The sequence below is a fragment of the Lactuca virosa genome, chromosome 2 (assembly GCF_052849685.1).
Source record: "Lactuca virosa cultivar CGN04683 chromosome 2, Lactuca_virosa_CGN04683_v6, whole genome shotgun sequence".
Taxonomy (NCBI): domain Eukaryota; kingdom Viridiplantae; phylum Streptophyta; class Magnoliopsida; order Asterales; family Asteraceae; genus Lactuca; species Lactuca virosa.
This window is the reverse complement of record NC_136427.1, coordinates 120,096,154-120,168,242: the sequence shown is the minus strand read 5'-3', so window position 1 is coordinate 120,168,242 and position 72,089 is coordinate 120,096,154.

Genomic DNA, 72,089 nt, shown 5'->3' with positions numbered 1-72,089 from the left:
GTGATGTCACGCCCCGTTACGTGGCTCACATAACTGTAGTAGTGTTCTTGTATATGTATTGTGTGTACTAGCTGTATTGTATGTTCTCTCTCTGTCTAGTATGTATGTATGTTCTCTCTATTTCTCATAATAGTATGTTCTCTTGTATAATGTATAGTATGTACTAGCTGTATTGTAATGTATAGTATGTACTAGCTGTATTGTATGTTCTCTCTCTGTCTAGTATGTATGTATGTTCTCTCTGTTTCTCATAATAGTATGTTCTCTTGTATAATGTATAGTATGTACTAGCTGTATTGTAATGTATAGTATGTACTAGCTGTATTGTATGTTCTCTCTCTGTCTAGTATGTATTGACTCATGTATGAACTGACTCATTGTATGTTTCATTGTTCTAGTAATAGTATTAGTAACTTCCTAAACTACACCTATTATAGTTTACTAGTAACATTGTTTGTATGTATGAACATGTTTGTATACCTTTGCTACCCAAAGGTATTGAATAGAAAGAAGGAACTTTTATATCTATATACATATACATAATATATAACTAGGATTCAAACGACCTTCGGACAAACAACCGATACCCTAAGTCCACAACCAAACAAGGAAGAGGAGGTAAGGTGAGCTATCAGTCCTAAGTCCTTTCAATCCTACTTATATAACTATACCTATATAGATACACATATAACAGAATATAAGTTTAAAAGAGTTTAATAAAAGTATTTGACATGTAACCGAGTTTGTAAAACAGTTTGAAGTAGTTTGTTTGATAACACATTTTGAAAAGTAAGAAATCCACTTGTTTGGTAGTTATTAATCACATGTGATTGATATAATAACTATAATAGTTCAACTTGTATTCCCCTCCCCCCCCATAAAAGCATTTAAAATCATTTAAAAGGTTGATTAAGGGGTATGAAATCACCTGTAGTGAGTGGTTTGGATGAACGGATGGTATAGGATGCTAAGTGTCAAGTAAAGACTTGAGTACGCACAAGGATTCTAATTAACATATAATAACACATATATGTATCCAATTAGTCATTTAACAACTAATTAATCTAGTAAAGACACCCTAAATCATGGAAAACACTTTGATTCAAGTGCTATAAGCACCAAGGATTGCATCTAAGGGTTGTAGGGCTTTGCTTTTGAGTTTATGGTCAAAGGGTAAACTCTTCATGAGTTTATGGTTTTGGGTTTACGGTCCCAATGGGTTTACGGCCGTAAACCCATGGTAACTTCTACCATTTTGTGTTTTGAGGTCCTATAAGCCATAAAGAAGTATCCTTACTTCAAGTCTAAGTCTTAGGAAGTCATGGTGGCAAAATTTCACCACTTTATAGAGTTTACGGCCCATGGACCATTTCTCCATGATTTTACGGCCGTAAACTCTATGTGTTCTTGGTCTTTTGATGTTTAAGGTCCTAAACACTTCAAGGTAGTGATCTAGACTAGTATCCAAGGCTAAGGAAGGGACTAGGGCTCACTTTGCCCCATTTATTAGGGTTTACGGTTCAAGAACATGTCTTGACCGTAAACACCTTTGATCTTGTGTTTCTTTGATTTTTCTAGTTGAATAAGAAGTGAAACAAGCCTTATAACACACTAGGGTAAGAATACTTACAATAAAGGAGCTTGAAAGGGTGTTCACGGCCCAAGAACACTAGTGTGTGTTCTTGGTGAAATGAAGAATGCTTGAAGATCTAAACAAATGGAATGATTTCATGGATGAAATCATGTAAGATCACTAGATTAAGGAAGAGATCAACTAAAAAAAGCAAGAAACACTTACAAAGTTGAAGATCAAGAAGGAAAATTGGATGCTACTTGAGAGAGAAATGAGTTTCTAGGCTTTAAATGGTAAAAAAAAGTGTATAAAATGACTAAGTGTCATATTTATACTCCTTAGAGTTTACGGCCGTAAACACCATGTTTGGGCCGTAAACTCCAAACTCTTGGAGTTTTGGAACTTTATTGATGCACAATAAACCCTAGAGTATCCTCTCTCCAGTTATCTCTTGCAGTACTAGGCTTTAGAACACTCAAACTGACTCCAAAAAGCTTAAAAGTTAGCAGAAACAGTTCTGATTTCTATTGAAGTGAATGGTTGTACAGAATAGAAATTTCGGGTTGTCACATCATCCCCCCGTTAGAAGGAATTTCGTCCCAAAATTAGAATTGAAGCAAATAAGTAGTTACTAATAACTAAGTAAAAAGACGAGGATATTTCAGTTTCATCTGATCCTCTCGCTCCCAAGTGAATTCAGGTCCTCGCTTGGCGTTCCAGCGAACCTTCACTATCGGGATACGACTTTGTTTCATTTGCTTGACCTCCCGGTCCATGATCTCCATAGGTTCTTCCACGAAGTTGAGGCTCTCGTTGATCTCGATCTCGTCGAGTGGGATTACAAGAGTCTCGTCGGACAGACACTTTTTCAAGTTCGAGACGTGGAAAGTAGAATGTACGTTACTGAGTTCGCGGGGTAAGTAAATTTGTAAGCTACAGGGCCGATTCTAGCGAGAATCTCGAAAGGCCCTATGTATCTTGGATTTAGCTTTCCACGCTTTCCAAAGCGTATTAAGCCCTTCCAGGGTGAGACCTTCAATAGAACACGGTCTCCCACCTGGAATTCCAACGGTTTCCTTCATTTATCTGCATAGCTTTTCTGTCGGTCTCTAGAGGCTTTCAATCGTTCACGAATCTGAACGATCTTCTTTGTCGTTTCCCGAATGATCTCCGGACCCGTGAGAGTGCTTTTAGGAACTCGTCCTTTAGCTAACTAGGTATCACCCACCTTAGCCCAGCACAGAGGGGATCTGCACTTTCGGCCATAGAGGGCCTCGAATGGAGCAGCCTTTATTCTCGTGTGATAACTGTTGTTGTAGGAAAATTCGACAAGGGGTAAATGAGTATCCCATGCTTTCCCAAAGTCGATCACACAGGCTCGCAACATATCTTCCAAGGTTTGTATAGTCCTCTCACTTTGTCCGTCGGTCTGTGGATGGTAGGCTGTACTCATGTCCAGCCTAGTTCCCAAGGAACTTTGTAGTGACTGCCAGAACCTCGAAGTGAATCTACTATCTCTGTCTGAGATAATGGATATGGGAACACCGTGCAGTCGTACAATCTCCCGAATGTAGGTTCTTGTAAGCTTCTCCATCTTCTCTGTTTCTTTGATAGGCAGGAAGTGTGCGGACTTGGTCAATCTGTCGACGATGACCCATATGGTATCAAGTCCACCCGTTGTCTTGGGCAACTTGGTTATGAAGTCCATAGTGATCCGCTCCCACTTCCATTCCGGTATCTCCGACTCTTGTAGTAGGCCTGAGGGTTTCTGGTATTCGACCTTGACCTTGGCGCAAGTAAGGCATTTACTCACGAAGGTAGCAATCTCTGCTTTCATGTTAGGCCACCAGTATAACTTTTTAAGATCCAGATACATCTTATCTGAACCTGGGTGGACGGAATAACGAGTGTTGTGCGCCTCGGTCATGACCAAGTCTCTGAAACCACCGTGTCTCGGTGTCCAGATCCGATCCATGAAATAAAAAGCTCCACCACCCTTGACTTCTAAGTTCTTATCCATCCCTCTAAGGGATTCACTCGCCACATTTTCAGGTTTCAAAGCGTCGAGCTGAGCCTCCTTAATTTGCGTGGACAAATGTGAATGGATAGTCATAGTCAATGATTTGACTCTACGACCAGAGTATTCTTTCCGACTTAGGGCGTCAGCTACTACGTTGGCTTTACCCGGATGATAACGAATTTCGCATTCGTAGTCACTGAGTAGCTCGACCCACCGTCGTTGTCTCATGTTGAGCTCCTTCTGGTCGAATATATGTTGTAGACTTTTGTGGTCTGTAAAGATAGTGCTTTTTGTACCATACAGGTAGTGTCTCCAGATCTTCAGAGCAAACACAACTGCTCCTAGCTCGAGATCGTGAGTGGTGTAATTGACCTCGTGTGTCTTCAGCTGTCTCGAGGCATAGGCGATGACCTTACCTCGTTGCATCAGAACACAGCCGAGCCCTTGATTTGACGCATCACAATAGACAACGAAGTCTTCTATCCCTTCGGGGAGGGATAGTATTGGTGCGGTGCACAAGGCTCGCTTGAGTGTTTGGAATGCTCTCTCCTGCTTCTCTTCCCAGTCAAAGGCTACGCCCTTCTGGGTCAGTGCTGTAAGAGGTTTCGCAATTCGAGAGAAGTTCTGAATAAACCTGCGATAGTAGCCAGCGAGGCCTAGAAATTGACGAATTTATGTAGGCGTCTTCGGTGCTGACCAGCTCTCAATGGCTTTGATTTTGGAAGGGTCCACGTGTATTCCCTCTTCGCTAACCACGTGTCCTAAGAATTCGACTCTTCGGATCCAAAATTCGCATTTCGAGAACTTCGCATAGAGCTTCTCCGAACACAGCGTTTCTAAGACTGGTCGCAAATATCGACTATGCTCCTCCTTACTACGAGAGTAGATAAGTATGTCATTGATGAAGACGATGATGAACTGATCCAAGTAAGGACGACACACCCTATTCATTAAATCCATGAATACTGCGGGCGCGTTTGTTAATCCGAACGACATCACTACGAATTCATAGTGCCCATAACGAGTTCGGAAGGCTGTCTTCGGGACATCCTCCCCTAACACTCGTAGTTGGTGATATCCGGATCTTAGATCGATTTTTGAAAAGAAGTTCTCCCCTTGCAGTTGATCAAATAAATCGTCTATGCGAGGCAGAGGGTAACGATTTTTGACGGTCAGTTTGTTGAGCTCCCTGTAATTGATGCACATACGAAACGATCTGTCCTTCTTCTTGACGAACAAGACTGGAGCTCCCTAGGGTGAGAAGCTTGGTCTTATAAAGCCCTTGCTGAGCAGTTCGTTAAGATGACCGGACAGTTCTTGCATCTCTGCAGGTGCTAGACGATAGGGCGATTTGGCTACTGGGGTAGCCCCTGGAACTAAGTCGATTCTGAACTCGACTTGACGTTGCGGAGGTAATCTTGGGAGTTCTTCTGGAAAGATGTCGGGAAAGTCGCGTACTACTGGAATGTTCTTAATGTCTTTCGTTTCTTGGCTCACATCTATAACATGAGCAAGGAATGCACGACATTCCTTTCGCAAGAATTTCTGGGCTTGAATGCTCGAGATGATACGAAGGTTAGTGCCTGGTTTGTTGCCATAAACTACTAGAGTTTCACCAGACGGTAGATTAAGGCGAACAACCTTTTCATAACACATCATGTCGGCACGATGAAGACTCAACCAATCCATGTCGATAATGACGTCGAAACTTTTAATTGAGACCGGCATGAGGTCGATCGAAAAATGAATGGCTATCTAAAGCTAGGGTACATCCTATGTATATACTGCTAGTGCTCTCTGTCTTTCCATTATCCATTTCAACAGTGAACAGTTCTTTAAGTGCTCGTGATTTTTGCTTAAGTAAATGAGCAAATTTTTGGTTCACGAAACTCCTCTCCGCTCCACTATCAAACAATATGCATGCATAAGAGTTATCGAGGAGAAACGTACCAGTAACCACTGTGGGATCGGCAACCGCCTCCTCGTGGCCTAAGGCCAGAACTCTTCCCACTTCATCAGCGTTCCCTGCCTTCGGGCAGTTCCTTTTGTAGTGGCCCACCTCGCCACAACCGTAGCAAGCTTGGCCCATACCAGCGCCGGGAACTTGGGTGATTGGTTTCGCTGGAGCCTTGCAGAAGCGGGCAGTGTGCCCCTTCCTGCTGCAGTTAGAGCACTGCATTTCTCGGCAGGCTCCGATGTGGTGGAAGTTGCATTTGTTGCACTTGGGCAAACTTCCAGCGTACTGCTTTACCGGAGCAGTAGCGGCAGGTGCTATCGCAGCATGAACTGCCACGACCTGCTGCTTTTTGGCAGCCTTCTTCTTCTTTTTGTCATCCCAGAATTTCCGCTTGGAATCAGCGGTTTTGGCGGGTTATGAGATGGCCAGGGTTGTTGTTGTTGACGGGGTACGGACCCCATGGTCAATAAGCCGCTGTGCCAATCGCTTGGCACTATCGAATGTAGTGGGGTTTGAAGCCAAAACATTCCCCTGGAATGGAGGCACCAGCCCCCATATGTATCTCTCTATCTTCTTTCCCTCTGTATGAACCATGTTGGGACAGAGGGCCACCAGCTCGCAGAATTTGGCGGTATGTGTCACAATGTCGGAGCCTTTCATGGTTAGGCTCCACAATTCCTGCTCCAATTTCTGGATTTCGCTCCTCGGACAGTACTCTTCAATCATTAGCTCTTTCAGAGCTTCCCAGCCCATGGCATTTGCCACTATAAGGGATAGTGACTTGACATGGCTATTCCACCATGTCAGGGCTTTTGCCTCGAAGGTGCAAGCAGCAAATTTGACTTTGCTTCCTTCCGGACATGAGCAGATCTCGAAGATCGACTCCGTCTTTTCGAACCATTGCGAGAGGGCAATGACTCCGCCAGTCCCTTTAAAGGACTGTGGCTTGTAGTTGGTGAAGTCCTTATAGGAGCACTCTCTCAAGCGCACAGGAGCTTCACCATGGGTCGAATGAACAGGCGTTTCTACACCACTCGCGTTTGTGGAATGATATTGAGCCATGGCTGTTGCCACAGCCGCAGCTACAGCAACATTCAGAGCTGCCGTATCGATTTGGGGAGCAGGTGGTGTTGCAGTTATCGGAGGATCGCGCCTCGTTGATCGGCGTGGAGGCATCTTTTAACTATAAGTTTACAACGATGAAGATATTGATAAAAATTTAATATGGAGAATTTGATGAGAATGACTCATGGACTAACTCTCCATAGCCCAACAGCACAATTGAATGTAGATTTAGTACTAAAAAGATGATAGCATTTGGATAATAATTTCCATGAGATTAGATATCTGTCAATAATACTGGAATTACAGATGTAACAAGTTCGGGAAAAATGACCTAGAAGTAGGCCTTACATCAACCAAGATGGGAAAATTTTGACAGAATTACGACCTAATCAAGACCTAACAGGTCCAAGTTCTAACAAAGATAGGAAATTAGACTAGAGTTTTTATATAAACTAAGTTATATCCAAAAGAGAAGTCGAGGAGACTCTATCTGCGACGAGAACTACTACAGTGAGTTCTTGGTTCTGACAGAAGGCGTTCTATGTCCCTCATACGCCTTTCAGATCTTGCTTGCTGAGCTCGAAGTTCCCTGACTTCGGCTTGGGATGTAGCTAGCTGTTGCTATAGAGTCCTATTGGTTATCCTAACCCTTTCCATAGCTACCTCGAGTTGGCAAATGCGGACCGTGTTAACGCCAGAGTTGGCGTCAATCTCCAGGACTCGGTTAATAGATGCTCGACCTTGCTCGGTGTTCTGAGAAATCCTACGGACCATGATGGGCAGGACACGATCAGGTGAACCTCCCTCGCTTAATTCATAGAAGCTTCGGTCTCCGTTGTAAGGTAACGGCTGACCTTGCTCGTGACTCCATATGTTCAAGTTTGTTGCCCACAGAGGTGTGGGGCCTTGAAATGTTGGACGAGGGTTTGGGTTTGGAGCTACTGGGGGTAGGTTGTTGACTTCTGGCTCTGAGTCAGAGCCATCAGAAAAGCCTTCAGCTTGGTGATCATCCAAAGGGATTGGGTGATCATCTTCTAGCTCTTCTCCCAGCCATCCTGCATTGCCGTTGTTGGGAGAGTATGGGTCTCTGGGGATATGGAATCCAGCCATGATATCTACGCGAGAAAAGGGGTATAAGAAATAAGAACATAAGTAGTTTATATTAATACAAAATACTCCTATAGTATTTTAGGTTTATGTTCTGTTCTAAGGTTTTCGTTGTGGTATTGTTGGTAAGTTTTTAGACTTGCTGCAACCTCACAACCACACTTAGGCACATGCTAGTCACTCCTCGGATAATATAGTTGATCAGGCTATATCTTCCCAGATTTGACTATATGTCTCTAAGTCTACTTGTGCTGCCCAACAATCGTAATACTTTTGTTCTGTCCTAGTGACACTGATTTTAGTATGAATGCAGGTATGTATACTTGGTTAAATATTTTATTATTTAAAAGTATAAACTCTTTATCAGAGTATTTTAATCCCGCTGTGTTTATAGTTCGTATATCTTTTATGGGTTGATATACTCGATTCACTATAAACAATGCTCTGATACCAATCTGTCACACCCTAAAACCGGAATGGCGGAATCGTTCGGGGGTGGAGGACGTCATGTATAGTATCACAACAATGAATAGTAATAAACAAGCGACAACATCATCCATTGCATTAATAATATAATTTAATACAAGTGTGTTCTGTTTAGATTAATAGACACCAAAAATACGAAACAAAATAAAAGATGAATCTTGAACGAGCTCCATCTTCTCAAAACCTGGCACCGGTACCTATCTACTGGCGACCTGAGAATACAAGTTATTTTGAAAGAGTTGATCAGCTTTAAAGCTGGTGAGATCATAAGTATTTTACTGTCATTGTTTGTAAGAAAGTGCTTGTAAGTATGCGATGTGTAAGTTTGTAAAAGTTTGTGAACGTTTGTAAAATGTTTGAATCTCCTAGAAAACCCTATGTTTTTCTACTAAAAGTAGCCTTCTACCAAGGCATCAAGTGTTTGTATGTGTGTCTCTTGTAAGAGTATGTATTTTCCCAAATTTGACTATCATTAACCAAAAATATAGTTTTTACATTACTGTTCATTGTGTGAAGATCACAAAGTGAATGCAATGGGAAATAAAATAGTACTGTAGTGTTGTATTAAGTAACTACTGTTGTACTAACTACCTTAAACCAATTGTTATTTAAAGTACCATGTGATCGGCCTGTACCATACTACCGACTAGAAACACGACGATGTAAGACGTCGGAAGGAATGACGTTTGGCACCCGTAGACTTGCAAGTCACACTGTAGCTGGCAGCAAGGTGTAGGATAGTCAATCCAGTATAGATCTATACACAAACTCAACTCTCTCCACTTAAGGAGATTATGGATACAAAAGGAGCCATGACAGGTGATGTCACGCCCCGTTATGTGGCTCACATAACTGTAATTGTGTTCTTGTATATGTATTGTGTGTACTAGCTGTATTGTATGTGTTGGGTTTTGAGCATTCTAACACTCCTATGGTGTACATTCAACCCTATAAACATTGGATCTATGTTTTCTCTATTATACATGCAAATATTAACTATTCCAAGGTTGCATCCTAACTAGCATATTATGAAGCACCTATACTACAAAGTTCTAGTTAGATGACATACCTTTTGATGTAGCTTGATGTCTTCAAGCTTTAAGAGCTTAGCCCCAATAGTGTGGAAGCCTCAAATGGAATCACAAATCACCAAAACACCTTGGAAGAACTTGAGAGAATATGTATGCACACTAAAATCGGCCCACTCTTATTTTCACACACTTGTGCCAATTTTGTGAGCCAAGGACCCCTTTATATATTATTGAGGATTAGGGTTACATCCATGTAAACCCTAATACCCATGACCTTTCATTTACATAGGATCCATGGGTTAAAAGCTCCATGGACCATCCATGAAAGCTTAGCCCAACCTAAATGAACTTGGCCCATTCCATATATATAAGAGTCCATATTTAATTAGTTCTTTTTGATCACTTAATTAATTCTAAATTAATTCTTGATCAATACTAATTAAATAGTATGATTCCATATTAATATATTAGAACTTATAATATATTACTATAAATCATAAATATACTATTCTCAAAAGACTATCCATATAAATTGTGCCGGTGAAGTGCAACCCAAATGGACCATGCCGGGTCGGGTCAAGTACATACCAAATATAGTTATGGACTTAGACATTAATCCAACAGTCTCCCACTTGGATAAGTCTAAAACTATTATTGAGTATGACTTCAAAACCTAACTGGCAATCGTAGCTCTTAAAGCCGCTGTCGAACTCTGACCTTGTCAATGACTTGTCCATTAGATAAGGGATCATATATTCCTCCATTCTAGATATCATATGGACTGAGACATGGATTATAATCATTCTCTCTGTCCATTTGTTGTTTCCCGATTTTCGATTTATGATGACTGACTGATTGAACAAATCAAATCAGTCCTGGCTTGGCCAAGCACTCACATGTGTCATCGCTAAATCATCGAGGGGCCCACAGATATCGCTTTTATCCCGAAGGTAAAAGGAATGGATAAACTTCGACTCATATGGCTTGTTCTACTACTTGTTGAATCATACACAAAGGCACGTTTTATAACATCGAGTTACCAAATGCGTTTTCGTGCAATCAATGTATAACCCACTCATAGTAACAACTCATATCTCTAGGTTTGAAGAATACAAGATATTATCGTCTCATGATCACTCGTGATAAAATCCATGAAGTGATTCAAATGAGCGCGGGTTGAATCCAATACTCAGAACTTATGAGCACTCATGAGTGTTGTAGCACCACTTTGTCCACCAACTTGGACATCTACAAACTAACCCATGACAGTCTTGATTCATATCTACTTCCAACATATGACCGACTGTGTATGGTTTGAATAACTTAATCATTCAGGAAGAGCGACTTAGTTATTCTGGAAGTCAAAACATGCAAAGTGAAACACAAGAATAAATGAATCAAATATGGTATCAAACCCTATGAATATAAATAAACACTTTTATTTATCACCATACTGATTACTCATTATTCATTGTTTCGGTTTTATCAACTTTATACTTGAATTAAAAACACTAGTTGTCCCATGCTCCAAGCATGTACACTATGTTTTTCTTAAACAATAGCTTTGCCATACACCAAGTATGCACTCTATGTTTGTCTATGATCCTTATTTTGTGAAATAAACCAATTGAACATAATTTCAATGATTCTAATTTCACACTCCCAAATCCTTATCGAAAAATGTGAGAATTTCAAATTCCTATCATTTATCGAAATCTGTTTAGATTTTAAACTTATATGCACTCACCCTCCTATAATGAATATGTACAAAGTCACAAAGTCTTGTCAACAGTCATTATAAGGTATTCCAATGGAGATCAACTCCGTGGAAACTAAGTCTCATATTCAAAGTACATTGCTTTGGACATGCTTCTTGCATTAAGTTTTCTAATCTTACACAGATAACTTCCACCTATGGAGACAACTCCATATTCTCATTTTGACTATCACTTCTGAATAAGAGATGCCTCTTTTCAGAATATGTCAATATGGTCCTTCCAAAATTAGCACTATACTTCCAACTGTCCCTGAGCAACCAATCTTTGGTAAACCTCAGATTGTCCTCGACAATTGCTTAATCATTTTAGTCATGTCCAATTCTAGACCTTTTCCCTTCTTAATGCCTCTGGGCATTTGGAAAAATTTAGAAATGACAAATATTATAGCACATGCAATCGATCCTATACCCAAAGCAAATGGTACACGATTCATGATGTCTCACATAAAGACATGATTCTAGACCAGTCTTTTGCTACAATATTTTTATTTGCCATGTTTTCAAAATTTGACTATGAAGAGGGATGCCGTAATCATAATCGAATTTTGAGAACGCAATATATAGAATTTCCTTAAGTTGAACCAATCCAACATGAAATTCATATATATATATATATATATATATATATATATATATATATATATATATATATATATATATATATATATATATATATATATATATATATATATATATTCTTGACTAAAGATGATTAAGGTCTCAATCTAAGCCTTTAGAACTGAAATGAAGTATATCCTCTCCCTTAATTATAGCAAAACAACTTTTTCAATCCCTGCAGCCTAACGAATTGAAACTTTTGTTTTCTATAATTAAGATTGCTAACTTGCAACACTAACAATAATTATCATGCTTGATGATTATTAGCATAACACTTATGCTCCCACTAGCTTTGACATGTACTCAGAAATCAGTTAGACTTCTAGAAATCAATACTTTATCGACTTTCTTACCAAAGTTCAGATTTCTGATACGAGATGCTTTGATAAAACTTTATCAAAATCATACACCTTTCCTTAGATATCATGCATGTGTGTCTAAACTATTTCAGAACTATGAAAAGGGATGCCGTAATCATAGTCTCAATTGTTTAGACCTTTTGCCATCTGCTTCAAATCTACTTGGTGGAAGTGTTTCCTCACCATCATTTTCATGAATCGGAGAGAAACCTTATGACCCTTAGATTTTATGGTGTATGTGTTCTTATCCATGTGAATCGTCAAAACCATAGTCACAAGACAAGGATAATGACAAATCCAAACTCATATGGACTGAACTTATGCAATCTTAACTTCTTGCCACCTGGCAGTACAGGGCCTGCCATTGCTTCCAAGTTGTTATGCAACCAATTGAGAACTTTCAGAACTCCTATGCAAAGCCAACTTTAACTGGAATGGGCACAGAATATGTCAACACGATAGGTTATAAACCTCAATTTGTGTGCTAGTGAAGAACCTCAGGTTTTATTCTTGATTAGTTCTTGAAATTCTTTTTAGGATCTTTAAGACTCCCACTATCCTCTTGACATATAAGACTATCTTGCCAAATATTCAAGAGATAGTGCGGATTCTTTATCAAGACAAACACTTCACACAATTGGCCTTAGTTGGTCTTTGTTTTATCCAAAACATCACAACTTACCAATTTCAAATGTACAAGAGTATGACACTTTTACTCTTACATTTGACAAGTGTTTTAAACCTTTCTTTAAGATATGTCACTCAAGTTACAATCTTGGAGTATGACTGTAAGAATTGTTTTGGAACGAAGTATGACTCATCTTCCTGATCTAACCATTTCAACAATTCATGACTCCTCTTCGTAGTCATAAGAATGCACTAAGATGACCTTTAGAGGACTAATTGTGATATGATTTCTAAATCATTAAGATGATCACAAACATGATACTAAAGTACTCTCCCATCTTTTCAGATTTGAGAAACTTTTATCTTTCTGCCTAATTTGATTCTTCCCATTCGTTCTGCCATACATTGAGACTTTTCCAATGTTTCAGAATTATACTTAAACTTGTAAGTATAATGATATTTACTAAACTTTAGTAAATCAAATAGTCTTAACGAGCTTTGTGGTGGACATGACCAGTGCACAAGAATGTGTACTCGATCCCTTTAGTCCTTCACTTGACTCACACATCCATGTGAACAAGTAATTAGTCTTGATTTTCCAATGCTTGAAAGTTCTCATTCATCATACTATTCAACTTGCATGATTCCAAGTTTCGGTCCAATTGAAACTTGGGCGATGAGGAACTTTCCTGATTTGGTAAATTTAGACACTACCACAAATGAAAGAATCAAATCCATTTTCCAATATTGCTGTCAGTGGAATCATATAAGCAACAATTTTCCACAAATGTCATTGTAAGGATACTTCAAATAAATAAAATTAAACAATTTTCTTTTATTTTAAAACTTTGCGGAAAAACTTATCCTTACAATCCACATGGAAAATTGTTGTTATCTATTCCTTAGCAATATATCATAACTTCTTAAGCAACTGCTCAAAATTCTGATGCGATCGAAATCCACCTTCGCGATCAGAATCAACATATACTTCCTTTAAGATTTCTCTCTATTCTTTGATTCTTAAATCATCAACATGTGACCCAGTCACATCATGTAATGAGGATCTCAGAATAGAACTTAACAGAGTTAGATAATGGGCTCTACCTGATGTAGAGTCAAACTTATTGACTTTAACATCCTAAGGTAAATTTGGCAGCTTTGCAATCAACGCCCCTTCCTTTGGCAAAATAAACATATGGACCCTTTGGTAATGGGACTATCTTAGACTTAGCCTTTCTCTTTACCATTTGGTCAACCGGGTTGACTATGACCAATCCCTTTCCATTGGGAAGAGAATGTTTTTCTGGATTTCCAGTGTCACCGTTGTCACTGTCCATAAAGTTTTTGGGAAGTTGATCTTCTAATCAAATTTGCTTTACTATCGTTCCAAATCATTGCTGATTCAGCAGCACCAAGCAAATAGATATGATCATTAAGGTTCATGTCATAGTCTGTTTCATAGTAGTCCCAAAGGAACTCACTATGTGACTTAGAAAGTGATTGAACATCCAACTTTCTCAAGACTTTGACACCCAACTCTCCCGGCTTGTCAATATGTGACTTCATCTCTAAGATGTGATCACACATAGACCTTGCTTTCCATTAGGGCTTGAGTGACCTTGAACTTGTGGGTTAGGGAGAATAATTGGAGGAGGTGGAGGAAGAGAAGTATGACTTCCATGAGCCAAACTCGGGAAGTCATATTCATTAGGAAAGCTTGGTTTGGGAAGATCATTGTTGTCTAAACCAGACATCAACAATGGGAGAAATTCACGTAAAGTTGATTTAAGTCCTTAATATAACACCCAATATGATATATTAAGTCTAGGACCCAACAAACTATTTTATAGCTTGGAAGAGGGATGTCGTAATCCAAGCTATAAAATATTTGAAGGTAGGTGAATGACGATTCACCAATTTCCACCAAGATAAACGAAATGTATTATTAGGTTTTAATTGGTTTTGAAACTCCTAGATTCTTTTGAGATTCATTGAACTTTTCAATGGCATGTTTCAATCTCGAGTGTGCCCTTCAGGTTTTGTGACTGGGATGCCGAGGATCACAAAACAAGGTGTGAAGTAACCATGCAAATATACTTGGTACCCTTAATATTTACCCCTCAATCGATGTGCCGGTTAACAACACACGCTCCAACGATACTATGATAAACATTAAGTTACCCTTTGCCTACCTTGTTAAGTCCAGGTTAGTGTGCCGGTTAACCACACACGCTCCACTAACAGCTTAAACAAACTGCAAAGTGTAATTTCATGGATTAGCACCTTATTCACATTTTCCTAAGTAACTAAGATTGGGAATTTATAAGTGTTTAGTTACTTAGTATTTATCATTATACTTATAATGAAGGGAGAATTATAGTCCTTGTCCTACCTGTTCGGCTAACGACCCTCCACCGGTCAAGGAAGCGGTGAGTGAGAGTGGACACCCATTAAACTGCCATTTTATAGGCAGTAACCTTATACCCCCCTTATAGACCGGCTTCGTGAATGAGGCCTACTAATGGTAAGACGACTTGCTCTTATATACATATAATATATTAAACTTTTAATATTATAATAGTATAAGGGTGTATTTTAGACATTTAAAATACTTGGTGGTTTAATCTATTAATTAAACTAGACTTTTAATTTAATTAAACTCAAACCATATATTTATGGATTTAATAATACTCTTTTAATTAAACGCTTTAATTAACTATTAATAAAGTCCATAAGAGTTAATTTGAACTATTCAAAAAACATCATAATTCCAATTATTAAACTCAAAATTAAAACCATTTAATTAATTGTTTAAGTTATGAACCCAAAAGTTTTAGAATTCAATTCTTTTTTTCATAAAAAACTTTTCTCAAATTCCAAAACTTGAGGGCAAGTTTTGTAATTCTTGAAAACCTTTGGATTCCATAACTTATGGAATTAATGGTGTTTTATGATGAAACTTTCCATGTTCCATAACTTAAGAACAAGTTATGGAATTCTTTAAAACATTAACACCAAATTTTGTAACTCCATAAAAACTTTGAATCAAATTTTTTTTTTTTAAAAAAAACTTTCATATCCATAACTTATGCAAGTTTCAAAAACCCTTAAGATCACAACTTTAAAAAATACTTTTGAGCTCCAAAATTTTATGACAAAATTTGTAACTCCTTAAAACATTTAGATCAAACTTTTAAAACTAATAAAATAATCATATCATTTTATCTTTTACTAAATTTGACCTAATTCAACTCATATAACAAATGATTCAAATTTTACAAATAATTCGTTTTTCACATAACAAGTAATTATCTTAAAATTTGACAAACGTCATGTTTTTTTTTCTTTTTTTTTCCAACTTGAAAACAAAACATTTGCATCAATATAACAGAAAACAACCCATGGCTCTGATACCACTGTTGGGTTTTGAGCATTCTAACACTCCTATGGTGTACATGCAACCCTATAAACCTTGGATCTATGTTTTCTCTATTATACATGCAAATATTAACTATTCCAAGGTTGCATCCTAACTAGCATATTATGAAGCACCTATACTACAAAGTTCTAGTTAGATGACATACCTTTTGATGTAGCTTGATGTCTTCAAGCTTTAAGAGCTTAGCCCCAATAGTGTGGAAGCCTCAAATGGAATCACAAATCACCAAAACACCTTGGAAGAACTTGAGAGAATATGTATGCACACTAAAATCGGCCCACTCTTATTTTCACACACTTGTGCCAATTTTGTGAGCCAATGACCCCTTTATATATTATGGAGGATTAGGGTTACATCCATGTAAACCCTAATACCCATGACCTTTCATTTACATAGGATCCATGGGTTAAAAGCTCCATGGACCATCCATGAAAGCTTAGCCCAACCTAAATGAACTTGGCCCATTCCATATATATAAGAGTCCATATTTAATTAGTTCTTTTTGATCACTTAATTAATTCTAAATTAATTCTTGATCAATACTAATTAAATAATATGATTACATATTAATATATTAGAACTTATAATATATTAATATAAATCATAAATATACTATTCTCAAAAGACTATCCATATAAATTGTGCCGGTGAAGTGCAACCCAAATGGACCATGCCGGGTCGGGTCAAGTACATACCAAATATAGTTATGGACTTAGACATTAATCCAACAGTGTGTTCTCTCTCTGTCTAGTATGTATGTATGTTCTCTCTGTTTCTCATAATAGTATGTTCTCTTGTATAATGTATAGTATGTACTAGCTGTATTGTAATGTATAGTATGTACTAGCTTGTATTGTATGTTCTCTCTCTGTCTAGTATGTATGTATGTTCTCTCTGTTTCTCATAATAGTATGTTCTCTTGTATAATGTATAGTATGTACTAGTTGTATTGTAATGTATAGTATATACTAGCTGTATTGTATGTTCTCTCTCTATCTAGTATGTATTGACTCATGTATGAACTGACTCATTGTATGTTTCATTGTTCTAGTAATAGTATTAGTAACTTCCTAAACTACACCTATTATAGTTTACTAGTAACATTGTTTGTATGTATGAACATGTTTGTATACCTTTGCTACCCAAAGGTATTGAATAGAAAGAAGGAACTTTTATATCTATATACATATACATAATATATAACTAGGATTCAAACGATCTTCGGACAAACAACCGATACCCTAAGTCTACAACCAAACAAGGAACAGGAGGTAAGGTAAGCTATCAGTCCTAAGTCCTTTCAATCCTACTTATATAACTATATCTATATAGATACACATATAACAGAATATAACTTTAAAAGAGTTTAATAAAAGTATTTGACATGTAACAGAGTTTGTAAAACAGTTTGAAGTAGTTTGTTTGATAACACAGTTTGAAAAGTAAGAAGTCCACTTGTTTGGTAGTTATTAATCACATGTGATTGATATAATAACTATAATAGTTCAACTTGTATTCCCCCCCCCCCATAAAAGCATTTAAAATCATTTAAAAGGTTGATTAAGGGGTATGAACTCACCTGTAGTGAGTGGTTTGGATGAACGGATGGTATAGGATGCTAAGTGTCAAGTGAAGACTTGAGTACGCACAAGGATCCTAATTAACATATAATAACACATATATGTATCCAATTAGTCATTTAACAACTAATTAATCAAGTAAAGACACCCTAAATCATGGAAAACACTTTGATTCAAGTGCTATAAGCACCAAGGATTGCACCTAAGGGTTGTAGGGCTTTGCTTTTGAGTTTATGGTCAAAGGGTAAACTCTTCATGAGTTTACGGTTTTGGGTTTACGGTCCGAATGGGTTTACGGCTGTAAACCCATGGTAACTTCTACCATTTTGTGTTTTGAGGTCCTATAAGCCATAAAGAAGTATCCTTACTTCAAGTCTAAGCCTTAGGAAGTCATGGTGGCAAAATTTCACCACTTTATAGAGTTTACGGTCCATGGACCATTTCTCCATGAATTTACGGCCGTAAACTCTATGTGTTCTTGGTCTTTTGATGTTTAAAGTCCTAAACACTTCAAGGTAGTGATCTAGACTAGTATCCAAGGCTAAGGAAGGGACTAGGGCTCACTTTTCCCCATTTATTAGGGTTTACGGTTCAAGAACATGTCTTGACCGTAAACACCTTTGATCTTGTGTTTCTTTGATTTTTCTAGTTGAATAAGAAGTGAAACAAGCCTTATAACACACTAGGGTAAGAATACTTACAATAAAGGAGCTTGAAAGGGTGTTCACGGCCCAAGAACACTAGTGTGTGTTCTTGGTGAAATGAAGAATGCTTGAAGATCTAAACAAATGGAATGATTTCATGGATGAAATCATGTAAGATCACTAGATTAAGGAAGAGATCAACTAAAAAAAGCAAGAAACACTTACAAAGTTGAAGATCAAGAAGGAAAATCGGATGCTACTTGAGAGAGAAATGAGTTTCTAGGCTTGAAATGGTAAAAAAAGTGTATAAAATGACTAAGTGTCATATTTATACTCCTTAGAGTTTACGGCCGTAAACACCATGTTTGGGCCGTAAACTCCAAACTCTTGGAGTTTTGGAACTTTATTGATGCACAATAAACCCTAGAGTATCCTCTCTCCAGTTATCTCTTGCAGTACTAGGCTTTAGAACACTCAAATTGACTCCAAAAAGCTTAAAAGTTAGCAGAAACAGTTCTGACTTCTATTGAAGTGAATGGTTGTACAGAATAGAAATTTCGGGTTGTCACATATCAATGCAAAAAAATGAGTAGGGGAGACAAGGATTTTTGGCTAGGGTTATGATTCTTAATGCATAGGCCGAAAATTCTAGGGTATGGGGTTCTTTATATAGCTGTGGGCTGCTAGAGTTTATGGAGGAAACCCTAATTCCTGCTTAAGGCATAAACAACCCATTAACTCCTCCTTATGAGGCCTTGGACGAAATCTATAGGGCCTCCCTATAGGATTTCGTACACTCCTAATTAAGGAGTCCAATAGCCCAGTTCTACAACTATCAACGATTTGCAAAACAGCCCCTCCATTATTAATCAATTCCTTTAATCCCAAAATTAATACAAAATTAATTTATGATTAATCACCAATTAATAATATCATTTCCAAATAATATATTATTCTTATAATATATTAATAAAATCATTTCAAGTACCAATTTATTATTCATATAATAAATCCTACTTTCTCTCTACTGGTCATCCTGTCAAGTTGCATGAGTGAAGGCAACCCAAAAGGACCATGCTAAAAATCAAATCAAATACATACCAATTATAGTTATGGGCTTAGACACCTAATCCAATAGTCCCCCACTTGGATAAGTCTAATAACTATAATTGCAAGTATGACTTCAGAATCTGATCAGCAATCGTAGCTTTCAAAAGCCACTGTCAAACTCTGTTCATATCAGTAACGCGTCCTTGAGATAAGGGATCAAATATTCCTCCATTCTACAAGATATCTTATGGACATGATACATGGATTATAATCATTCTCTCTGTCCAAGTTCTATTTCTCGATTTCCGATTTATGGTGACTGACTAATTGAACAAATCAAATCAGTCCAGGCTTGGCCAAGCGCTTAGGGTGTCATCACTAAATCATCGAGGGGCCCACAGATGTCGCTTTTATCCCATTTAGGGTAAAAGGAACGGATTAACTACGACTCATATTCTCATACTATTTACTCATCAAATCACACACAACAATATGTTTTATAACATCAAGTTACTGATGCGTTTACATATTATCAATGCACAACCGACTCGTAAACAACAACTATATGTCTTCGTTTCAAGAATATAAGATATTATCGTCTCATAATCACTCGTGATAAAATCCATGAAGTGATTCAAATGAGCGTGGGTTTAATCAAATACTCAAATTCCTATTTCAGGAGTACTCGTGAACACTGGATCAAACATTTTCTATGTCTAAGCACTTAGACAATCTACAGTCGGATTCATGACAGTGTTTATTCACTACTTACTTCCAAAGTATGAATGAATGTGGATGTTTGAATAATCCTATTATTCAGGAAGTAAAACATGCGAAGTGAAACACAAGAATAACCTAATTAACTATGGTCTCAAAACTTTTGAATATAAATAAAAACACTTTTATTTAATCATCATATTAATTAGACTTTACTCATTGTATAATGTTTCGAGTAATCAACTAAACACTTGAATTAAAAATATAGTCATCCCATACTCCAAGAATGCACACTATGTTTATCTATGGTCCTTACTTTGTGAAATAGATCAATTGAACACATTTCCAATGATGCTCATTTCACAATTCCAAATCCCTATCACAAGTGTAAGAATGCCAAATTCTTGCCACTTACTAGAATGTGTTAAAGTCTAAACTTACATGCAATGATCCTTTTGTAATGTCAAGGCACCAAAGTCACAGAGACTTGGCCAATGATATTACAAAGCATTCCATTGGAGATTCGTTACAAAAACAATTCCATGGAAATGAAGTCTCACATTCAAAGTACATTCCTTTGAACATCCTTCTTGCATTAAAGTTTCTAACTTTACACATAGACCTCAATAACTAACTCCCACTATGGAAACATTTCCATATTCCCATATGACTATCAATTCTGAACAAGAGTTACCTCTACTCAGAACATGTCAATATGTCCCTTCCATGATTATACTATGCTTCCAATTGTCCACAAGCAACCAATCTTTGGTAAACCTCAGATTGTCCTTGACAGTTGTTTAACGACTTTAGTCATATCCGGTTCTTGTCCCTCTTAATGCGATAGGCATTTGGAAAATCAGAACACGTGAATATTATAGGACATGCAATCGATCCTATACCAGAATCATATGGGATTCGATCCATAATGTCTTACATAAAGACGTGATACTAGATCAGTCTCTTGCTATGATATTTCCATATATCGAATTTCCTATGTTGAATTACTTAAACACGTTATTCATATATGTTAATGACTACGTTCCATTAAAACTTCAATCTAAACTTTTAGATTTGAAATGAAGTATAATTATCTTCTCCCTAGAATCTTACTATAGCGAAACAATTTTCAAATTCTGCAACTTTGCAAATTTGTAACCTTTGTTTCCTATAAATATCATTGCTGACTCGCAACACTCATCATAATGATTATGCTCCCACTAGCATAAAAATTATGTTCTTGCCTGCACAACAATTATACTCCCACTAGTTATGACATGTATCTAAAAATCAGCTGGACTTCTAGAAATCAATACTTATTGACTTTCTTACCAAAGTTCATATTTCTGATACATGGTGCTTCGATAAGTCTTTATCTAGACTTCTCAAGCTCATACACCTTTCATTAGACAATTCATGTGTGTGTCTAAACTCTTCCAAAACTTATAGCAATAAGTCCCTAGTGTTCAAACTATTTGCCAATTCTCACAATTCGAACTATGAAAAGGGATGCTGTAATCATACTCGAATTTGAGAACGTAATTATCACAACTGCTAATCCTTTAAAATCTTCTAGTGAAAGCGTTTCCTCACAATCACTTTCATGAAGTAGAGAGAAACCTCTTGCCACTTAGATTTTATGGTGTATGCGTTCCCATCCATGTGCATTTGTCATTTCCAACCACTATCATAAAGACAAAGTTTATGACAAATCCAAACTCATATGGACTGAACTTGCTTAATCTTAATTTCTTCCAATCTGGCAGCATAAGAGGCCTACCAGTGCTTCAAGTTCATTGAGCATCTCACCCATACAGATTAATGTACTTTCATTGATCAAGGTGCTCTGCCTTATGAAATTAAATGAGAACTATTGGAACTCACATGCATAGTCAACTTAACTGGAATGGGCACAGAAACAAGAATATGTCAACATGATAGGTTATCAACCTCAAGTCGTGTGCTAGTGATAACTAAAAGGTTTATTCTTGATTAGTTCTTGAAACTATTTAAGACCATTTAGACTCCCACTGACCTCTTGACATATAAGATTCTCTGTCAAGTAACATTCCTTGACAAACAAATATTCAAGAGTTAGTGAGAGTTCATATCAAGAAAACACTTCATTTAATTGGTCTTGGTTGGTCTTTTCTTTAACCAAAACATCACAACTACCAATTTCAAAATGTGAAAGAGTAAGAAGCATTTCTACTCCACATTTCATGAAGCGTTATAAACCTACTTAAAACATGTTACTTAAGATACAACTTGGAGTAACTAGAGTATGACTCTAAAATTTGATTTTGAAACGAAGTATGACTCACCCTTTTGATTTAACCATTTCAACAATTCCTGATTCCTCTTCTTAGTCATACAAATGCATTAAGATGTTCTTAGAGGATCAAATGTGACATGGTTTCATAATCATTAGGGTGATCATAAAATAGGATACTAAAGTACTCTCCTTTCTTTCAGATTGAAGAAACTTTTATCTTTCTGCCCAATGGATTCTTCTTATTCGTTCTGCTATACTTTGAAACTTTTCAAGGTATCAGAATTACACTTAATCTTGTAAGAATAATCATATTTACTGAACCAATAGTAACTCACGACGAATAGACTTTATCATCCTTTGTGGTGGATCTGACCAGTCCACATCAATGTGTACTAAATCCCTTTTGTCTTTCACTTGACTCACATATACATGTGAACAAGGAATTAGTCTTAATTTACCAAAGATAAAGATTCTCAGACATCACACAATTCAAATCGTATGATTCCAAGTTTTTGTCCAATTGAAACTTGGGTGACGATAATCCTTCCTCACTTGGTAAATTATGACACTTCCACAAACGATATAACTAAGAATCAAAACCATTTTCCATATTGCTAACAATAGAAACATAAACACCAATTTTCATAAATACCATTGCAAGGAAATCAAAATTTATTTTATTGACAAAATACGGAAAACTTGTCCTTACAACGCAGGTACAAATGAAAACTATGTTACTAAATATACCTAAGCAATCTATTATAACTCCTAAGCAGCAGCTCAAAAATCCGATCATCGAACCATGTGATTAAAGTTCATCTCTTCACGATCAGACTCAGGTTACTCCTCTTTTAAGCTTCCTTCCTTTTCTTCGATCCTACAAAACATCAAAATGCAATCTTATCACATCATGTATTAAGAATCTATAAATAGGAACTTAATAGAGTTAGATAGTGGATTTACCTAAAGTAGAGTCATACAGTTTGACTTTACTATCCTTGCGATCTTTCAGGTAGATACGGGAGCTTCGCATCCAATGACCCTTCTCTTGGCAATAGAAACATATGGACTCTTTGGGAATGACACATGGGACTATATCAGAATTTGCCTTTCTCTTATGATCAAACTTTTCGACCATGGCCGATTTCTCTCCCTTAGGAGGAGAAACCATTTCTGGACTATCACTTTTGCCATCAACAATGTCCATGGAAATTTGGGAGGTGGATCTTCCAAACAACTTTGCTTTACCAGTGCACCAAATCATTGCTGATTCAGTAGCAATTAGCAAATATGTCAGATCAATAAGGGTCACGTCGTGGTCTGTCATATAGTAGTCCTTAACGAACTGACTATACGACTCAGGAAGTGACTGAAGAACCAAATCAACAGATAGCTTGCTTGGGAAAATGACACCCAACATTCCCAGCCTGTCAATGTGCCACTTCATCTTCAGGACGTGTGCACACACAAAACTTCCATCTCAGTGTTTGCATACCAATAGGGATTGAGTCACCTTGAACTTTTCAAGTCGACGAAAATATCGGTCAGGGAGAATCACTGGAGGAGGTGGAGGAAGTGAAGTATGATTTCCATTTCCACCATTACACGCAGAAGGGAATGATCTTTCACCTTGATCGACACGTGGAACATCATCTTTAGAAGGAAGGCTTTTTCCAAAGGAATGAGGAAGACCATAGTTGTCAGAACTAGACATCTACAAAAGGGGAGAAATTCAAGTTAGTTGATTTAATCCTTAATATAACACCCAAATGAAATATTAAGGCTAGGAACCAACACAATAATTCACAATTCGGAAGAGGGATGCCGTAATCCAATTGCAAATTATTTGAAGGTAGGTAAATGACGATTTACCAATTCCACCATGAAAACCAAATTTTAAACGAATTAGGTTTTAAATGAAATTCCTAGATCTTTTGAGATTCATTGAACCTTTCAATGACATGTTTAATCTCGATTATGCCCTTCAAGTTTGTGATTGGGATACCGAGGATCACAAACAAGGTGTGAATAACCATGCAAATTAGCTTGGTACTCTCGATGTCATTTATCACCTAATCAATGTGCCGGTTAACCACACACGCTCCATTGATCAACGATAATTTACGAGAAACCCATTGCCATCCTTCATTAGTTCACATTAGTGTGCCGGTTAACCACACACGCTCCACTAACTGACCAATAAGGTGCAATGTGCAATTTCATGGGTTAGCATTAAATTCACATTTTCCTAAAGTAACTAACATTTGGGAATTTATAAAAGCATTTAGTTACTTGGTATTTTCATTATACTTTTAATGAGATTTAATGTCCTATCAAACCCGTTCGGCTAATGACCCTCCACTAGTCAAGGGTGCGGTGGGTAAGAGTGGATACCCAATGACGGTCATTTTACAGGTCGCTTCCTTAAACACCCCTTATAGACCTGCTTCGTTAATGAGGCCGACTAACGGTAAGACTGACTTTTCTTATACATATATAATATATTAGACTTTTAATTTTATATAGTATAAGGGTGTATTTTAAACTTTTAAAATACTAGATGGTTTAATCTTTTAGTAAATTAAGTTTTTAATTTAATTAATTTTAAACCATGTCAAGGAATTATTAATTGTCTCTTAGTTAATCTTTTAATTAAATTATTAATAAAACCATGAGGGTGTATTTTTAAACTATTCAAAATGTAAGGGTTTAACTATTTAAATTTCTAAAATTAAAACTTTTAATTTTAAATTTAAACTATAAAACCAAAAGGGTGCAATTTGAAACTATTCAAAATTACTAGGTTAAATATAAAGTCAAAATAATCTTATATTATCCAAATTTAACCATATCTTCTAATTTTGATAAGGATATGATGATACTGATCAAAAAAATCGATTTTAGGCATTAAAAACGAATTATAGTAATTATCGAAATCAAAATCAAATCAGAAATTCAAAAAATCTTGAAACCGATGAGTCAACTCGTCGAGTTGGGCAAAGAACTCGTCGAGTTCACCCAACTCGTCGAGTCCAAGAATGAACTTGTCGAGTTCAGCCTCCAGACAGCAAGTTTCGATTTTTGTTTCTGCTTTGGACGGTTCACTATTGCACCAATTCAATTGAAAAACATCATAGGCTCTGATACCACTGATAAGTTTTGAGCATAACTACAATCCTATGTGATCATGCGACCCTAATTGCTTTGGATCTAAGTTTTTCTCTATGGAACATACAAATATGAACACCAAAGCAATAACCCTAGATCTAGCATATACAATTCAAAATTCACATAAATATTAGGGTTAGATGATTACCTCACTTGTTATATTGTAATAACAAGAATAATCCTTGCTTGATCTTGACTTCTGAAAGCCTAGTGTCCCAAGTGTTGCACCTCTAATGGAGTCACAAACACTCAATGCGAAGAATGAGTTGGAGAGACAAGGATTTTCGGCTAGGGTTATGATTCTTAATGCATAGGCCGAAAATCCTAGGGTATGGGGTTCTTTATATAACTGTGGGTTGCTAGGGTTTATGGAGGAAACCCTAATTCCCGCTTAAGGCTTAAGCAGCCCATGGACACCTCCTTATGATGCCTTGGATGAAATCTACAGGGCCTCCCTATAGGATTTCTTCCACTCCTAATTAAGGAGTCCAATAGCCCAGTTCTGCAACTATCAACGATTTGCAAAACAGCCCCTCCGTTATTAATCAGTTCCTTTAATCCCAAAATTAATACTAAATTAATTTCTGATTAATCACCAATTAATAATATGATTTCCAAATAATATATTATTCTTATAATATATTAATAAAATCATTTCAAGTACCAATTTATTATGCATATAATAAATCCTACTTTCCCTACACTGGTCCTCCTGTCAAGTTGCATGAGTGAAGGCAACCTAAAAGGACCATGCTCATAATCAAATAAAGTACATACCAATTATAGTTATGGGCTTAGACACCTAATCCAACACCTTCATCATCTCCCTCTGATCTAGATGACCAATAGCCTTCATCACATTCAATTGTATGTCTAGCCATAGAACACATATTTCTGCCAGTACTCATATCATCATCATCATCATCTCTAGAAGACCAATACCCTTCTACATCTATTGATACAGTGGTAACAAATTCCTTTTCACTATCTGTCATCTCTTGAGCTCGACGTGCATAGGAAGCAGAGTCCTTAATCTTGGGTTTCTGTGGGACTTCAGTTAAGCAGTCTTTGGCAAAATGGTTTCCATGACCACATTTATGACAAACAATCTTGGATTTGTCTGAATTTGGAGTTTGTGAAGATTCCGAGGTGTGACTTGGTGTAGGAAGGTTAGGTTTGTAAGTTGGTGGGTTTTCTGAAGGTTTGTTGAATGGTTGAGGATTGCTTTGGTGAGGAGCATGGAAACGGTTGTGAAATGGTTTGTTAAAAGGACTTGTATTTCATGAGAAACAAAGCAAACTCCTGTTGGAAGAGGAGTTTGGAGTCCATTTATTCAGGGTCGAGGTCACCATGTATTTGATAGTTGATAGGAATAGGTAAGACAGGTGGTGAGGGTTGAACAGGTGGGATATATGGGACAACAACTGTGAAGGGGTCCGAGACAGAGAGGTTCGAAATCTGAGGATCATAAGAACTAAAAAGATCTAGAGGACCTCCTATGAGTTCTCGTAGGGTTTGAGTAATATTTGATTCATGACCTTGAAGCTCATCGAACAGTTGGTAGATCTTCAGCTTTTTCAGAGATCCATTACTCTGAAGACACTATTTCACATTTCCCCATCCCTTTCCGAGGCTGTTAATGAACTTGAGGTTGTATTCTAGTGGAGTTCAGACTATCCCATGAGCTGTCAAGTTGTTGACGATGATTCGATATATGTTTGAAGCCGAGGCAACAGATTCACCAAGAGTTGTAGTGAAAGTATCGAACTCGTTGACAACTGAGGTTAGACGCTTGTCTTTCATATTTCATGATCCCTCGAACAAGTCTTGAAGTGTGTCCCAAATCTCTTTAGCAAATTTTCACAACTTAATGTGCTGAAAGAGAGAAGGTGGAACACCAAACACCATTTTGGAAAAGGCGACCTGATCTGCATGCATCTTTTCGATATCATCAGCAGTGAGAGGTGTTTGACGTTGTTCATCTTTTCCCATGAGAGTTACAGCAGCATCTCTAACAATTGTTCGAACTGGAACATGTGGACCTTCTTTAACGGATCTCCAGATAGCTTCACCTTTTTCTTTACCAAGTAAAAATCTTTCCATTCTGATTTTCCAGTGATCATACTCTTCAACAACTAGCAGTGGGGCACGAGAAGGGCAACCCACACTATTTGCTATTTGCATTGAATACATTTGTTGAGAATTAGAAGCAGCCATTGAAGTTAAGATATCTTGAATAAAAGTGGTATATAGAAGAACTTTTATCCTGAACACAAAAATGATCTAAATACCACAGTAATCTCGAATCAATTATAATATGTTCTTATGGATTCAAAGGACAACCACTTAAGCTCTAATACAAATTGTGAGAACAAGGATATGATGTGAAGGGACAAGGTTTGAAAACTCAAGCCTTGAGTTAATGCTTAAGATCAATGTCTGCTTATAATTAGATGTTCCAATCAAGTCTGGTAATACCAGTCGAGACTGAAGAGAGAAATCAACAAAGTACTCAAGTAATAAATGTAGAACTATGAGTATAATCAAGGAAAAGAAAATAAATGAACAAGTAGAATGTTTTGAAAGAGTTTGATACAAGAGAAAGGTGAAAGAGTGTTAATATGAAAATATGCTATCTTTGGAAGAACAATCCATAATATTCTTGTCATTCAATCACTCCTTAAATAGTCAAGGAGGAACTTTGCACAAACCGATCAACATACAAAGGACTGGATAATCACACTACTTCTGACATTCTGATTATCCGAATAAGCAAAAGAGACTTGGTCCTATGAAATGTTACATCATACAAAAGACAAGAATAATTAATGCATAGACAGACACTTGGTCTAGGATCATTTCTTCATCTCGGAACATTCTCCACTTCTGACTCTAACTCCATCTCATACCAAAATACATTTCGGACTCAAGACATACTTCGGATCTTCAAGAGTTGGAGATTGCTAGAGGTTCACTTTCAGTTTCCAACACTTCGCCTTGCCACGAATCAACTGAAGAACCTGAAACCATAAACAAAACTGTAAGCACAGAGCTTAGTGAGTTCCCCTAAAGCACCAACACACAAATTGATAACATATACAAATAACAGTATGTACTGGGTCCACAACTAAAAAGACTGGATTACCCCTTGAGCCCACAGTATGAGTCTGGCTTGCCTATCAGGCCCACAACTCATATATGGCTTGCTCTCGAGCCCACAACATAAGTCTGGCTTGCCCTCGGGACCATAACTTATGTCTGGCTTGCTCCCTAAGTCCTCATACTGAAATACCAATGATTATCCCTCATTACGAGTCTGGCATGCCCTTCCCAGCCCTCAGCTTGTATATGGAATGCTCACGAGCCCTCAGTATGAGTCTGCATGCCCTCCCTGTCCCTCAGCTCATATCTGGTATGCTCCATGGTTTGTTGGCTACAGCACGGAGCAACCTCAACCCAACCCACACAATATGTCGACATATAACAGATAAACAGACAGTACCATAGGTAGTCCTACAGATCTACCAGACTAGCATATCAAGACTAGCATGCATATCTATTCCATATTCAGCATAACAACAATATCGGGTTATCAAACCAATGGGCCGGCCTTGGTGCCTTCGACCTAAAAGTACAGTGAGGAAATCTCACCTCACAAGCAGTGCAAAACTGATAAGATCTAACTCCGAATCTCAGCTCCCGACTTAAATGCCTACAACCACCATGTGACCAATTCCATCAAAATCCCGAATTACCCAAAATGCCCTCAAAAGTCAAACTTGGTCAACCATGGTTAAAGTCAAGTCAACGGTCAAGGTCAACAGTCCATGCTGACCCAACTAACTGAGTTGTTCTTCAACTCGCCGTATTTCTCCATAGATTCTGAATCGGGACAAAACAAACCAACTCGCCGAGTTTGACCAATCAACTCGCCGAGTTTGTCCAGATTCCAGCAACTTAATACATTAAGCCCCTTTTCTCGCATCTAAGGCTTCAAAATGTAGATCTGATACCCTGGGGCTGGAAGACCACGTAAAGTTGCCAACTTTACGTTCATGCATGCCAAAAAGAGGCTCTAGGGCTCAAGAAGAGCATAATAAAGGACTTAATGCATGAATGAGACTTATAACCTAGTAAAGCTTGCAACTTTAAGCCAAATGAAGCCAAAAATCGGACAGGTCTAATATAAAAACCCATGAAATACTCAACTCCTTGCCCATACCACCCATGAGTCCAATATTCACAATAAAACTTCAAAAGAGGAGATCTAAGCAATAATGAAGCAATATACAGACTTTATACCTCAAAGAGACTGCAACAAGTGGGGAGATCCTGGATCTATAGCCTTCCATTCCAAACTTGACACTTCAAACTTCAAGGCTCCTTCAAAAAGTACCAAAAATCAACACTCAAGGCTCTCCATAAGCTCACGCACTCAACTATGGAAGAGGATGCTCGAAGTTAGGGTTTATGGACAAAGGAGGCTGGTAAGGAGGCCAACCAATGGACTTAAGGCCTTTAATTAGGGCGCAACACCCTAAAAATTAGCGTTTCTTTCCCAACTGCCAACTCGCCGAGTTGAGGCACCTCAACTCGCCGAGTTGAGGCACCACAACTCGCCGAGTTGAGGTACCTCAACTCGCCAAGTTGGTTCATTAATATTCGCGACCAAAATCATCTCAACATGGCGAGTTTAAGCTTCCAAATCGCCGAGTTTCCAAGGAAAACATGCTTTAAGAAATAAATCTCACAGCTGGGGATCGGGATGTGAATAACTCTGGATAATGCTCCTGCATCTCAGCCTCCGGCTCCCAAGTCCACTTAGAGACCTTCTGGTGCTGCCACCGTACCTTTACCACAGGTACTTCCTTACTATGCCAAACCTTTGTTGGATTAATGTCTAAGTCCATAACTATAATTGGTAAGACTTGACCCGACCCGGCATGGTCCATTTGGGTTGCATGGCATCATGCATTTGGATAGACTATAATGACAGAAATAACACTTAAGGTTGGTTAATATATTATAAGTTCTAATATATTAATAAGGTTATTTAATTAGTATTGATCAAGAATTAATTTGGAATTAATTAAGTGATCAAAAGGAGACTAATTAAATATATGGGTTGATTGTGTAAATCATTCATTCTTATATATGTGGGCTTGTGATCCAAGATTCCTTATGTTGGACTAAGTCCATGGGGTGACCCATGGATACTCCATGGAGGTTAAAATCCATGGAGCATAAGGAATGGGTAAAGTTATGAGTTACATGGTGTAACCCTAATAGCCACCATATAAAAGAATCCCATGGCTCAAGAAATCGGGCACTAATGGGTGAGTGTGAGGGCTAGACGATTTCAAGGAGTGTTCAAGTCTCTCTCAAGTTATTCCAAGTGTATTTGGTGTTGTGTGAACCATTTGAGGTGTCACACTTGGGGCACTAGGCACTAAAGCTTCATGAAGACATTCTACATCAAAGAGGTATGTATTATATCTTGTTATATTTATTATTTTGTATGCTAGATTAGGATAATACCTTGGATGTTCATAATTGTATGTATAATAGAGAAAACATAGATCCAAGGTATTTAGGGTTGCATGTACACTTAGGAGTGTTAGAATGCTCATAACCCAACAGTGGTATCAGAGCCTAGGCTTGTTTTCTTGTTATACTTGCAAAAGTAGCTGAAAAATCGAGTTGGATGCATATATTCGATTGTTTTGGCTGGAATTGGACTAGGAACTTTACCCTAAGATGTTTTTGTAAACTTGTTTTTGATGTGGTAATGTTCATGCTAATCCAATTTCTAAGATAATTGTCATAATTTCAAGATTTGTATTAGTTTGTATGTTCATGCTAATTTCTTGAAGATTGATGATTTGAATTATCATGTTCTTATGAGGTTCTTAGATTAATAGAAAAGTTGTGTGAAATAGTTGTTTTCAATCCATTTTAATCTAAGAGTTGATTCCAAAGTGTGTTTTTGTAACTTGTCCTCAAGTTATATGAAAAGTCACATTTAAGAATCATAAAACTCATAAAATTTGGCAAAGGTTACAAAATGAAGAGTCTAGTTCTAATTAAATGGTTTTATGACTCCATAACTTGTCCTCAAGTTATGGAGGTTCAACAGTCTCTTCATTAAATTAAAAAAAAGTGTAACCTTAATTAGTTCCATAAGTTACAATAAAAAAAAGTTATTTTTTTTTATTAATTAGTTTAAAGTCTTCCATAACTTGTCCTCAAGTTATGGAACTTGAAGAGTTTTTTTTTTTTTTTTTTTTTAATTAAAACTACTTTAAACTCATAAGTTATGGAATTAATTAGTTTTGAATAGTTTCAAAACTTGCCCTCAAGTTTTGGAATTTAAAAAGTTTTCACTTATGAATACTTTAATTCCAAGTTAGCCCTTAGAATTTTAAAAGTTAAAATTCAACCCTTATACTTTATAATATTATAAGTTAATAATATTTATATATATGTATAAGAGTAAAGTCAGTCTTACCGTTAGTAGGCCTCATTCACGAAGCCGGTCTATAAGGGGGGTATAAGGTTACTGCCTATAAAATGGCAGTTTAATGGGTGTCCACTCTCACCCACCGCTTCCTTGACTGGTGGAGGGTCGTTAGCCGAACGGGTAGGACAAGGACTATAATTCTCCTTTCATTAAAAGTATTAATGATAAATACTAAGTAACTAAACTCTTATTAATACCCAATCTTAGTTACTTAGGAAAATGTGAATTTGGTGCTAACCCATGAAATTACACTTTGCACTTTGCTTAAGTCGTTAGTGGAGCGTGTGTGGTTAACCGGCACACTAACCTGGACTTAACAAGGTAGGCAAAGGGTAACTTAATATTTATCATAGTATCGGTGGAGCGTGTGTGGTTAACCGGCACACTGATTAAGGGGTAAATATTAAGGGTACCAAGTATATTTGCATGGTTATTCACACCTTGTTTTGTGATCCTCGGCATCCCAGTCACAAAACCTGAAGGGCACACTCGAGATTGAAACATGCCTTTGAACAGTTCAATGAATCTCAAAGATCTAGGACTTTCAAATCCAATTAAAACCTAATAAATTATTTCGTTTTTCATGGTGGAAATTGGTGAATCGTCATTCACCTACCTTCAAATATTTTATAGCTTGGATTACGGCATCCCTCTTCTAAGTTATAAAATAGTTTGTTGGGTCCTAGCCTTAATATTTCATATTGGGTGTCATATTAAGGACTTTAAATCAACTATCTTGAATATCTCCCAAAAATATGTCTGGTCTAGACATTTATGATCTTCCCAAATCTCTTGAAACAAGCTTTCCTAAATGAAGATGATGTCCCATGGATATCATACTTCTTTCACCTCCTCCAATTATTCTCCCTAACCCACAAGTTCCTAAAAAGTTTAAGGTCACTCAAACCCTATTGGCAAGGCAAGGTCTAGGTGTGATCACATCTTGGAGATGTAGTCACATATTGACAAGCCGGGAGAGTTGGGTGTCAAAGTCTTGAGAAAGTTGGTGGCTCAACTACTTTCTAAGTCACATAGTGAGTTCTTTTGGGAATCCTATGAAACAGACTAAGACAAGACCCTTAATGATCTTATCTATTTGCTAAGATCAACTTCCTAAAACGCTATGGACATTAACAATGATGACATTGGATATCCAGTAAAGCTCTCTCTTCCCAATGGAAAGGGATCGGCCATAGTCAACTCAGTTGACCCAATGGTAAAGAGAGAGGCGAAGTCTGAGATAGTCCCATTATCAAGGGTCCATAGGTAACTATTGCCAAAGGAAGGGGCATTGGTTACGAAGCTGCCAAATTTACCTAAGGATGTTAAAGTCAATAAGTTTGGCTCTACTTCAGGTAAAGTCCATTGTCTAACTCTATTAAGTACATGCTGATTCTGATCGCGAAGATGGATTTCAATCGCATGGTTCGGTGATCAGAATTTTAGGCTATTACTTAAGAGTTATGATATTTATATTGCTTAGGAATAGATAACAACAAGGTTTTCATATGGATTGTAAGGATAAGTTTTTCCGCAAAGTTTTAAAATAAAAGAAAAAGGTTTTGATTTTATTTATTTTAAGTATCCTTACAATGGCATTTGTGAAAAGTTGTTGCTTATAAGATTCCATTGATAGCAATATTGGAAAAATGGATTTGATTCTTTCGGTTGTGGTAGTGTCTAATATTACCAAATAAGGAAAGATTCTCATCATCCAAGGTTCAATTGGACCGAAACTTGGAATCATGCAAGTTGTATAGTATGATGAATGAGAACTTTCAGCTTGGAAAATTAAGACTAATTCCTTATGTGAATAAGGAAAGGACTAAGGGATCGAGTACACATTCTTGTGCACTGGTCAAGTCCACCACAAAAGATCAAGAAGACTATTCGTCATGATTTACTTAAGTTCAGTAAATATGGTTATACTTATAAGTTTAAGTATAAGTCTGTAGCATTGGAGAAGTTTCAATGTGAGACAGAACGAATAAGAAGAATCAAAGTATGGCAGAAAGATAAAAGTTTCTCAAATCTGAAAAGATGGGAGAGTACTTTAGTATCATGTTTATGATCATCTTAATGATTAAGATACCATATCACAATTGGTCCTCTAAAGTCATCTTAGTGCATTCTTATGACTAAGAAGAGGAGTCATGAATTGTTGAAATGGTTAAATCAAAAAGATGAGTCATACTTCGTTCCAAAACAATTCTTAGAGTCATACTCCAAGATTGTAACTTGAGTGACATATCTTAAAGAGGGTTTGTTAACACTAGTCAAATGTAAGAGTAAAAGGTTATCTACTCTTGTACATTTGAAATTGGTAAGTTGTGATGTTTTGGATAAAACAGAGACCAACTTAGGCCAATTGTGTAAAGTGTTAGTCTTGATAAAGAATCTGCACTATCTCTTGAATATTTGACAAGGGAGTCTTATATGTCAAGAGGACAGTGGGAGTCTTAAAGCTCTTGAAAGTTTCAAGACTTAATCAAGAATAAAACCTAAAGTCCTTCACTAGCACACGACTTGAGGTTTATAACCTATCGTGTTGAAATTTTTGTGCCTATTCAAGTTGGCTTTGCATAGGAGTTCTGAGAGTTCTCAATTGGTTGCACAACTACTTGGAAGCAATGGCAGGCACCTGAGCTGCCAAATGGCAAGAATTTAAGATTGCACAAGTTTAATCAATATGAGTTTGGATTTGTCACTAACCTTGTCTTGTGATTATGGTTTTGACAAATTCACATGGATAAGAACACAAACACTATTAAATCTAAGTGTCATAAGGTTTCTCTCCGATTCATGAAAATGATGGTGAGGAAACACTTTCACTAAGTAGATTTTAGCTAGATAGCAATTGTGATATTTGCATTCTCAAAGTCGTTAGTGGAGCGTGTGTGGTTTACCGGCACACTAACATGGACTTGTGAGAAGTGGCAAAGGTCTAAACAATTGAGACTATGATTACGGCATCCCTTTTCATAGTTCTAAAATTGTTTAGACACACATGTGAGCTATCTAAGAGAGGTGTATGATTTTGATAAAGTTTTATCAAAACAATCTAGTATCAGAAATCTGAACTTTGGTAAGAAAGTCAGCTGATTTCTGAGTACATGTCAAAGCTAGTGGGAGCATAAGTGTTATGCTAATAATCATCATGTTAGTGGGAGCATGATAATTATGACAAAGGTTGCAAGTTAGCAATGTTAATTATAGAAAACAAAAGTTTCAATTCGTGAGGTTGCAGGGGTTGAAAAAGTTGTTTTGCTATAATTAAGGGAGAGGAAATTATACTTCATTTCAATTCTAAAAGCTTAGATTGAGATTTTAATCATATTTAATCAAGGATATATATATGAATTTCATGTTGGAATGGCTCAACATAGGGAAATTCTATATATGGGTCCATTATTTGCGTTCTAAAATTCGATTATGATTACGGCATCCCTTTTCATAATCTGAATTTTGAGAACTTGGCAAATTGAAATGGAAATATTATAGCAAAAAACTGGTTTAGTCTTTATGTGAGACATCATGAATCGTGTCCCATATGCTTCGGATATAGGATCGATTACATGTGATATATTCATCCTTTCTAAAATTTTCCAAATGCTTGGGGCATTATGAAGGGAAAAGGTCTAGAATTGGATATGACTAAAATGATTAAGCAATTGTCGAGGACAATCTAAGGTTTACCAAAGATTGGTTGCTCAAGGACAGTTGGAAGTATAATGTTAATTCTGGAAGGACCATATTGACATAATCTGTAAGGAGGCAACTCTTGTTCAGAAGTGATAGTCAAAATGGAATATGGAAATGTTTCAAAGTTAGAAATTATTCAATCTGTGTAAGATTAGGAAACTTAATGAAAGAAGGATGTTTCCAAGGAGCTGATCTCCTTTGGAATGCTCTGTAATGATTGTTGTCAAGTCTTTCTGACTTCGTGCATAATCATTAAGAGGATCAATGCATATAAGTTTAGAATCTAACAGATTTCAGTAAATGGCATGAATTTGGAATTCTTGCATTTGCAGTAAGGATTTGGGACTGTGAAAAGAGGATCATTGGAGTGATGTTCAATTGATCTATTTTACAAAGTAAAGATCATAGACAAACATAGTATGCATACTTAGTGTATGGCATGACTAGTGTTTAGAAAACATAGTGTACATGCTTGGAGCATGGGACAACTATTGTTTTAAATTCAAGTATAAAGTTGATAAAATCGAAACAATGAATAATGAGTAATCAGTATGGTGATAAATAAAAGTGTTTATTTATATTCATAGGGTTTGATACCATATTTGATTCATTTATTCTTGTGTTTCACTTTGCATGTTTTGACTTCCGGAATAACTAAGTCGCTCTTCCTGAATGATTAAGTTGTTCAAATCATCCACAGTCGGTCATATGTTGGAAGTAGATATGAATCAAGACTGTCATGGGTTGGTTTGTAGAGGTCCAAGTTGGTGGACAAAGTGGTGCTACAACACTCATGAGTGCTCATAAGTTCTGAGTATTGGATTCAACCCGCGCTCATTTGAATCACTTCATGGATTTTATCACGAGTGATCATGAGACGATAATATCTTATATTCTTCAAACCTAGAGATATGAGTTGTTACTATGAGTTGGTTATACATTGATTGCACGAAAACGCATTGGTAACTCGATGTTATAAAACGTGCCTTTGTGTATGATTCAACAAGTAGTAGAACAAGCCATATGAGTCGAAGTTTATCCATTCCTTTTACCTTCAGGATAAAAGCGATATATGTGGGCCCCTCGATGATTTAAAGATGATACATGTGAGTGCTTGGCCAAGCCAGGACTGATTTGATTTGTTCAATCAGTCAGTCATCATGAATCGGAAATCGGGAAACAACAAATGGACAGAGAGAATGATTGATAATCCATGTCTCAGTCCATATGATATCTAGAATGGAGGAATATTTGATCCCTTATCTAATGGACAAGTCATTGACAAAGGTCAGAGTTCATCGACAAGGTCAGAGTTCGACAGAAGCTTTTGAGAGCTACGATTGCTGATCGGTTCCTGAAGTCATACGCAATAATAGTTTTAGACTTATCCAAGTGGGAGACTGTTGGATTAATGTCTAAGTCCATAACTATAATTGGTAAGACTTGACCCGAACTGGCATGGTGCATTTGGGTTGCATGGCATCATGCATTTGGATAGACTATAATGACAGAAATAACACTTAAGGTTGGTTAATATATTATAAGTTCTAATATATTAATAAGGTTATTTAATTAGTATTGATCAAGAGTTAATTTGGAATTAATTAAGTGATCAAAAGGAGACTAATTAAATATATGGGTTGATTGTGTAAATCATTCATTCTTATATATGTGGGCTTGTGATCCAAGATTCCTTATGTTGGACTAAGTCCATGGGGTGACCCATGGATACTCCATGGAGGTTAAAATCCATGGAGCATAAGGAATGGGTAAAGTTATGAGTTACATGGTGTAACCCTAATAGCCACCATATAAAAGAATCCCATGGCTCAAGAAATCGGGCACTAATGGGTAAGTGTGAGGGCTAGACGATTTCAAGGAGTGTTCAAGTCTCTCTCAAGTTATTCCAAGTGTATTTGGTGTTGTGTGAACCATTTGAGGTGTCACACTTGGGGCACTAGGCACTAAAGCTTCATGAAGACATTCTACATCAAAGAGGTATGTATTATATCTTGTTATATTTATTATTTTGTATGCTAGATTAGGATAATACCTTGGATGTTCATAATTGTATGTATAATAGAGAAAACATAGATCCAAGGTATTTAGGGTTGCATGTACACTTAGGAGTGTTAGAATGCTCATAACCCAACAACCTTTACTTTCCCTTACAAGATAGCTACCGGCCTCTCGACGTAGTTCAGGCGCTCATCAAGCTGAATACCATCCAACGATACTACTGCATCCTCGTCCAGTACACACTTTCGTAGTTGCGAAACGTGGAAAGTGATATGAATCTGACTGATCTCCCCCGGGACATCCAATCTATACGTAACCTTGCCAACCCTAGAAATAATCCGGGATGGTCCGATATATCGAGGACCCAACTTCCCTCTCTTCCCGAAGCGAATCACACCTTTCCAAGGTGAGACCTTCAGCAACATCAAGTCACCGACCTAAAACTCCAACTCAGTTCGGCGCCGGTCGGCATAGCTTTTCTGCCGACTATGAGCAGTCTGCAATCTTTGCCTGATCTGCTGGATCATCTCCATACTCTGAAGGACCACCTCGTTCCGCCCCATAAACCTGTGATGGCCCGAGGGATATAACCATTACCTTTAACATACCATTACCTTCCTCAGGCAACTGATCCCAACAGAACTTTCCACTCGAAGAAGACGAATCCATAGCCCCATGCAGAAACCCAATCTACTCTATCTGAAACTTGAAGTCTCGAAGTGGTCTGACTCCCTAACAAACTGCCCACACTGAACCAATGCTAAACCCATAACACTTATCCATCAGACTATCCACTCAAATCCTAATAACAACTCCATGAACACAAGGAGATACAATATATTGACTTCCTTAACCGACGAACCGATACACTGCAGCTATAATCCTGAAACCTCATCACTTGCCCGACCTTCACAAGGGTAGAACCATCATGGAGCACAACTACATAAGCTAAATCTTGAACCCTCCAGTTGGTGCCTTTGACATACAGATTCTTAACCCACCTCGTTCTGGATACAGACCTTGCACGGATATACTCGCGATTCCCAATGTAAGTTTCCACCAAAATCCCACTCGAAAATGGCCACTCATAAAACTTTCTAGCAGAACCTTCTCTAAAACTGATGAGTATCCATTTGAATCTACCCCCAGTCCCTAACTGGGGCACTACCAGAAACACGCAGAATGATCCTCGAAACACACCGACCGCAAACTTTAACCAAAAACCAAACCATATGATGTACTAACCTTGGCAACCCTTGACTCTCTGCTATGCCCTTACCAACCACTTCTTCGACGAGAAAAGATGATCAAACCAAAATTTTCCGCATTACATATGATCCCTTATCGGCACAGGTGTACCCCCACCAGAGCATCCACTCAAGACATTCATAAGAACTTTATGACTTGCGACTTCCCAATCAATTCCCAACTTGAAACCCAAAACCCTAGCAACAGTTTGCGAACAACTGGAAATATAATGCATACATCCCACAAAGACTTTTTGGTTCCTTTATCCAAACCATAATATTTCTAACTCGCCCGACTCCCATCAGTGCGTCAACACCAAAAGTGCCACAAGCAGAAGAAATGAACAATCATGCTCACTAGGCCCACTACCTATGATTGGAATACCTCTGCAAGGTCCTCATCATAGGTATGGTTTGCCTCCGAGCCCACAACATGAGTCTGGAATGCCCTCCCTGGCCCTCAACCCATGTATGGAATGCTCCCAATATCACACCGACCTTGTCGTCAACGCACCATTCACTCAGCACTCCGGGGCCTGAAGATGACCATCTCATTTCATTACCTTGAAGGGACCTAATCAACGCCCTCACAACGCCAACTAAGCCCCACAATGCGGCTACCAAAGTAAATCCTTACGAAAACGTGGTCGCACACGACCCGCGGATAGGATAACGGTTGCACTCTTGGTCCAATTCGAAGGTTATAACCCAAACGAACCATACACATAATTCAAACCAAGGACCCAATTCTATCTTGCCCAACTCATATGGAACACCCCCATACATAAACTTAGGAAACCCATAATCTCATCCAAAGAGAAAAGAAGCACCAGAGATAATCGAATTGCCACCTTAATCAAAACAAAAAAAAATCCTCATGGTCGGTCAAAACAAGACCCCATACTTGATTGAGACTGAACAGATTCCATCACTACACAACTAGCTCGAGAATCCTTCCAAGATGATCCTGAAGGTTACCAAAAGAGCATGAATCACATTGAACTTGATGATGGTTTGACACGCCCACAGAATTTTGGCTGACACGATTAAACTTTTCGAGAGAACCTCCGCTAAATGATGAGCCCCACAACCAATGGTCAAGGATACATTGATACTTAATCCATAGAATCAAGACTTACATGGAACTAAACACACCCGCTTATGGAAAGATCCACCGATCAACATCTGCCCAATTGGTCTGAAACAGCAATCCAAACAACAAACTAGCAATTCCCTCAACGGCTAAAATTCTTAACCCGAGGATCCCGGTTCTCCCCCACTTAGGGCTTGAACTACCACCCACTGGCATTGCAACTCAACTACATCTTAAACTGGCTCTACTGGGCACAACCATCCCTGACCTTCGAATGCATACCACACTCAGGAAAACCTCCCAGATAAGGATCAATCAGATCCTAAGAGAATATTGAATTTCAGCTAAAGACCTTTGAACCTTTCCAATCATATCCACTTTAATATCAAATATTTCATGCAATGTATAAGCAATTTACGACTTACGATCCAACACACACACTCCCTACCTGTAATTTCAACTGTCAATCAGGTACCTGACTTTCCTATGCCCCAAAGAACACGCACCCATTATTTTCATCACGAAGCATTCATACCACATCAATCATCCTGCTCACTCCTGCGCTAACATATTGTCACCAATACCGCGACCAACAGACCCCACGCTCGGTTTACATTTAGTTTCTGAAAATCATAAGTCTGCTCACTATTCATCCGAACTCAGAAAACCAAAAGGGCATAACCCTTGCCACAGATAACGACATTCCAATCCATCAACCAACCATCTCGCTTTCAGCTCCAAACTCAAGCCGATCATAATCATCGTCCCCATCTTGAGTCTCGCGACCCGAATACCAGACCTCGAGCAAAACCTCTGAGGCCTCAACCCAAAAAGCTCTCTAGGTTCACAGCAAACCACCCAAATCGATAACATCACTGGGCTCAAAACACTTACCAGGACCATTGTCATGTCTGAGCAGACACAGCCAAAAGGTTGACAGGAACAGAAACACTACCACAAATCATGGTATCCAACTATGCAACCTTCCCCGACCAGCCCTTAGAATACCCAAAACCTTCCTTGATTCGAGTAAGGATCCGTTGCTTCCAGTAGTATGGGCCCAATACTACCTTCCACACATATCCATACTTCCTCAAGAATCATCTCGGGTCCTCTAAGACCTAGTCACAAAATATTCTGAGAACCCACTCTACAGCAAAACAACCGCACTAAATGCTTCTTAGGCTGTCCTAGGATTCACCCATACCCCCTCTGCCATCAGCTGCTGAAGGACCCCTACCAATTTCAGCTAACCACTTCATGAATACGATTACATGCAACCAAGCTTAAATGAACCTTCGACTGAAGGGCTCAACCCTACAACGGTTTGTGTTTCTCGCAGATTTTATTTTTTTAGACATGGACGAAGACGAACAAGTCCCAATTATTATTAGAAGGCAATTTTTGAGCACTGTTCGAGCTTTAGTTAATGTAAGAGAATCCAAACTAACTCTTTGAGTTGGAGAAGAAGCAGTCGCTTTTGGAGTAAATCGAGAAATTCAACATTCAAGGATAAGTGACGAAACAGCATTTTCAGTCGATGTGTTTGATGAATTACTTGAGAAAAGCTTGGAGGATGGAAAAAGAAGGAAACCGAGGGCTATATGGTGATAAAAGAAGGAGATTTTGATGCTGAAGTTGACATACAAGAGCTAGAGAAGCTTCTGGAAGAGAGCGAGTACAATGAGTTGATAAAAGGAGTTGAAGAAACACCACGACGTGACACTGACACCACGACGTGGTCATCCAGTTTTTCACGATCAGACGAAATAAACTGCGACACCATGAAGTGGCAGGATGCCCACGTCGTGGTCACTGAAGAATACCCGAAAATCGAGCTCAAAGCTTTGCCATAACATTTGGAGTATGCATTTTTGGAAGAAGGACAACAAAAATCAGTCATCGTATCGTCTGATCCAGAAAAACATGAAAAAGAAATCCTAGTGAAAGTACTCAAGAAAAGAGAAAGTGTCATAGCGTGGAAGATTACCGACATCAAAGGAATTAGTCCCGCCTATTGTTCACATAAAATCAATTTAGAAGAAGGTGCTAAGCTAGTGGTACAACGCCAAAAAAGACTAAACATGAACATGCCAGAGGTAGTGAAGAAGGAGGTAGTCAAACTTTTGGATGCCGGTATCATATATTCAATATCTAATAGCCAATGGGTGAGTCCAGTGCACGTGGTACCCAAAAACGTAGGAATGACGGTGGTCACCAATGAGGAAAACGAGCTCATTCCAACAAGAACGATAACTGGTTGGCGTGTGTGCATCGATTATCGTAAGCTAAACGATGCTACATGAAAAGAACACTTTCCTTTACCATTTATTGATCAAATGCTCTAAAGATTATCCGGTCATCTCTACTATTGTTTTTAGATGGTTTTTCAGGATACTTTCAAATTCCTATCGATCCTCAAGACCAAGAAAAAACCACATTCACTTGACCAAGTGCAACTTTTGCATATAAAAGAATGCCATTTGGGTTGTGCAACGCACCAGCCACATTCCAAAGGTGCATGATGACCATCTTCCACGACATGATTGAAAATTTTATCGAGGTTTTCATGGATGATTTCTTGGTTTTTGGGTCCTCCTTTGAAGATTGTTTGTCCAACCTTGATCTAATGCTTGCACGTTGTGAAAAGACCAACCTAGTCTTAAATTGGGAGAAATGTCACTTTATGGTAAAAGAAGGGATTGTATTGGAGCACAAAGTCTCAACATTGGGGAAAGAGGTGGACCGCGCAACGGTAGACACAATAGCAAAATTGCCACCTCCAACAAATGTAAAAGGGGTGAGAAGTTTTCTATGCCATACGGAATTTTACCGCCGATTCATCAAAGACTTCTCAAAAATCACAAGGCCATTGACCCAAATTCTCTTGAAGGATGCTATATTTGACTTTTCTCAAGAATGCCTTGAAGCCTTTCAGTTATTGAGAGAGAAATTGACTAGTACCCCTATTATGATCGCCCCAAATTGGAATCTCACTTTTGAGCTAATGTGTGATGCTAGTGACTATGCAGTTAGAGATGTGTTGGGACAAAGGGTTGACAAAAATTTTCAACCCATCTACTTATTGGATTAGGTGTCTAAGCCCATAACTATAATTGGTATAAACTTGAATTGATAGTAACACAGTCCATTTGGGTTGCCTTCAAACCTGACAATTAAATATGATAACTTTTAGAGAGAGAATAATGATTTATTAATTTATTACTTTGTTAATAAATTAATTAGAAATCAAAATAAATGATTTATTGATGTATAATGGAAATAATATATTAATTAGAAATCATATTGTTTAATTAATATTTAATCAGAAATTAATTTAGAATTAATTTTGGGATTAAAGGAATCGATTAAAACTGTAGGGACTAAAGGTGACAATGTTCAATAGTTGATCATTGGGCAATTCTAGAACCTCCCTATAGTAGGGGAATGAATTCTAGATGCTCCTAGGGTTTCCTTGGGCTCTAAGGGTGCCTTGGATGCCTTAGGGAGGAAGTTAAGGGATTAGGGTTATCTTGGATATACATGCCTTATCCAATACCTTCCTAATACCTATATAAACCCTCCTTAGGGTTAGCTTTCATCCATGGGCTCCTCAAAAAGGCTTAAAGCCAAAATTCTTCTTCCTTTCTCTCTCTCTCTCTCTCTCTCTCTATAGTATTCCTTGGTTGCTTGAGTTTGTTTGTGAACCATTAGAGGCGCGACACTTGTGGCGCTTGCTACCAAAGGTCTTTCAATCAAGGATTCAAGATTGTTTACAATAACAATCTTGAAGGTATGTATCATAACCCTTCATATGTGATTTTCGATTATTATCCATAGATGTAGGGTTTATACTTTGTTGTTCATTATTGTATGTTCAATTAGAGAAAACGTAGATCTTCAATTAGGGTTGCATGCACACATAGGATTGTATGTTTTGCTCAAAACCCATCAATGGTATCAGAGTCTAGGTTTAGTTTTCTATTGAATTGATACTAATATGAAATTGAACAAGGAGAAGGGAACATAATCGTTATTCTATTCTTCGAACTCGTCGAGTTGGTTCTTCGGAGTCGACGCGTTGGACTGCAACTCGGTGAGTTGGTCCTCCAACTCGGCGAGTTGGTGCGTCAGATCCTTATCTCGGATTTTCTCGTCTAACTTGATTTACTTGGTTAATATTTGGTAATTATCTTTTATTAAATCTGCCATAATCCGATTTTTGGTAATATTAGATAATTAAATATGACCTAAATGTTAGGAGATAATTATGAATTGGATACTGTTGATTTTATTGATTATAATTATCCTTATGGATATTATTAATAATTTAATTAATTTTTAATTAAAGGATAATTAATATATCCATAATTGGTTACTAAATAATTAATTTGATTATTAATTAATGTTAACTTTAGGGTTGGTTGAGTTTTAAATTAAAAGGTTTAATTTTTGAAATTTAAAACGTAAACCCTAAATTACATTCTTATGGATTTTGTTGATAATTAAATTAAATGATCAATTAAAGGATATTTAATAAATCCATATATTTTAAAATGTTTTAAAATACACCTTATACTATATATAATTAAATGTTTAATATATATTATATGTATAAGACTAAGTCAGTCAAACCGCTAGTACGCATTATTCACGAAACCATACTATAAGGGGAGTTTAAAGAAGCGGCCAGTAAAATGACTGTCATTGGGTAACTTCATTAAAACGTGAATTTGATAGGACATAACTTCATTAAAAGTATAATGACATAAAGTAACTAAACTATTTTCTAAAATCACACTCTTAGTTACTTTAGGAAAAATGTGAATTTGATGCTAACCCATGAAATTGCACATTGCACCTTATTGGTCGTTAGTGGAGCGTGTGTGGTTAACCGACACACTAATATGGGACTAATATTGTTGGCAATGGGTGTCTCGTAAATTATCATTGATTAATGGAGCGTGTGGGGTTAACCGACACATTAATTAGATGATAAATGACATCGAGGGTACCAAACTAATTTGCATGGTTATTCACATCTCGTTTGTGATCCTCGGCATCCCAGTCCCAAAGTGAGAGCATAATCGAGATTAAACATGTCATTGAATAGTTCAATGATTCTCAAAAGATCTAGGAGTTTCATTATATTGAAACTGGTAAATGCTTACTGTGACAAACCGGAATCTCTATCTCTCACTCATCTCGATCATTGAAAGTCAGATCTGTTTCTGTTACCTTTTAGCCTTGTTAAGGGTCTGTTTGAGAGTTTTTGAGCCTAGTGTACTGTATGAATGGATGCTAGGATGAGTTAGCTTGAGATCGGGAGGTTAGATTCGAACCAGAAAATCACTCACAAGGTGTTCACGGCCGCAAACTTGTTCACGGCTGTGAACCCTCCTCCTATATATATATATATATATATATATATATATATATATATATATATATATATATATATATATATATATATATATATATATATATATATATATATATATATATATATATATATATATATGAGTGACCTCATTTTCTTCTCATTTCTCCTCCTCCCAACCGTGAACACCCCCATTCTCTCTCAAAAAGCTTCAACCGTGAACCCTCCAAAGCTCCAAAAACGTAAGTGTTTCATCCTTAAACTTGTTATACTTGAAAGATTACTAGATCCTAGCCTTGATTCTTCATGATTCATCACCATCTTCATGTTCTGGAAGAGTTCACGGCCATGAACCCTTCATTGGGCCGTGAACCCTTCATAGATGGGCTGTAAACCCTTCAAGCGTTCATGAGTTCATGGGCCGTGAACACATTGGGCCGTGAACCCTTCATGTGTTCATGGGCCGTGAACCCATCTTGGGCCGTGAACCCATGGTGGTTTGGCCTTAAACTCCATTTTATCCCTCATTCTTGATTCTAACACTTCATTGCAAGTGTTTCTTACATTCTAAAGGTGTTTCCTATGATCATTAGTGGTCTTAGACACTAATTTTAGGCCTATACATGTTTATATATGCTTAATAGGACCGTATTATGCTCGGGACTTCACTTAGCATACCAAGCATCCTACTTTTGTCATTCATCCAAGTTATTCACAATCATGTGAGTTCATACCCCTATATTTTCCGAGTTTTTATTGTTTTTCAGGGGGGAATACAAGTAAAAACACAAGTAATCTTGTGTTTAAAATATAATATGGTTTATTATATTTTTCCTATCATTAGCACACATTGAACATAGAACTTACTAAACATGATGAACATAGTTACTACAAGATTTGCGGACAGTTTTATAAACATGTTAAGATACAAACGTTGCAAACACAATTTTCAAACAAGGAAACAAACATATGAATTATGAAATAAAAGGTACTATTTTATAAGGATTCATGTTAATAACAAAAAGGGATTTCATAGTATTATTCGTGGATTCATTGAGAGAACTACAGTGTGATACACGTCTTGTAACTAGAGTCTCCTGGAGGGAGAGCATGAGTTTGTGTATAGATCTATACGGGACTGACAATCCCGCACCCTGACTATTAGTTACAGTCAACCGGGGGTGACAAACGTCTTTTCAGTTTTCAACGTCCGAAGTACGTCGTATTGGTATTCGTCCATCAGTATGGTTATAAGAACTCACATGTGAAACAACGACTCGTTCACGTAATAATATACCAAACAAACAGTCAACAAGGTTAGTAACTATGTGATGACTTAGTATGTACATTAGGGTAATATGAACTTAACATCCGACATGCAGTGGGATGTGTGATCTCCGCCTTATTTCCTGTTCCTTGTTTGGTTGTGGGCTTAGGGCAGAATCACCCAATCGACTGTCTGTTCGATCAAGATTTCTATAACTCGTATGTACTAAGTGATCACAGAAGGGTATTAACAACACTTTCAGTATACAGAACAACACGTTTTCAACTAGTTTTATTTATGTAATAAGACTACTATACATTACTGGTGGTAGCCAGGGTTTTCAAACAGAACAATGTTTAAACAACATAAGTATGGTAGATACTTGTACTCTACGACTTGGAACAAATAATTCAATAACTTACACTTAGGGAAAATATAGGATTTTCCAGGATAAACATCAGCACTTTACAAACAATTGGTTTATTATTCAACTAACGAATATTCATTATTAATTCTATTATTCCTTAGTTTATGCATCCGGGTTACGTATGAAGAATATCCGATAGACTGTGGAATGTGTGGTTTCCGTCTCATTCCATGTTCCTTGTTTGGTTGTAGGTTTAGGGTAGATCCACACAATTAACTGTCCATTCGATATTGGTTTATACGTAACTAGTATGAACTAAGTAGTTATAGAAAGAATGGGTTTAATCATGCTTTACATAAGAAAATATTGGATTTTCTTGAGGAAAAACATCAACAGATATCAAAGGACCAATACAGTTAACTTTGTAAGTATCTAGTGAATACTTCAGGATTATGTACATAAGGATCCGACAACCAGTAGAATGTGTGGCCTCCGCCTCACTTCCTGTTCCTTATTTGGTTGTGGGCTTGGGGTAGAACCACACAATCGATTGTTTGTTCGATCTGGATTGTATATGATTTGTATACACTAAGTACTCACAGGAGGAACTAGTAAGAATCATTTTTACTTAACATTCATTACATCAGAAAATATAAGGTTTTCTGGAGAAACATAACGCACTTGTCAAAAGAACAAAGAACAGTTTTCCAAAACAAAATGCTTATGAACTCACCAGCTTTATGCTGATACTCTTTCAAAACCTACTTGTATTCTCAGGACACTAGTAGACAGGTACACACACCGGGCTCAAGAAGATGGAGCATAGTAGCTTCAAGTCTTTACTTTTTATTTACTTTAGAGTCAATCATGTATGATTCAAATGCAATGTAAACATTATACTATTAATACAAAGGTTTTTGTTGCTTTGATTACTATTATTCAATTGTTGTGATACTATGCATGACGTCCTCCGCCCCCGAACATTTCTGTCGTTCCGGTTTGGGGGTGTGACACTTACCTACCTAAAATAGATTCGAATTTGATTACGGCATCCCTCTTTAGAATTCGAATTGAAAATATGGATCCTAGCCTTAGTTTAAATTTTTGGGTTAATAATTAAGGATTAAAATCAACTAATTTGAATTATCTTTTCTCATATTATAGATGTTGAGTTTAGACATCAATGGTCTTCCTCGTCCTTCTGGAAATGTTTTTCCTTCTCTATCTGAAGATGATCTTCCACACGTTGATCAAGGTGAAATAATGTTCCCTTCTTTAAGCAATGATGGAACTGGAAATCATGCTTCTCTAACTTTTCCTCCACCTCCTCCAGTGACTCTCCCTAAGTCATGTCTTCTTCAAGTTGAAAAGTACGAAACTACTCAAGTGCTATTGGAATGTAAACATCATGATGGAAAGTCTGTGTGTGTACATGTTCTGAAAATGAAATCACACATTGATAGATTGGGGATGTTGGGTGTCGTTTTCCCAAGGGAGATGGCCATTAACTTGGTTCTAGTTTTGCTTCCTGAATCATATACTCAGTTCGTTAAAGACTACTATATGAGGGACCACGACGTGACCCTAACTGATCTAACATATATGTTGATTGACGCTGAAGCAGAAATGCTTAAAAGCACAAGTCAAGCCAATGTGTTTGAAGGATCTGTCTCCCAAATTTCCATGGACATTGATAATGGCAACATTGGTAGTCCAGAAAAGGTTTCTCTTCCCAATGGAAAGGGATCGACCAAGGTCAAACCGTTTGACCATATGGTTAAGAGAAAGGTTAATTCTGCGATAGTTCCATGTGAAGATCCTAAAAAGTCCATATATTTCTATTACCAATTGAAGGTGCAATGGATGCGAAGCTGCCCAGACTACCTGAAAGATCTTATAGATAGTAAAGTCAAGTCGTGTGACTCTACTTCAGGTACATCCACTATCTAACTCCATTGAGTTCTTATTCATACATTCTTAATACATGATGTGATAGTCATATTTTGATGTTTTGCACAATCTAAGAGAAAGAAGGAAGCTTAAGAAGAATGAGTTGAATCTGATCGTGAGATATGGATTTTGATCGCATAGTTCGATGATCAGATTTTTTGAGTTGTTGCTTAGGAGTTATAATAGATTGCTTAGGAAATATTTAAAACATATTTTTCATATATTTTCATTGTAAGGACAAATTTTTCCAAATATTATCAATAAAGTGAATTTTTTATTTATTTGCTTTGTATTTTTTTGTAATGGCATTTATGAAAATTGGTGGTTACATTTCTAGCAATGTTAAATATGGATTTGGTTCTTAATTATATCATTTGTGGTAATGTCATGATTGACCAAGTGAAAATGAATTCTCGTCGCCCAAGTTTCAATTGGATAGTAACTTGGAGTCATACAATTCGAATTGTGTGACGTATGAGAATCTTGATCGTTGGAAGATTATGACTAATTCGTTGATCACATGTTTATGTGAGTCAAGTGAAGGGCTAAAGGATCTAGTACACATTGATGTGGAATGTTTAGATCCACCACAAATAACGATAACTCTATTCGTCATGGTTTACCGATGTTTCAGTAAATATGGTTATGCTTATAAGATTAAGTGTAATTCTGATTCTTTGAAAGGTTTCAAAGAGTGGCAGAATGAATATGAAGAATCTATTAGGCATAAAGATAAAGGTTTCTCCAATCTGAAAGGAAAGGAGAGTACTTTGGCATCGTGTTTTATGATCATCTTAATGATTGTGGAACCATGTCACAATTGATCCTCTAAGGACATCTTAGTGCATTTGTATGACTAAGAAGAGGAATTGGATATTGGTGAAATGGTTTAATCAAGAGATGAGTTATACTTCGTTTTCCAATCCAGTTTTAGAGTCATACTCTAGTAACTACAAATCGTATCTTGAAGCTTGTTTCCAACTAATTAGGTTTGTAAAACCTCATGAAATGTGGAAGTAATAATGTTTTCTTACTCTGGCACATTTTAAATTGGTAGGTGTGATGTTTTGGTTAAAACAAAGTATAACCTAAGACCAATTATATGAAGTATTCTCTTGTCAAAAATCCATACTAACTTTTGAATATTTGTTTTGCTCGTCAAAGAATGTTCCTTGAAGGGATAAAACTTATATGTCAAGAAGTAAGTGGGAGTCTTATTGATCTTGAAGAGTTTCAGGAATCAATCGAGAATAAAACTTTTAGTTATCACTAGCACACGACCTAAGGTTGATAACTTATCCTGTTCAGTTGACACATTCTTGTTTCTGTGCACCTTCCTGTTGATTTGACAATGCTTATGAGTTCTATGGTTTACATTTGACTACAAAAGGCAGAGCACGTTGGTCAGTGATAGTACATTGGTCAATATGGGTGAGCAGCTTAACAACACAGAAGCATTGGTAGGCCCTTGTGCTACCTGAAAGCAAGATATTAAGAATGAGCAAAGTTCAGTCCATGAAAGGAAAACCTAAAAAATGACTTTGGTTTTGTCTTCAACCTTATCTTATGATTGTAGGTTGGAATTGATAAATTCACATGGATAGGAACGCATACACCATAAAATCTAGGTGGCAAAGGTTTCACTCAAAATGATTATGAGGAAACACTTTCGCAAGTAGATTTTAAATCTGATTACTATCATTGTGGTTAGCAGTTGTGATAATTGCATTCTCAAATTTGCATATGATTACGACATCCCTTTTTATAGTTCGAATTGTGAGAAATTGCAAGAAATAGTTTGAATGTTCAGGACTTATAGCTATAAGTTCTGAAAGGGTTTAAACACACACATATGTTATCTAATGAAAGGTGTATGAGCTTGAGAAGTCTAGATGAAGACTTATCAAAGCATCACGTATCAGAAATCTGCACTTTAGTAAGAAAGTCAATATTATTGATTTCTAGAAGTATATTTGATTTCTGGATACATTTCATAGCTAGTGGGAGCATAGTTGTTATGCTAAGTATTGCAGGTTGGCAATACTAGTTGTAGGAAACAAAGATTTCAAAATTGCAAAATTGCAAAGTTTGGGAATTGTTTCGCTACAAAAGGATTTAGGGGAGAGGACACTTATACTTCATTTCAAATCTAAAAGTTTAGATTGAAAGTTTTTAATGGAACTTAGTCATGGACATATATGAATATCATGTTGAAATGATTCAACATAGGAAATTCTATATATGGAAATATTATAGCAAGAGACTGATCAAGTATCATGTCTTTATGTAAGACATTATGTATATCAGATATAGGATTGATTATGCTATAATATTCACTTGTTCTGATGCCTAGGGCATTAAGAGGGAAAAGGACTAGAACTGGATATGACTAAAGTTGTTAAACAACTGTTAAAGGACAAACTGAGGTTCGCTAATGATTGGTTGCTTGTGGACAGTTGGAAGTATGATATTGTTTGGAAGGACCATATTGACATGTTTTGGATTAAGATGATTCTTGGTCTAAGTCGACGATCATATGGGAATATGGAAATGTTTCCCCAATGGGAGTTGATGATTAGAAATCTTCATGTGAGTTGGAACCTTAAATGCAAAAAGGATGTTCAATGAGTTATCTTGAATTTGAAACTTCTTAACCATGAAATTGTTTTAGTAACAAAGTTTCAATGGAGCATTTTGTGACATCGTTGGCTAAGTCACGGTGACTTTGACGCCACATCATCACAAAAGGATATTGCATGCAATTTAGACTCTAACACATTTAGTGGTGAAAAGAATTTCGAATTCTTACACTTGTAATAAGGATTTTGAAGTTGTGAAATGAGCATCATTGGAATTATGTCCAATTGATCTGTTCACAAATGAAGGACCATAGAGAGACATAGTATGCATGTTTATAACTGGCATGATTGATGTTTAATTCAAGTGGTTAGTTGATTAATCGAAACATTAAACTATTAATAAAGTCTAATTAATGTGGTGATTAAATAATAAGTGTTTTATTTATATTCAATAGTTTTGAGACCACACTTAATTAGCTTATTATTATGTTTCACTTTGCATGTTTTACTTCCCGAATAATTGGATTATTCAAACATCCACAATCGATCGTACTTTTGGAAGTAAGTAGCGAATTAAGACTGTCATTGTAGATTGTCTATGGAGATTAGACATAGAAATGGTTTTGCTGCAATGTTCATGAGTACTTTTGAAATGGTGATTTTAACTATTGGATTAACCCACGCTCAAAGAATTACTTCATGGATTTTATCACGAGTAATTTTGATACGTTAATATCTTATATTCTTGAAACGAAGATATATGAGTTGTTGTTTACGAGTCAGTCATGCATTGATAATGCGTAAACATCAGTAACTTGATGTTATAACACGTATTGTTGTGCGTGATTTGATGAGTGAATAGTGAAAGCATATGAGTCGGAGTTTATCCGTTCCTTTTGCCCTAAACGAGAAAAGCGATATATGTGGGCCCCTCGATTATTTGATGATGACATCTTAAGCGCTTGGTCAAGCCTGGACTGAATTGATGTGTTAAATTAGTAGTCTGATTTTAGTCGTCATAAATCAGAAATTGGGAAACAAATCTTGGATAGAAAGAATGACTATAATCCATGTCTCGTATCCATACGATATCTTGTAGAACGGAGGAATATTTGATCACTTATCTAAGGACACGTTACTGACTAGGTCCGAGTTCGACAACGACTTTTGGTAGCTACAATTTGCTAGTCAATTTAGTAGTTATACTGGAAGTTATATTTATTAGACTTATCCAAGTGGGAGACTATTGGATTAGGTGTCCAAGACCATAACTATAATTGGTATAAACTTGAATTGATAGTAGCACAGTCCTTTTGGGTTGCCTTCAAAACTGGCAATTGAATAGGATAGCTTTTAGAGAGAGAAGAATGATCTATTAATTTATTACTTGGTTAATAAATTAATTAGAAATCAAAATAAATGATTTATTAATGTATGATGGAAATAATATATTAATTAGAAATCATATTTTTTAATTAATATTTAATCAAAAATTAATTTAGGATATACTTTTGGGATTAAAGGAATTAATTAAAACTGCAGGGACTAAAGGTGACAATGTTCAATAGTTGAGCATTAGACAATTCTAGAACCTCCCTATAGTAGGGGGAACGAATTGTAGATACTTCTAGGGTTTCCTTGGGCTCTAAGGATGCCTTGGATGCCTTAGGGAGGAAGTTAAGGGATTAGGGTTATCTTGGATATACCTGCCTTATCTAATTGTAACACCCGTTCCTCGAGGTATTACTTAATTTATTGAGTTAATAATTGTTTTGGAATATCACTTGGACAATGGATTCATTTGGAGTGGACTTAGGAAGTGGGCCGAGAAGATGGGCCGTCCATAAGCCGTACGCTGGGCGTAACCTGGCGTACGCGGGGCGTAATGGCCATTGGATTCGAGGGACGCGGGTACATACGCCCGACGTACCAAGAGGTACGCCCAGCGTACGCGGGCAGATGCTAAACCCTAATTTTAGGGTTAAGGACCTATAAATACATCATTATAGCCTCCCCTTTTGGCCTCCTCACCTGTCCATCACCCCCAGAGAAACCCTAACTCGTTCATACTCTTCCTTGTGTGTGTGTTTGACATTTTGAGCTTATTTTTGGCAAAGAAGGACTTGGAAGAAGAAAGGAAAGGTTAGAGAAAAAGCCCTTGAGTACCTTGAGCTCAAGGATCTAGAACAAGCTCACCATTTGGAACCAAGAGGAGGTATAAAGCTCCTACTTTTCCTCCTCAAAGTCTAGATCTATGGTTTTGAAGATTTGGACCTTTTTAGGTCCAAAGATTTGGTCTTGACCTTGCAACTTCGATTTTGAGCCTAGGGTTGCCACCCTTGAAGCTCAATGAGTTCCTTTAGCTATAAAGTTGCAAGCTTTGAGGCTTTTGTGAAGCCATGCAAGAGATCTATCCATTTTTATGGAAGTTCATTGTTATTCTTAGTGTTGGGCTCATTTGGTGGGTTGCAAGCCACCAAGTGATCAACTTTAAGGGTTAGGACGAAGCATGGGACTCAGATCTGTAGTTTGGACGTAGGGTTCTAAGGGATTAAGTCGTTTTGGAGAAAAAGCGCTTAACGGGAGAGTACGCTTGGTGTATACGCCGGTACGTGCAGCATACAAGCCTTTTCAGCAGTACGCGCATCGTACATAGAGGTACGCCCAGCATACGCTCAGACAGTGGACTTTTGTTATTGGGCTTTGGTTTGGGCCAAGTCCTGGATATAGTAGTAATGGGTTGCGATGGGCCTTTAGGAGCCAGTTAAGGGCCTAAGGTTTAGTGGGCTTCGTAGGAAAGCCCATTTGAAGATTTGGGCCCAATTTAGAAAATTGGGCCATTTGGGGACTTAATGGGCCTTAGTCATGACTAGAAAATATTGGGCCTAGGTCATGGCCCAAAATAGATCATAGGGGTAAAATAGAAATTTACCCATGGGAGAGTCATCAGTTTTTGACTAAATGTTTATTTAGTCATTATAGTCGGGGAGTAGCTGGAGCAGCCGACGGTATCACCTTTGCACGAGTCATTCAGCAGTCAGTTTGAGAGGTGAGTTTCCTTCTAGTAGGAACGAGGCTATGGCCACAATGCCGGCCCGTTTAGATGATAGTAGTTCCGGACTTCGGTCTGATGTCAGGGCGGTCCCGAGAAGTAGTTATGTATGCTTGATGTCTTCGTGGTTCATGCATGTTTATGATATGTGTTATATGTTCCGGACTCCGGTCTGATGTCGGGCAAGCCCGATGCAGTATATGTGATTATGTTATATGTTCATATTTATGTTATGTTCATTTTATTCCTGACTTCGGTCCGATGTCGGGTGGGGCCCGATGCAGTGGGCGGGGCCCAAGTTATTCCGAACTTCGGTCCGATGTCAGGCGGGGCCCGATGCAGTGGGCGGGGCCCAATTTATGCCGGACTTCGGTCCGATGTCGGGTGGGGTCCGATGCAGTGGGCAAGGCCCAGTATGTGATTATATGTGTCATTGTATGGTGTGTGGTAGTTTGGGGGAGCTCACTAAGCTTCGTGCTTATAGTTTTTAGTTTTGGTTTCAGGTACTTCCACTAGCAAAGGGAAGGGCTCGGGATGATCGCATGGCACACACCACAGTCACATCTTGGGAGTTTACTCTGATATTTTGTTATCAGACTTTGATTTGAGAGAGATACTATGATGTTTTATGCTACATGATTTATGATTTTAATTATGAATTTGGATGGTTTATGATTTTAATAATGATTTGAAAACGAAATTTTTGGGTCATATTTTTGGGATGTTTCAAGTTGGTATCAGAGCCTTGGTTTGAGGGATTCGGGCACAATTTCGGGTGTGTCTGAACTCAAACTAAGGAAGTGGTATGAAATTTTTAGAAGAAAATCATTTTTACAAAAAGGATTTTGAAAATAGAAAAGAACTTTGAAAAGAGAAAAGGGTGTGGTGCATGCAATCAGCCGAGCTGAAGTAAGTACTCCCAAATTACCCATACAAGTTGATGCTATGTTATGATTTTCAGCTTTATTAGAACAACATGCTAGACTAGGACTAAGGATCTAGGAAGGATGCCTTATGTGCCTGTTATATGTGTTCAGCTTTATGAGAACTGCATGCTAGTACAGATTAGTCAGTATGATTGCCAGAGTAGTATATGCTTGATTATGTGTACTCGATGCTCGAATGCTGCTTGCTTTGTGCTTTTAGGAGTCTTAGTTATCTTTTACTAACTAGTAAATGAATATGTTACGTTACATATTGCGAGAATTAAATAATTTCATAAGGTTAGGTCTAGCTCTATTACGCAGCTCTTGTTTGAGTCCAACCGTTGTAGTGTAGGATCTCTCATTCGAAGAATTATCTAGTCTTAGTGATATGTAATAGTATTCACAAGCTAGTTAGGGGGAGGTAGCAGGGCTTTCTTATACAGCTGATAGCGGAGAGTGGGTTGGTGATTACCCTAGGGAAACCCTAGGAAGAGTTTAGTATGATATCAACAATAGTAGTAGTAGTAGAAGGGATTTGGTGGAGTCGAGGTAGTCCTTGAGGAAAGTACGGATAGGTGTGGAAGGTAGTATGGGCCCGTACTATTGAAAGTATAGGATCCATACTCGAATCAAGGAAGGCTGAGATAAGAGCAGGGAACTTGTAGTGTATGTGATCCCTCCAGTTATATTAGTATTCTGACGTTTGTTATGATGTGTTTTCAGAATGGTAGTTTTACGCCCTAGACCAGCAGTTGGTAGTTCAGATGCCGGAGAGGGATCGGGCTCAGGCTCTAGAGCCGAGCAGTTAGATGAGCAGACCAGGGGGTTCATATCCTCAGAGGTTATGCGCATCATACTAGACCAGACTCCTATGATTTTTGGATCGGTCAAGGAGGGTATCTTAGAGCTTATGGATGAGAAGCTGAGCGCTTTCCGCACTGAGATAGCGGCCATGATGGGATCGCGCACATTGACTTTCAAGGAGTTCAGAGCTTGTGGAGCTCCCGAATACCATGGGGCTCGGGACCCCATTGCGAGTACCAGATGGTTGGCGGATGTTGCCAACGCATTCCGCACCAGCAGATGTCCTGAGGGGGACAAGGTTAGGCTTGTGTCCTGTCTTCTGAAGGACAGGGCACGTAACTGGTGGCAGGAGGTTGGGAGAGCCATTGGTGATGACACAGTATTGGATGCGATGACCTGGAGTGATTTCACGACCAGGTTCAGGGTCGAGTTCGCACCTGTTATTGAGGTGCAGCAGCTTGCTAGAGAGTTTCAGGACCTCCAGCAGACGATAGAGACTGTGGCGGAAATTACCACCAAGTTTAGAGAGAGGGCCCTTCTCGTTCCGCAGTATGTGGCGGACGAGGAGATGAAAAAGGCCCGATATCATGAGATGTTGCGGAGTGATATCCGCCAGTTTGTCAGCCGCTCCAGCTGCAAGACGCTGGAGGACATGATTGCGAGGGCCCGTGAGAGGGAGATTGATCTAGAGATGGAGAGAAAGAGGAAGCCAGAGGTGGCGTCTGGCACAGTGGGTTTGGGCAAAAAGCCCAAGGTGTCTGATCACAGGTCTAGGGGGCAGCAGAGCCACAGTCGTTGTGGCAAGTGTGGCAGGTTGCACGATGGGGTGTGCAAGGCGGGGAGTTTCGGCTGCTTCAAGTGCGGCCGGACTGGGCATATGAGTAGGGATTGTACAGCTACTACCACTATCACCACCGTAACATCTGATCTGATTTGCTTCCATTGCAATCAGAGGGGACACAAGAAGTCCCAGTGTCCGAGTCTAGCATCTATAGGACAGGTGGTGACACCCGCTCCTACCACATTGAGGATTACAGACGGCCGTCAGGGTCGGGCTGAGGCGCCAGTGGCGAAGAGCAGAGCCTTCCAGTTGACAGCAGAAGAGGCACGAGCGACTCCTGATGTGGTTACCGGTATGTATTTTCTCCATCCTCTCTTTATTACTTTTGATTATCACTCATGTTTATGTGTATGTTTATAGGGTCGTTCCTAGTGAACGGCATTTCAGTTATGGTATTGTTCGATTCCGGGGCTACCCAATCTTTTATGTCGCTTGCACTTAGCAAGCAATTTAGTAGAGCTCCGGGGGAGCTGGATTGCACACTCGACGTAGAGATAGCGGATGATAGGACCGTCAGGGTCGCTAGAGTTCATAGAGGATGTACACTTCGGTTATTTGATGAGCAGTTCTCAGTGGATTTGGTTCCTATTCCCCTAAAAGGGAATAAGGTTATCGTGGGTATGGATTGGTTGAGCCCCAATGGGGCGGTGATCGACTGCGAGCAGCAGCTAGTGAGGGTTCGTACTCCTAGTGGGGGAGAGTTAGTGATACAGGGCGAAAGACCACATCGCGGACCGATTCTTTGTTCAGCAGCGAGAGCGAGGCGCTACTTTCAACAGGGTTGCATAGGATACGTCGCCTATGTCATGAATACCCGGGATAAGGGTAAGGCGACAGTCGATGATGTACCAGTGGTGCGAGAGTACCCGGACGTATTCCCAGAAGATTTACATGGGATAGCTCTGGAGAGACATATGGAGTTCCGGATTGACCTGGTCCCTGGTGCGGCTCCGGTAGCTAAGGCACCATATCGGTTGGCTTCTACCGAGATGCAGGAGTTGTCTACACAGCTACAGGAGCTGCTAGACAAGGGTTTTATCAGGCTGAGCAGTTCTCCATGGGGAGCCCCGATCCTGTTTGTAAAGAAGAAGGACGGGTCGCACCGTATGTGCATAAATTACCGGGAGCTGAACAAGGTAACAATGAAGAACCGTTACCCACTCCCGAGGATAGATGATTTGTTCGACCAACTTCAGGGAGCATCTTGGTTCTCCAAGATTTATCTACGGTCCGGATATCACCAGATGCGGTTCAGAGATGACGACGTGCAGAAGACCGCTTTTAGGACCCGCTATGGTCATTATGAGTTTTTGGTGATGCCGTTTGGGCTCACCAATGCTCCAGCCGCGTTCATGGACCTCATGAACCGCATGTGCAGACCGATGCTGGATCGGTCTGTAATAGTATTCATTGACGACATCTTGGTTTACTCCAAGACTCAGGAGCAGCATGAGGAGCACCTGAGGGAGGTGCTAGAGACACTGAGGAGGGAGAGACTTTTCGCGAAGTTCTCCAAGTGTGAGTTCTGGTTGCGCGAGGTGCAGTTTCTTAGGAACCTCGTCAACCAGAAGGGTATTTTGGTAGATCCGGCCAAGATAGAGGTCGTGATGCGGTGGGAGATTCTGAGGTATCCATCTGAGATTCGGAGTTTCCTGGGTCTGGCAGGGTATTACAGGAGGTTTATCCAGGATTTATCCAAGATAGCAGTTCCGTTGACCCGACTGACCAAGAAGTCGGTGGTATTTTGTTGGGGTTCTGAGTAGCAGACAGCCTTTGAGACGCTCAAACAGCGATTGTGTGACGCTTCGATTCTCACCCTGCTAGAGGGAGTAGACGACTTCGTAGTCTACTGCGACGCTTCGATCACAGGTATGGGAGCAGTATTGATGCAACGAGCTCATGTGATAGCTTACGCTTCGAGGCAGCTGAAGCCTCACGAGGCTAACTATCCGACACATGATTTGGAGCTGGGGGCTGTGGTGTTCGCCCTCAAGATTTAGCGGCATTACCTCTACAGGGTCAGGTGTACCATTTACACGGACCATAAGAGTTTGAGGTACCTCATGGATCAGCCGAATCTGAACATGAGGCAGCGTCGGTGGTTAGACGTGGTGAAGGATTACGATTGTGAGATCCTTTACCACCCAGGCAAGGCCAATGTAGTGGCTGATGCCCTGAGCTGCAAGGCAGTGGCGGCCCCGATCCGAGATATCTGTTTGAGGATGACAGTGATTACTCCACAGCTGGAGCAGATTAGGGAGGCGCAAGTTGAGGGCCTGAACGAGGAGCGCCAGAAGTGCGAGAGGATTGTGGACCGAGTAGCTTTGTGTGATTACAATAGCTGAGGATTGTTGACCCTGCATGGGAGGGTCTGGGTACCGTACTGGGGCGGAGTACGGCAGGTATTGATGGATGAGGCCCACAAGTCCCGGTTCTCCATCCATCCAGGGGCGACGAAGATGTACGGAGATCTTCAACCCGATTATTGGTGGCCCTGCATGTAGCGGGATGTAGCTTGGTACGTAGAGATTCCTTACCTGCAGGAACGTCAAGGCGGAACACCAGAGGCCTCACGGCAAGATGCAGCCGTTAGGCATTCCCGTGTGGAAATGGGAGGACATCACTATGGATTTCATTACTAAGCTTCCCAGGATCGCACGTGGGGTTAATTCGATATGGGTCATCGTGGATCGGTTGACCAAGAGCGCTCATTTCATATCGATCTAGGAGAGCATCTCGGCAGAGAAGCTGGCCGAGATTTATGTGCGAGAGATAGTGGCACGTCATGGAGTGCCTGTCATGGTGGTGTCAGACCGAGATGTTCGTTTTACTTCCAGGTTTTGGAAGTGGTTTCACGACGAGATGGGTACTCGTCTCCATTTCAGCACCGCTTTCCACCCTCATACGGACGGTCAGAGCGAGAGGACGATTCAGACTCTCGAGGACATGCTACGTGCATGCGTGTTAGATTTCGGTGGCAGTTGGGATGCATATCTTCCTTTAACGGAATTTTCGTATAACAACAGTTACCATGCCAGCATAGACCGACCTTCCTTTGAGATGCTCTATGGCAGGAAGTGTAGGACCCCAATTTGTTGGGGTGAGGTCGGTCAGAGGGTCATGGGGAGTACGGAGGTAGTGCTCAAGACCACGGAGCGGATTCAGCAGGTATGGAGCAGGCTCCAGACTACTCAGAGTCGGCAGAAGAGTTACGCCGACAAGCGGCGTTCAGACTTGGAGTTTCAGGTGGGCGATATGGTCCTCCTGAAAGTATCACCCTGGAAGGGTGTCATAAGGTTTCGGAAGTGGGGCAAGCTGGGCCCCAGGTTCATTGGTCTGTTTAGGGTTTTGGCTCGGGTGGTTCGGGTTGCTTACCGGTTAGATCTTCCAGCAGAGCTCAGCCAAATCCATAGCACATTCCACGTTTCCCAGCTGCGGAAGTGCTTGGTGGATGATTCAGCAGTGGTACCCTTAGAGGATAATCAGGTTGATGACATCCTAAATTACATAGAGAGACGGGTGGCGATTCTGGATCGCAAGACTAAGGAGCTGAGGAACAAAAGGGTCGAGCTAGTGAAGGTGCAGTGGCAGCACCGCAAGGGTTCGGAGTGGACGTGGGAGTCCGAGGAGGAGACGAGGGAGCATTACCCGAAGTTGTTCCCGGATGCGGCAGCAGAAGCAGCAGACTTCGAGGACAAAGTCTGATTCAAGTGGGGGTGATTTGTAACACCCGTTCCTCGAGGTACTTCTTAATTTATTGAGTTAATAATTGTTTTGGACTATCACTTGGACAATGGATTCATTTGGAGTGGACTTAGGAAGTGGGCCGAGAAGATGGGCCGTCCATAAGCCGTACTTCGGGCGTAACTTGGCGTACGTGGGGCGTAATGGCCATTGGATTCGAGGGACGCGGGTACGTACACGACAAACCAAGAGGTACGCCCAGCGTACGCAGGCAGATGCTAAACCCTAATTTTAGGGTTAAGGACCTATAAATACATCATTATAGCCTCCCCTTTTAGCCTCCTCACCTGTCCATCACCCTCAGAGAAACCCTAACTCGTTCATACTCTTCCTTGTGTGTGTGTTTGACATTTTGAGCTTATTTTTGGCAAAGAAGGACTTGGAAGAAGAAAGGAAAGGTTGGAGAAGAAGCCCTTGAGTACCTTGACCTCAAGGATCTGGAACAAGCTCACCATTTGGCACCAAGAGGAGGTATAAAGCTCCTACCTTTCCTCCTCAAAGTCTAGATCTAGGGTTTTGAAGATTTGGACCTTTTTAGGTCCAAAGATTTGATCTTGACCTCGCAACTTCGATTTTGAGCCTAGGGTTCCCACCCTTGAAGCTCAATGAGTTCCTTTAGCCATAAAGTTGGAAGCTTAGAGGCTTTTGTGAAGCCATGCATGAGATCTAGCCATTTTTATGGAAGTTCATTGTTATTCATAGTGTTGGGCTCATTTTGTGGGTTGCAAGCCACCAAGTGATCAACTTTAAGGGTTAGGATGAAGCATGGGACTCAGATCTGTAGTTTGGACGTAGGGTGTTAAGGGATTAAGTCGTTTTCGAGAAAAGTGCTTAACAGGAGAGTACGCTTGGCGTACACGCCGGTTCGTTCAACGTACAAGCCTTTTCAGCAGTACGCGCAGCGTACATAGAGGTATGCCCAACGTACGCTTAGACAGCGGACTTTTGTTATTGGGCTTTGGTTTGGGCCAAGTCCTGGATATAGTAGTGATGGGCTGCGATGGGCCTTTAGGAGCCAGTTAAGGGCCTAAGGATTAGTGGGCTTGGTAGGAAAGCCCATTTGAAGAGTTGGGCCAAATTTAGAAAATTGGGCCATTTGGGGACTTAATAGGCCTTAGTGAGGACTAGAAAGGATTGGGCCTAGGTCATGGCCCAAAATAGATCAGAGGGGTAAAAAAGTCATTTTACCCATAGGAGAGTCATCAGTTTTTGACTAAATGTTTATTTGGTCATTATAGTCGGGGAGTAGCTGGAACATCCGACGGTGTCAACTTTGCACGAGTTATTCAGCAGTCAGTTTGAGAGGTGAGTTTCCTTCCAGTAGGAACAGGTCTACGGCCACAATGCCGTCTCGTTTAGATGATAGTAGTTCCGGACTTCGGTCCGATGCTGGGGCGGTCCCGAGAAGTAGTTATGTATGCTTGATGTCTTCGTGGTTCATGCATGTTTATGATATGTGTTATATGTTCCGGATTCCAGTCCGATGCCGGGCAAGACCGATGCAGTATATGTGATTATGTTATATTTTCATGTTTATGTTATGTTCAGTTTATTCCGGACTTCGGTCCGATGTCGGGCGGGGCCCGATGCAGTGGGCGGGGCCCAAGTTATTCTGGACTTCGGTCTAATGCCGAGCGGGGCCCGATGCAGTGGGCGGGGCCCAATTTATGTCGGACTTCGGTCCGACGGCGGGCGGGGCCCGATGCAGTGGGCAAGGCCCAATATGTGATTATATGTGTCATTGTATGGTGTGTGGTAGTTTGGGGGAGCTCACTAAGTTTCGTGCTTACAGTTTTTTCACTTTTGGTTTCAGGTACTTCCACTAGCAAAGGGAAGGGATCGGGATGATCGCATGGTACACACCACAGTCACAGGCTGGGAGTTTACTCTGATGTTTTGTTATGAGATTTTGATTTGAGACAGATACTATGATGTTTTATGCTACATGATTTATGATTTTATTTATGACTTTGGATGGTTTATGATTTTAATAATGATTTGAAAACGAAATTTTGGGTCATATTTTTGGGATGTTTCACTAATACATTCCTAATAGCTATATAAACCCTCCTTAGGGTTAGATTTCGTCCATGCACTCCTCAAAAAGGCTTAGAGCCAAAATTCTTCTTCCTTTATCTCTCTCTCTCTTTCTTTATAGTATTCCTTGGTTGCTTGAGTTTGTTTGTGAATCATTAGAGGTGCGACACTTGTCTCAGTTGCTACCAAAGGTCTTTCAAGCAACGATTCAAGATTGTTTACAATAAAAATCTTAAAGGTATGTATCATAACCCTTCTTATGTGATTTTTGATTATTATCCATAGATCTAGGGTTTATACTTTGTTGTTCATTATTGTATGTTCAATTAGAGAAAACGTAAATCTTCAATTAGGGTTGCATGCACACATAGGATTGTATGTTTTGCTCAAAACCCATCACTACTATGCAAGTAAGACTCTTAACCCGGCCCAAGAGAATTATACCACTAGCGAAAAGGAGCTTCTAGCTGTGGTTTATGCTTTTGATAAATTCCGCCCATACTTAGTTTTATCTAAAACAATTGTGTTTACTGACCATTCTGCCCTTAAGTATCTTTTTTCTAAGTAGGATGCCAAACCAAGACTGATACGATGGGTGCTCATTTTACAAGAATTCGACATAGAGATAAGAGATAAAAAAAGGAATGGAGAACGTGGCGGCCGACCACTTATCAAGATTAGAAAACCCGAACTTGGAAAAGTTGGAAGACAATAAGATTGGAGATGACTTCCCCAAAGAATATTTGATGGTGATCGCGAGAGAGGTACCTTGGTATGTGAATATAGCTAACTTCGTGGCTAGTGATTACCTTCCCAAGAAATTGACTCGACAACATAAGAAGATATTATTTTCCGAAATCAAGTATTACTTTTGGGATGAGTCATACCTCTTCAGAAGTTGCGCGGATGGAATTATAAGAAGATGTGTGTTCGTGAAAGAAAGTCTCGAGATCATGAAACATTGCCATAGCGGGTCCACCGGAGCACATCATGGAGCACAATACATGGCAAAGAAGGTCTTCGATTCCGGTTTTTATTGGCTAAAATTTTTTAAAGATGCAACTCGATTTGTCAAAGAATGTGATTCGTGCCAAAGGTCGGGAAACATTTCCTCCCGAAACGAGATGCCCCAAAATAACATCTAAGTTTTTGAGATATTCAATATTTGGGGGATCGACTTCATGGGACCTTTCCCGATATCTCGTGGGAATAAGTATATATTGGTGGCAGTTGACTATGTGTCTAAATGGGGGGAGACACAAACATTACCTACAAATGATGCTCGTGTAGTGGTTCGTTTTCTAAAAAGATTATTCTCAATATTCGGTGCACCAAAAGCTCTTATTAGTGATAGGGGAACCCACTTTGCAAATGATCAATTGGCCAAGGTGTTACAAAAATATGGTTTACACCATAGATTTTCAACATCATATCATCCTCAAACGAGTGGACAAACCGAAGTCACAAACCGGGCACTAAAAAGAATTCTAGAGCGATCGGTTGGAGGTAATAAAAAGGAGTGGTCGGAAAAGCTTGACGATGCACTATGGGCGTTTCGCACGGCCATTAAAACACCTATTGGTACTACTCCATATAGGTTGGTATATGGAAAAAATTGTCACTTGCCGGTTGAAATCGAACATAAGGCATTTTGGGCTTTGAAGACTTGTAACTTTGAATTGCCTGAGCTTCGTACCAACCGTTTGATGCAAATGAATGCCCTTGAAGAATTAACAAATGAAGCATACACTAGCTCCTTCATCTACAAAGATAAAACAAAGAAATGACATGATGCGAGGCTGAGAGGGCACAAGAATTTTCACGAGGGGCAAAAAGTTCTACTTTTTAATTCAAGATTAAAGCTCTTTCCCGAAATATTACAAACTCGTTGGGATGGTCCCTTTATTGTGAAAAAAGTTTTCCCACATGGAGCCATTGAGTTAATATCAAGAGATGGAACTCCCTTTAAGGTTAATGGGCATTGGGTCAATCACTACGAAGAAGGCATGCCAACTGAAGAAAAAGAGGGGGAAATTGTCCAATTTGCACGAGCCGAATCAACGTGAAGCGGGAGGGAGTTTGGCTCATGACTCCCCAAAAAGAAGTGCTTGCAGGAGGCAACCTGTGGTTTTTATTTTGCATTTTCTTTTCTTTACTTTACTTTTCTTTATTTTTGCTTATTTTTACTTATTTTTGCTCAATTTTTGTTCTTTCATTCCTCTGAATTTTTATTTGGATTTCGATGTGGGGAATAGCATGGAATGAGTGTGGGGTGAACATTTTTATAAAAATTTGACCAAAATAGAATTATTTTTAACACTATGACGTGGTACTGTTCACCACGACATGGTGACTTTATAGAATCCCAAATCACGATTTTCAATGAAACACCACGACGTGGTGGATACAACATGACATGTTGTCGGTTTTATCTCAGTCAAAAATTGGGGTTTTTATTTTCACACTCAAAACTTTTTCTTACTTTTTCACTACCCACCCCATCTCCTCGCCGTGTTGTTCTCCCCACAAAGAACCTTCGTCGATTTCTTCACTTTCTCGACTCCTTCTACCAACAAGGTAACGTTTTTATGGTATTTTCTTAGTGGTAATTGAGTCTCTAGGAGTTATTCATCCACATTTACTTATTAGAATGAGTTTTAGGGGGCGATTTCAAAAACTAAGGTTCTGATTTTTGCCAAAATCGGACCCAATTTTTTTATGTTTCTAACTTGCATTTGCTGTTAACTTACTCGATTACATGCCCTAAACAAACCCTTGATTTGATTATAGTTGATTATGGCTTGATTTTGGTTCGAAATTTCACGAAAATACTCGACAGTTCGTCGACCACAACGACTCGTCGTGGTCGGTAATTTTTGGGCATAATCTGTTTGATTTTGATTTTTAATCTTGCATATTGTTGCTTGGTTTGTTGTTTTTGTTCTTTTACAGATCATGGCCAACCGTTCTCGTAGGAACCAACCCGGGGGTCACCCCGACTTTCCTTGGTATAATTTCCCTCGTGTCGTGAGTCCCGAGGTGCTTACACAATGGAACGAAAAGCTTGAGTGGATGAAACAATGGAAAGTTCATGTACCAGCTGTAGTTGATTGAGTGTGGATGGAGCAAGTTGGATTCTTAGAAGGCATTGAACCATTTTTGGCTAAATCTTGTAATGGGGTGCAAGGAAGGTTTATGTGTATGGCATGGAGGAGGGTGTTCGATATCCAAGAGATTGTCTATAAAGAGTTGGTGGTCGAATTCTTAGCAACGGTTTCATTTCGAAGGAAAATTGGTGCGCTCGAGAACGGAAATGTTACATTTTGTCTTGGAGGAGAAAGGCGAGAGCTAAGCCTTGCCGAGCTCGCCATGAGGACGGAGATTTATCTCCCAATTGAATTCCATACAAACTCTTATTTGGAGTTTATTACCGGTAGCATCCACACCACTGATGGGTTCAAAAATGCTACTTATTTGCCAACCATTGAAAATGGCACATACCACAAGGGTACCCCACAAGAAAGCGAGATTCGGTCACCTTTCCATCACCTCCTTCACAGGTTAATTATGAATACAATCAATAAACGACAAGAGGGGGACAAGGACCCGACGTTGGATGTGTTTTTCTTGTGGGCCCTCATCACTCCCGATATCTATGTGGACCTCCCATTCCTTTTGGCAGAATTTCTCTCAATTCGGGCGGGCAAATATCGCCGCATTTCTCCTTTATATGGTGGGATGTTGATCACCCGGATTGCACATTCTTTTGGCATTCTTGAAAAGCGTGAAGCCATGTTTTTGACAATCGAGCCTCAAAAATCTTTTTCCCCTCTTCTGTGTAAACGAGCTAATATTGTGATTGATAATGGGTTGGGTAATTTTTCCATTCCTAATGATACTCCTCGCAACCAAAACGGGAGGCGGGTGAGAACGAGAGATGGAGAAGCGGGTGAAGATGAACCACCCGTGATCCCGACCGAGGATGAGCTCCCGATGGATCCATATAATATAACTTTGAAACAATTCCAAGACAACTTGGCACACGGTGTCAACTATACAAATATGAGTTTGGATTTCATGATGGAACAAATGCACTTCAATCGACCCGATCATTTTCCGGCTACATATCCGTATGTTCCAAGTTGGGAGGAGCTTTGGAGAGAGCGACAGGGAGGAGCCAGTGACAATGGAGGCAGAGGTGATGATTATGATGATGAGGAATGAGAGAGTTTTATCCTTTTCTTGCAATTGGATTTAAGACATGTTTATATTTTTTTTTTGTTTATTTTGGTTTGTTTTGGATATTTATCTCTTTATTTGGTTTTTTAATTTATTTCCTAGTTTTATCACTTTTCTTTGCTTTAGATTCCCAAGAATTTTTGAGTCCAAGTCAGGGGTAGTTTTCGCAAAGGAATGATGCATTTTAGAGAAAGATAAGAAAACGGCGAGAGAAGCGAAAGTTGAGCATTTCTAGTGTTATTTTACGCAAACGAGTGAAGAGTCAACTCACATAATGTTTATCTTTGTTGGTGCTAAGGAATATTGTCACACCCCCAAACCGGAACGGCAGAAACGTTCGGGGGTGGAGGACGTCATGTACAGTATCACAACAATTGCATCATAGTAATCAAAGTAAACACAACCATTACAATGAATAAGTAGAATATTTACATCTGTTCGATACATAGTTTGTATACAGCAAAAATGTATAACCAAAAGTATAAAAGACGTGACTCTAAAAGCTCTGTCTTCTCAAAAACCTGCGGGTGTACCTGTCTACCAGTTTCCTGAGAATACAAGCAGTTTTGAAAGAGTATCAGCATTAAAGGTGGTAAGTTCATAAGTATGATTTTGTATTGAAAACCTATCTGTGAATCTATAAAATTTTTGCATGTTCTCAAGAAAATCCAATATTTTCTTTAGTAATGAAAAGTAGTCTTAAACCCTAAGACCAAAATGTATGTTCGTGAGTGTATTCTGTAGTTCTTTATGAGAATTTTAGTTTGTCTACCTGGTTAACACCAGTTGTATTGTATAGTATGTTCTGTACGAAAACCTTTGTATAGTATGTTTTGTATGAAAAACCTGGCTGCTACCAGTATGTATAGTATGTTCTTTATGAAAACCCTTGTATGAAAACCCTAGCTATCACCAGTATGTATAGTATGTTCTGTATGAAAACATTGGCTATGACCAGTATGTATAGTATGTTCTGTGTGAAAACCCTGGCTACCACCAGTATGTATAGTAGTTTTATTACTTCAAATAAAACCATGTATTTGTATCCCCTGGAATCCTCCAGTTGTAATGTATGATAGTTCTATTAATGAAAATAAAACTATTTGAAGAATTGAAATCCCATAAACAAATGGTTAGTTTATACTGTTGTGAGTTTGGTATAACCATGCTTGATATGACCTAGTGACCTCTACGACGTTCTTCAGGCGTCGGATGTTATGACATTTGTCACCCCAGGCATGCCTGCCTAACTGTAGCTAGCAGTTCAGGTGTGGGATTGTCAGTCCCGAATAGATCTATTCACAAATCTCACGCTCTCCCTCCATGAGACTCTGGTTATACTGTGTTAGGATTTAGTTCCGCACCCCGAAGGGTACAATTAAAGTAGTGCCTCATAACCCTGTATTAAGTAGTTTAATGTAGTATTGTATTGTTCTCTTGTAGTTGAAACTGTATGTATACTTGAAGAGTAAAATAATTATACTTAAATAATTATTTAGTATTGTACTCTTGTTCTCAGAAAGTAGTAATGTATGCCATAAACTATATCTATCTAACATAGTTTATATGTTTGTTAATGTATAAGCTCTGGACTTGATAAAACCGTGTGTTGAATCCCAAACTATACCTATTATAGTTTGCATGTATGTTATGTATTCGGTTCATGTATTGTACTGAAAAGTTTGCAGTTATGGTTGTATGTTGAAAAACTTCCGTCATGCTCAGCATGTTACAAAAGGGATAAAATATCTAAATATTTTATAAAATGTGGTGATCTCTTGGTTGTATCAATTGCATAAGTTTTAATCCTTTTGAAATCCTTTATATAAGAACACAAAATTTCTTTGTGTTTTTCTTGTATCCCCCCTGAAAACGTTAAAAACAGTAAAAGTGTAGAGGTATGAACTCACAGTTGATTACTTGTACGAGCTCGACAGCAAAACCGAAAAGATGACCCTCGAGTTGGAGTACGCGGAATTAATGGTATCCTAATAATAATTAAACACATAATTGTATTTAAATGAGTGAATCCATTAATTAAAGTGTTAGAAAACACTTGGTTTTGGGTTAGGAATGTTACCGAGACTTGTATTTTATGGCGGTGAACGGTTTTCGGCTGTGAACGGTTTTAGGCTGTAAACGGTTTGCATCCTTTGAAGATTTGAAGGCTGTTCTTGGTGTTCTTGAGGAAAAACTTGAAGATTTGAAGGTTTGATCTTGATGATTTGAATGTTCTTGGAAGGTTATTGGGAGCATTTGGAGAGGATTTTCGAGTGAAAAAGATGAAAAATGAGGAATCTCTCCGGGCAAAACTTATATATCGGCTTGGTTTACGGTCGGAAACGGGTTTACGACCGAAAATGGGTTTACGGCCGAAAATGGGTTTACGGCCGTAAACACTTTTTTGCTGGTTTTTCGAAGGAAACTGGATTTTTCGAGTGTTTTTGGTTCCGAAAGCTTATATAAACTTTATTTATATATTTTAGATTATTTCCTAACCCAAAAGAGCTTGGTGGAATAAACAAAATTCGACATTTTATTTAACAGAATTCGACTTTTGTTGACTAGAAAGTATCGGTTTGTCACATCATCCCCCCATTAGAGGGAATTTCGTCCCGAAATTCTTTCTAAGATGAATACAAAATGGACTAGGGAAAGAGATGTGGATACTTCTGTTGCATCTGTTGTTCTCGCTCCCACATGAATTCAGGTCCCCGCTTGGCAATCCAGCGAACCTTCACTATCGGGATGCGACTTTGTTTCGTTTGCTTGACTTCCCTATCCATGATTTCGACTGGCTCTTCCACGAAGTTAAGAATCTTGTTGATCTCGTTTTCATCGAGTGGAATCACAAGAGTCTCGTCAGATAGACACTTCTTAGGATTTGATATGTGGAAGGCGGGATGAATGTTAGTAAGCTCTTGGGGTAACCGGAGTTTGTAAGCTACGAGACCGGTTCTAGCAAGGATCTCGAATGGTCCGATGTATCTTGGATTCAGCTTTCAACGCTTTCCAAAGCGTATCATGCCCTTCCAGGGTGAGACCTTCAACAGAGCGCGGTCTCCAACCTGGAATTCCAAGGGTTTTCGTCTTTTGTCGGCGTAGCTTTTTTTTCTATCTCGGGAGGTTTTTAGTCGTTCTCGGATTTGTACGATCTTTTCTATGGTTTCTCGAATGATTTCAGGGCCAGTGAGAGTGCTATCAGGGACTTGACCTCTAGCCAGCTGTGTGTCACCCAGCTCAGCCCAGCACAGAGGGGATCCCAGGAATTGCCAAAGTCGATAACACATGCTCTACCAGGGGCAAATGGGTATCCTAGGAATTGCCAAAGTCGATAACACATGCTCTCAGCATGTCTTCCAGGGTTTGAATGGTTCTCTCACTCTGCCCGTCAGTTTGAGGATGATAAGCTGTACTCATGTCCAGCTTAGTTCCAAGAGTCTTCTGTAGTGACTGCCGAAACCGCGAGATGAATCTGTTATCTCTGTCCGAGATAATGGATACAGGCACACCGTGCAATCGTACTATCTCTCGGATGTAAGTTCTAGTCAGTCTCTCCATTTTTTATGTTTTTTTGATTGGCAGGAAGTGGGTAGATTTGGTTAATCTATCGACGATTACGCAAATGGTGTCATGACCACCCGATGTCTTGGGTAACTTGGTAATGAAATCCATTGTAATCCGCTCCCACTTCCACTCAGGTATTTCTGGCTGTTGAAGCAATCCTGAGGGCTTTTGGTACTCTACCTTGACTTTGGCACAAGTTAGGCACTTGCCTACATAGGTAGCAATCTATGCTTTCATGTTTGGCCACCAATATAGTTTCTTGAGATCCAGATACATCTTATCTAAACCTGAGTGAACGGAATATCGAGTTTTGTTGACTTCATTCATGACCACCTCTCTATAACCATCGAACTTTGGTGTCCAGATCCGGTCTATGAAATAACGAACCCCGTCACCCTTGATTTCGAAGTTCTTCTCCATTCCTCTCAAGGCTTCATCTGCCACATTATCTGGCTTCAAGACTTCTAGCTGAGCCTCTTTGATCTGTGTGGCCAGATGCGAATGGATTGTCATGGTTAGTGCCCTCACCTTACGACCTGAGTATTCCTTCCGGCTAAGGGCATCAACTAATACATTGGCTTTACCCGGATGATAGCGAATTTCACACTCACGAAAATATGTTGTAGGCTTTTGTGATCGGTGAAGATAGTGCACTTGGTACCATACAGGTAATGTCTCCATATTTTCAACGCGAAGACCACTGCTCCCAACTCATGATCGTGAGTAGTATAATTGACTTCGTGTGTCTTTAGCTGTCTCAAGGCATAGGCAATAACCTTTCCTTGCTGCATAAGCTCACAGCCTAGCCCTTGATTGGATGCATCACAGTAAACTACGAAGTCTTCTGTCCCTTCAGGAAGAGACAAGATAGGTGCGCTGCACAAGGCTTGCTTCAGAGTTTGGAACACAGTGTCTTTTTGTTTTCCCCAACTAAAGGTTACACCTTTCTGAGTCAGGCCGGTAAGAGGCTTAGCAATTCTGGAGAAGTTTTGGATGAACCTGCGATAGTAGCCAGCAAGACCCAAGAATTGACGGATTTCTGTGGGCGTCTTCGGTGCTGACCAATACTCTATTTCCTTAATTTTGGAAGGGTCTACATGTATGCCTTCTTCGCTAACCATGTGACCCAAGAAAGTTACCTTCCTAATCCAAAACTCGCACTTAGAGAATTTCGCGTAAAGTTTTTCTGCTCTCAATGTTTCTAGAACTTGTCTTAAGTGATGGTTGTGTTCTTCCTCGCTTCATGAATAGATAAGTATGTC